Genomic DNA, 72,089 nt, shown 5'->3' on the forward strand with positions numbered 1-72,089 from the left:
CTTCGAAAAAGTCGCCCCTGGCTCGACAAGCAGTGAGAGCCCGGAAAATGTCAGCCATAATCATAGGCGCCAGAGTACTTTTATCTTGGGTAAGCAAAGTATTGACGACCCCGGTTATCTTTAGATCAATGTTTCCATCTTTCCTAGGGAACACTATAAGACCCAGAAAGGCTGTCATAAAAGCCACTAGCCTGTGTTCGTCCCACTTTTGTCGGTTGCCTTTACTGCATAGTTTGAAATCCGGCTTATTGAACCCGCCCATGTGACCGTATCTAGCATATATGAGGTGGAGACTGCAGAATCCTTTGGCAAGATCTGGATGGTGGAACGTTCGAGGTATTTTTAGGAAATCCAGAAACCTGTGTACCGCGACAGCTCTAGGTGCAATCAAGTATTTGAACCTAAAAGGGGCTTCATCACTCCCGATGTATCCTGCTATTTCTTCCAACGTCGGGGTGAGCTCGAAGTCCGAAAAATGGAATACGTTATGTGCGGAATCCCAACAAGTGACCAATGATCTGATCATATCACCCCGAGGCTGAACGTTTAGTAGGTCCGGGAGACCTTTCAGATATTTCCTTACTTTGTCTTGCCCTTCTTTGCCTAAGTCGTTCCACCATAACCGCAACTCAAACGGGATCCTGGTCATTACTGAAAAAGGTGCGTTTTGTACCGTGCTCATCCTGCACATTTATTGGGTGATTATGCCAAATGAATAAAAATAAAACTTTATTTTGAAAATTAAGGGTCTAAAAACTTTCAAGACTTTTGGCAAGACAAATATTTTTTGCCACAAATAAAGACATATATTTATTTACATATATGTATAAATATATATATATATATATATATATATATATATATATATATATATATATATATATATATATATATATATAATAAGACTCTTTTTCATCTTCATTTTTTGTGACAGGACAAACTATATAAAAAAAACAAAACAGAACAACGACCCCTCTTTTTTTTTTATTATTTTTATTATTATTATTATTTTCCCTCTGCTTTTAATAAAACAAAACTAATAAGACATGTTCTTTTCATTTTCTCAAAATTTCGGCAGAGTTTTGATGGTATTTTGGCATTGGCTTTTTTTTTTTTCAAAAATAAACAATTTTCGTTTCATTATTCAAACACCGGTCAGCATGCGGGCTCGAGACAAATAAATGCAACGAAAAACAAATAGGATGCATTAGGATGGTCCTTTCATATCAGGTTGCTAGTCCTAGACGGACCCAACCCCTGTGTTGAGTCTCCTAAGTCAAATGCAACGTGATGCAAATAAGCGTTCCTACTAGGGATCCGGCATGAAGTCACGTTATTCTATGTTCAAAAAAACCTGGGTCAGTGTTCTAGACAGTGTACCCGAGCGGACAACTCGAGTCGAGGAGGGGCAACTTACCGGGAACCAAAAGGCCGTCCGGCTTCGTAACTTATCCGTCCTCTTTCTTATTTCGGGCATTGACACTAACAGAATAGGGAGTCTCGACCAGCGAGCTTCTCCCCGGAGGTAAGAAGAGATGGGTTTCGGCACAGTTTATATACAGTTCAGATAATATCAAAGCGGTAAAAGCAGCATTTAGCACATTAGGCTCAAACATGTGAAAATCTGATATAACCAAATATAACAATTTATCTAAGCTCGAATTTCTAACCCTGAACCAGTGGTTCTGGGTCATTCTCCCCAGCAGAGTCGCCAGAGCTGTCACACCTCCTTTTTTCGTGCCCGAGGGGCGCAGAGGAGTTTTTTCCAATTAAAGGACAACCGAAACGGGATTGGTTTATTTATTTCAGAGTCGCCACTTGGGAGATTTAGGGTGTCCCAAGTCACCAATTTTAATCCCGAATCGAGGAAAATAATGACTCTATATTACAGTCTGCATACCAGAAATCCGGATAAGGAATTCTGTTAACCCGGGAGAAGGTGTTAGGCATTCCCGAGTTCCGTGGTTCTAGCACGGTCGCTCAACTATTATATTCGGCTTGATTATCTGATTTTATACAAGTGAACTTATGTGCAAAATTTAACTTTTAACCGCTTTTATCATTTACTGTTATTTTATAAGACTTGCAACGTCGTGAAAACATATTTCGAACCACGCTACATCAATGCACCCGTGGTTGTTGACATATTTCGACTCGGTTGAGATTTGGATTTGGGTCACATAAATGTGCACCCGAATTAAGGAGAATAAATTATTAAGACGCGCCTAAAGCAACTAGCGTATTGTTGTTTTGGGGAAGGCCGAAAAATTCGCTAAACGGCCTGTCCCGAATTCTAAGTGTTTTAATATATATACAGTCAGAGGGCCCCGTAGCTGTGTACATTTTTGTTTGACGAGGCTCGTCTCATTCTACTTTTAAAAGGAATTTGCGACGTCATGGATATGCCTCTCGAACCACGTCACAATCAATGTACCCGCGATTAGAAATACATTTCGAATCCGTCGAGATTTGGATTTGGGTCACATAAATGTGCACCCGAGTTTAAGAAGGTAAGATTTATTAAGGCGCGTCCTAAAGAGTCTAACGTATGGTTATTTTAGGAGGGTTGTGAGATTTGCTAAACAACCCGTCCTGGAAACTAAATGCTTCAATAATATACATTTAACAAGGGCCCCGCATCTGCGCGTTTTGTTTATTTTCATCGAGGCTCATCTCGTTCTTATTTTTAAAAGGATATCCTATAGCAACTACGTTTCTTGTCGTGTTTGTCTTTATCAATTGAAAACAGTAGATAGTCCTAATTAATTACATGCTTGCAAGTTGTTTGTAACAACATTCAGAAAAGCTTGAAAATCAGAAATGAGGCTGCATGTACAGTCAGCCGAACAAATAATCCCGGGCCCAAATCCAGCCCATGCGTAATAGGCCAGACCTGGGCCACTGTTCGTTCGATGCGGGCCCGCCTGGTCTGTTTTTGACCTGGGCTCGACCTTCATGAGGTTGAGGCCCTGAATTTGTGTTCTTTATCTTAAAACATGGTTTTAAGAGTTATATATGGCAATTTATTGGAAAGGAAAGAACTTATTTACAGTGTACAAATTTCATGCTTGGCATACATTACGGGCTTATACTACACCATTAAACTAAATATGAGATACAACCTACTGCCTTGGGCATACTCTCATCACCAACCTATATACACAATCTAACATTCAACTACCATTCGTTGACAGTGGTTAGGCTTGAAGGCTATTTCCAGTATCCAAAACAAGAATAAAATTTTTCTACATTACATGGTATTTAAAGTAACAAACTATGTATATAAAAAAACATTCTTCAGGTCTTTTCATTTACATTCATGCTCAAGTTTCCCAATTACATTGGACAGTGCATTGGTTGTGTACCTGGAATAGAAGGCAAAGAAGAAAGGGATGATCAGCTGGGCAGTATGCAGTAAACACAGCAACAGCAGACACACAGCAACAACACAGCAGCAAATTAAGCAAACCAAGTGTTTTCCACAGCCACAGACGACCAACAATATCTCCCAGAACAAAAGAACTAGCAGATAGTCGAGTACCAAAACAGCAATCCCAGGAAAGAGTAAGGAAATAACAACAATAACTGAGGGTTCAATGCAGTAAAACCACCAGTTCAACCACCACAAACAACTCGGTCAATGCAAGCAACAGAACTTGGCCAAGACAGCTTGACCAATATGCACTCTTATACAACTTTCAAGCAGTGTTTGGTTACAATGTTTATTGGAAACTGCCTTATGTTTTTCAGTTTTCTTTGAACTCACTAGACCTCTCTTCAGACTAAAAGTTTTCCAGCCTTTCTTCTTTTCTCAAGACTAAAAGTCCAGCATTTCTTAGGTTCTCAAAGGACCTATTTATAGGCCAAATGACCCAGTGCAGCTGAGCTGCCCTCATGCTGCAACTTGCAGTCTGCCCATACTCTGTTAAACCCATGCTTGAGCATCTCTTGATGCCAACCATTGGTTCCCCACGCCTGGTTTTGTTTAATCAAGAGTTATGGGCTCATTTTATTATTCATTTTAAGCCCCATACCCTTGTGTCTTGTTCCCCATTGGTATTAGTTTAATCTTAATTAGTACCCTACTTGCCAGCTTCATTTAAACTAACCTTTTCTGCCCTTTTCAAACCCCAGATTACCCCTGTTTAACCTTGATTATTACTGCCCTGCCTATTGCAGCATCAGGGCACTTTGGGCTTTGATCATTCGATTTCAGAACTGCCCCAGCCTGGCTTTTTAATTGTTTACAATGTAGTTACAAACTAACATTCATAGGTAATGCCCAACATTCAAATCACAATACAGGCCCATTCAGAATATTTGAACATTCAGTCGTAGGAAACTAATCGACGACATTTATCAGGTCGACTACACTAATTATAACAGGTAATAATCAGTCGCTCATATAAACAATACGTTCAGGGACCTAAAGGGCATCAAACAACTTTTGTTCAATTACTGGGGGGCCTATATGAATTAACTCATTTGACGACTAATCTAATTGACGCACATGTATGTCACAGAGTACATTTAGAACACAAACAGAAAACCAACTTACCAAATAAGAGGCCTTTGACAGAGATGGAAGAAATCCGAATGAAAATAACAAAATAACAAACAAACACAACGAAGCATGCTGACAACTTAATTAGAACCAAACAAAGAGAAAAGGAAACTTACCGAAAAAGTTTGAAATCAAAACGGACCTAAATCTGACTCAACTTCGAACTCTTAAGGCCGAACAAACTTTAATCAGGGTGTTCTCACATGAGAACACCTTGATTAAGGTCTATTAGACCTCAAACCCTTGTCAAGACCGTCCGGATTCCCCAGGTGCATGTGTTTCAAGTTCTGGATTTTCAGATCTGGATTTTTAGGAGTTGTGGGTAGATTCGGACCAAACCAAGCTTGGTTTGGTCACGAGGAAGGTCAGGGGAGTGTCTGGTATGAAGATGGGGTGGTTTGGCATAGTTCCGGGTTCGACTCAAATCTTCAAATGAAGATTCGAGACGAAGGAAGATGATTCGAGGCAAATGGATAACAGATCCATGTTTAGGACAGTGAGGGGGTCCTAGGGTGTTCAGGAGGTGGCCACCGGCGTTCGTGCCACCGGCTTTAATGGCGAGGGGGACTAGGGCGGCTTGCTAGGGTTTGGGGTTTCAGGTTTGATCTTGGGGACGAAGGGATGGGGTGCTGGTATAGGGGGCGTGGGGTGTAAGGGAAGGTTTATATATGGTCTATGGGATTGGATCTGAGCCGTTAGATCAGATGATCTCAACGGCTTGGATCTGAGGGTGAGAAATGAGACGGGGTCGTTTGGTAGTTAAACGGGGTCGTTTGTTTAAGTGAGGGGTTGGGTCGGATTGGTTCCTGGGTCGGGTTTGAAAATGGGTTGCTGAAAGAGATCCTGAGCCGTTGGATTGGCCTGGACAGACGGCTCAGATTGATTTGCCTGAAACGGCGTCGTTTCAGGAGGTGCCTGGGCAGGACTAGACTTGGACTGGGTCTGAGTGCTGGTTTGGGCCTGTTTTTGCTTCATTTCTTTTGGGCCCAAACCGATTTTCCTTCACTCTTTTGCTTTTTTTTTCTTTTAAACAAAAAATGAGATAATAGTAAAATAGTGAAATTAAAATCAACAACACTGTAACATTTCCACATAATTATCACAAAAAATATTTAAGTAAGTTAAATCACAACCTAGAACGAACGACGCACATATATTTATATTTTTTGAATTTTCTTTTAACGACACATATTTTTTGTATTTTTGTTTGATAATGACTAGATGCAAAATGGACAGACCCACAAACGACTAACAACACATGTCACGGAAAAAATCGAAAAATTGTACAGCGAAATCATTTGTCACTATTTTTATTTTTTCGTTTTCCTTTTTGGAGTGATTGCTCGTGAAGCAAAAATCACGTGCTTACAAATGTTACGATGTTGGAAGAATCCCGACCACATGTCATGGCATGACAAAGAGGCCTAAAAGGGGGGAATGCCCAAGCATTTGGATTTATTCACAAAACAGTTGCTTAGATGGAAAGATGAGCATTAAAGTATTCGTAAGAGCCATAGTTTATGAAACTGATAAGCGCATCAGTCAACATTCGAGGACGAATGTTCCAAAGGGGGAATGATGTTACACCCCAAGTTTTCATACGTGAGAGTACGTCGTAAGTCATTGATGTAAGCTCGGAAATGAGATTATATTTGGAAGCAAATAAAGTAAGTTAATAATGTTACCTTGGAGGTTACAAATATTTAAGATCATGAATAACGAGTACCAAGAGGGTTGGAAATCTTAGAAGCTAAACCAATTGAAGAAAATAAGTTTCGGCAAAAGTCGACAAGTTTGGAATGTTATAACATGTACTTTGGGGTGAGACTATGGTTCTTAACATGATAAAGAGGTTATTCTATGAGTTATTTTAGTCGTATAATATTCATTTTCTACATTTTGAAGGCAAGCAAGTTGTGGAACAAGAGTTGGCAAAGGTCATCACAAGTTACATTCATAAATTTGCTGAAATTTAGGTCAAATGTATCTGAGAATTTCTCCAAATATAGTTGGAATAATGGGGTGTTCTACCTACCAAATTGAAGATCTACGAGTCTAATTTCTAACGCATTAAACCGTTTGTCAATACGACATCGGAGTAGAGAGATATTCGTGTTTTCGCGAGACCGCGCAAGCAGCTCCCAATGGGACCCACTTAGGCGGTGGTTGACCTACTTCAATTTATAAACGATTTGGACGCCTATTTTTGCTCATTTTTCAACTAATATTCGTCTCCAAACTTCTCCTAACCCTCCTAAACATATACCAGAAGGGTTTGAAGTGATTCCAAAGTGATTACACCATATTTCAACATCAAAACTTAGTTCTAGTGAAGAACAACACCTCTTTGAGGTTGTGTTGTCATTGAGGATTGTTGTGGGCTGTATTTGGATGAAATTCCAAGTTGTTGCTGCTGCCTAAGGTGAGTATAATAGCCTACTAATTGTGCTTAATCTTTCTTGTATGTTGGTTAAGTTGTTAGGATGATAAACTACAAGATAATACTTGGATTAGCTTAAGTCACTTCTATGGTGTTGTATTGCTATTAAGGGTTGTTGTAAAATAAATATAACTTGGATTTTGACTTGAAGTTATTGTAGGAGGTATGTATATTGTGTTCTTGCTTGTGCCTAAGGTTATCTTGATATTGATTAAGTTAAATTGATGTGCTAGACATGAACTAGTGAATAAAGTTGCTAGTTGGGGATAGTTGAAGTTGTGGATTATTTTCGTTGTTATAAATATATGGTATAAGGCTGGAATCATTGATTAATGACTTCATTATCAAGTTAATGATACTTTTATGTTGAAGTAAGAAGTCTATAAGGATTGATAAGGGGTATACGGATTCCAATCGGAGCTTGCCGCTCGTCGTAATGTAGTTGTGACTTGATGTTGTTATATGGTGTCTTGATATTGATAATTATGTATTGGTGGATTGCTCTGGTCATTGTTGTTTGTATATGGTATTGTAGGAGGCCCTTGTTACAAGGGAGATGCTGCCAAAATTTACGTAAACGAGCTACTAGCTTAAGTTATAGACTTAGCCTTTGCTCAGCACTGATTTTGAATCTCCTTATACTATGATAGATTGAGTTGACTTGTTTTAAGAGTTGCTTGAAAGTGATTAAGGACTCAACGGGTTTAAGGTATGTTAAGGCACTTTCTTCTTTCTTTTGGCATGATCTAAAGTGAAATGAATACGCTACTTCATAACGGATCTACTCCTAGCAACTAAGGTTGTCCATGTTGTTCTTTCCTTATAAAATTATTCTAAGCAAGTGTGTATGATCCTTGAATCCTACTAAGGTTCATATTGAGGGTATGGATGTCCATAGTGTTCTTAAGTCACTCCAAAAGGTTTAGAAGGTGATTCCATGAGTCTAGCATGCATTATATATAGTATCTATTTTACTCTACCGAGCCGCTCTATAGTCGGCCGGGTACGACACCTATTGTGCAACCACTGATCAGTTGGGTTTACCGAGCTCCACGTGGCCGGGTACGATTCTACCGAACCTTATGATGGTCGGGTACGCTTTTACCGAGTCCTCTTTGAGGCCGGGTACGATATGATGATGATGATGCCCACAGAGGCGAATGTTTTAAAAAGTTTATGTATATATATGTATTATGCATTTCATATCAGTAACCCCAGAGGCACTTAGATATTACAGGTTGTATCTCCTCTATCTCTCTCTTTACATTACTGTTCTTGTTTAAGCTTTCCTGCCTAACATACTCGGTACTTTATTCGTACTGACGTCCCTTTTGCCTGGGGACGCTGCATTTCATGCCCGCAGGTCTCGATTGATAGGTTGACAGTCCTCCTAGTAGGCTATCAGCTCAGTGAAGGTGTTGGTGCACTCCACTTGCTCCGGAGTTGCCTATTTGGTCAGTATGCTTTGGATATGTATTTATTGGTATGGTGGGGCCCTGTCCCGACCTTTATGATTTTATGTACTCTTAGAGGCTTGTAGACAAATGTCAGGTGTATGGATAATTGTATGGCCTTGTCGGCCTATGTTTCGAGTTTACTAATGGTCATGTCGGCCTTATAGGCCCGTATGTCACATATATTAGTTTGTATATCATGTTGGGTCTTCATATGTTGAGTATTCCCTTATGTTTTATTCTTGTTATCTCATGACGGGTTTTTGGCTCATTTACTCATGATAACATGTTAAGAAAGATATGTTACGTTGGTACTCGGTTAAGTAAGGCACCGGGTGCCTGTCGCGGCCCTTCGGTTTGGGTCGTGACAGTCGTGACAGATGGTCCAGCCCTAACTTTGCTCAAAGGTGAGTGGAATATGTTATGTCGAGATGAGCGAACCATTGTAACGATCCGATTGGTCATTTTGAATATTAGTACTTCGTTAGGTGGTTTGAGGTCTTGAGTAATTTCATATGGTGTATTATGACTTTGATGTATCATCGGTTTTAACTTTCAAGTGGTTCGGGATTGATTAGGAAGAAAGATTCTTATTTGGAAGCTTTAAATTTTAAGAATTGATTAAGTTTGACTTTTTTATATTTGATCTCGGATTAGAGTTTTGATGGTTTCGTTAGGTTTGGATGGCAATTTTGGACTTGGGCATATGCCCGGATTTGCATTTGGATGTTCCTAGAAGGTTTTGGCTCTACTTGGCGAAAGTTGGCAATTTGAGGGTTTGAAAAGTTCATAGGTTTGACCAAGAGTTGACTTCGATGTTATCAGGTGTGGATTATTTTTTTTGGAAGCTAGAATATGCTCATTTTTTCATTTTGAACTTGTGTGCAAAACCTGAGGTCATTTCGAGTTGATTTGATATGGTTCGGCACGAGTTTTGGAAGTTAAAGTTCCTTAAGCTTGGTTTGAGGTGTGATTCGTAGTTTTGATAATGTTATGTGTGATTTGAGGCCTCGAGTAGGCCCGCGTTATATTTTGGGACTTGTTGGTATATTCGGACAGGGTCCCGAGAAGCTCGGGGTAAGTTTCAGATCATTTTAGAACATATTGGTTAATGCTGGTTTTTGGTAGAGATCTGCTTGGTCGCACATGAGAAGCTATGGGCCCATGTGTGCTATCCCCAGATGCGGACAAGTGGCGCAAAAGCGAGGTGAAGACTGTAGAAGCGGAAGGTTGCGCGCATCTGCGCGTCCGCAAGAGCGAGTCACGATTGTAGAAGCAAGATGGCAGATTGTTGGGAGTTTCGCAGAAGCGGGAGATAGTCGCCCTTGCAATGTAGAAGAAGCGAAAATGTCTCCACAGGTACGAGAGGATGTGGTTTCAGTTGTATCCGTAGGGGCTGAGATTGTGTCGTAGGGGCGGAGATTGTGTCGCAAAAGCGATTGATGGTTCGTATATGCGAAAATGTTGGGCAAAACATAATATTCTATGGTTGAGTATTTTATCACATGTTGTGTGTTAGAGCTCGGATTTGGGTAATTTTGAAGGGGATTTTCACCACATGGATTGGTGTAAGTATTTTTGGCTCGAATTTAATTAGTTTACATGATTCCGTCTTTGATTTTGACATTTAATTTGATGAATCTAAAAGAAAAATTGGAGGTTTTTGTCTAAACTTTTTAAAAGTGAATATTTGAGATTTGAACATCGATTCAGAGTCAGTTTTGAGTGAAATTAGTATGGTTAGACTCGTATTCAAATGTGTTATCAGAATTTGTAAGTTTTATCGGGTTTTGAGGTGTGAGCCCCGGTTGACTTTGAGTATTTGATTAAAGATTTGACCTTTATTATCTGGGTTTGATTCCTATGGCATTATTTGATATTTTTGAGTTGCTTTTGACTAGTTTCAAGCAGTTCGGAGGGCGATTCGCGCAGGATGGAGTTTCTAGTGTTTTGATTCGGCTTTCTCGAGGCACTAGTTTCCTGAGTTATTTATGATAGCTACGTGCTATGAAGGGCGCACACGTGTGGAGTTGAACTCATGTGCGTGCACCGGTGTATTATTCATGCTCGGGGTAGTGTTTACTCTATGGTATGCCTTGAGTTGATTGATAAAGCTTTATGTTGTGATGGTTCTTATATTTGTACCCATGTTGTGAGCTATTTGAGCTATGTTTGAGGTCACATAGAGGTTAATCCCCTGATTGAACCTGATAAATTGTTACTTTCGTGATGGATTTGCCTGATCTAAGCTATGATAGCACACTATGCACATGCCTACAACTTACCATGACACTTATACCAGTCCATGGTATGAAATTTGATGCTCATTGATCATGTACGTGTATTCTTGCATATCTGCTTTCTGTGTGATATGAATTGGATTGGTAGCTCGTGACCACGTCGGGCGAACTGAGCTATTGAGCCTGTGACCACGTCGGGAAAATTGTGTTATTGAGCCTGTGATCATGCGCGCTCGGATTGTGATATTAAGCTTGTGACCATGCCAGGTAGATTGTGATTATTGGCATATGAGTTGTCTGTGCGGTTGATATTATTGGCACGTGAGTTTTTTTTTCCTACTTGTGTTGTTTTGGCTGCGACTTCATAAAAAAGATTACTGATCGTTCTATTATCGACATACTTGATAATTAAATTCTCAATAAATTTCATTTTCTAAGAGTGTTTGACGGGCTCTTCTCTTTCTCTCTCTCTCTCTCTCTCTCTCTCTCTCTCTCTCTCTCTCTCTCTCTCTCTCTCTCTCTCTCTCTCTCTCTCTCACTCCCCCATTAACTGTCTTCTTCTTTCTCACCTTCATTGTGCCACCACCGGCGGTCACTAGAATCACAGGTAAGTGCCTTCCACTTTATCTTTTCTCTCTCATTTCCTCTCTTTATTTCTTCTTTCCCTTCCACCCTTCTCCTCCCTTTTTTCTTCACCCCTCACTGGCCCTTGGGGGCCCCCCCCCCAAAAAAAATAATCGCCCATGTTTTCTTCCTCTTCCTCGCTCTTTCTCCATTTTATCCTTCCCTTTTCTTTTCATTTTTCTGACCATCCCCAGTTCGCTCCGCCTCTCTTCCTCCATTTTCTTCTTTCCCATTCTTTCAAGAAGTTTGCGGCGACCCTGATCCGGGCCGAGGAGCATCGCCACTGCTCCCCAGATCACCTCTTTTCCCTCTTGTAGAGGGCTCAGTGGTGTGTGTAGGTACCAAATCGACGACGACAACCAACAGCAGCGGAGGCGTGTGTCAGTGTATGGAAGATCAGAAATTGACACAGGCAGGTGTTATAACAACACTTTGACATCAAAATCAGCAATCCAGGTTATACCACCCCAAGTTGGTACCTCCGAATATCTTGTCTTCCCTTTGTTTTCCTTTCTTGTGAGTTACATAATTGAATTAGTTAGTTTTAGTATAGTGCCGATTTGTTTGTCTGTAATATTGTTTGGTGCCTTAGCTTTAGTAGAATTCTTATTTGCTTGCTTGTAAAAGCTTTGGTTCTTAAGCTTTTGAACTCGTAGCTTATATGCTTTTGTTTTCGCTATTTGGTATTTGAATATTAGTGATTATTTTAGACCCCTTAGACTATAGTGGATGTGGTGAATGATGGGAGAGTAAGGTTATGTCCTCAGGGTGGTAGGGGTAGGGAGTAAGGACGGGAAGGGGGATAAGGGAGCTTCTAGGCTGAGAGTTGTCCTGGAAATAGGGATGTTTACGGGGAATTCTGTAGAGTTAGGTAAGATTCTTCAGAAGGGGAAGATCAACATAGCACGCGTCTAGGAGACTAGATGGGTAGGTACGAGGGCTCGAGATGTGGACGGGTTTAAACTTTGGTACTCAGGAGGCATTGGGGACAAGAATGGGGTGGGTATTTTAGTTGATAGGGAGCTCGTGGTTGAGGTTAGGAGGGTAAATGATAGATTGGTGAGTATTAAGCTAGTATTTGGAGGGTTTATTGTAAACGTCATTAGCGCATACACTCCTCAGGTAGGCTTGGACCAAGAGGTTAAGAGACAATTATGGGAGGATTTATGAAGTGGTGCGCAGTATCCCACACACCGAGAAACTATTCATTGGCAGGGATTTTAATGGTCATATTGGGGTTGACACTAGGGGTTATGATGATGTGCATGGTGGTTTAGGTTTTGGGGATCGGAACGAGGGGCTCTGCACTATTGGATTTTGCTAGAGCTTTTGATTTGGTGATAGCTAACTCGAATTTTTCGAAGAGGGAGGAACAACTGGTCACCTTTCGGAGTTCAGTAGCCAAGACCTAGATTGATTACCTCCTCTACAGAATATGTGATAAACGTTTAAGCACTGATTGCAAGGTCATCTCGAATGAGAATATCACGACCCAGCATAGACTCCTAGTAATGGACCTAGAGATCAAGAGGAGCAGGAGAAAGAGGGTGATGTACAGGCAAACTAAGATCAAGTGGGGTAATTTGACTAAGGAAAAATCTCAGGAGTTGGGAGAGAGGTTGTTGGCTGTGATGGCCAGGGAGAGTAGGGAGATGCAACTAGTATATGGGTTGCGACTGCAAATTGCATTAGGGAAGCTGCAATAGAGGTCTTAGGGATTACGAAGGGCTATCTTGGGGGCGACAAATAGGACTAGTGGTTGAATGGAGAGGTCTAAGGTAAAGTGGAAGAAAAGAAAGCGGATTATCTGAACCTAGTAGAGAGTACATACAAGGAGGAAAAACAATGTATCAGGAGTGTTATAAGAAGGCAAGAAAGGAGGCGAAATTAGTGGTCACAGCGGTTAAGACCACAACGTTTGGGCGTATATACGAGGAACTCTAGAGCAAAGGCGGAGACAAGAAGTTGTATCGGTTTGCCAAGGTGAGGGAGAGGAAGGCTCGTAACGTGGACCAGGTGAAGTGTATTAAAGACAAGGACGTCAAAGTATTGATGGACGAGGCACGTATTAGACACATATGGCAGACGTACTTCCATAGACTATTGAACAAGGAAGGGGATAGAAGTATTGTGCTGGGTGAGTTGGAGCACTCCGAGCATTAGCAGGATTTTGGGTATTGTAGGCATATTAATGTGAAGGAGGTGGAAGGATCTATATGCAAGATGAGTAGGGCACATCGACAGGGCCAAACGAAATCCCAATGGAGTTTTGGAAGAAGGCGGGTCGAGTAGGCTTGGAGTAGCTCACTAGGTTATTTAATGTCATTTAATGGTTCCTTTGTACAAGAACAAGAGTGATATCCAAAATTGCAATAATTATAGGGGTATAAAGCTGTTGAGCCACACTATGAAGATTTGGGAGAAGGTGATGAAAGTCAGGACAAGGAGGAGCATGCCTATTTTCGAGAACCAGTTCGGATTCATGTCGGGGCGCTCGACTACGGAAGATATTCATCTGATGAGGAGATTAGTGGAGCAGTATAGGGAAAGAAAAAAAGACTTGCATATGGTGTTTATCGACCTTGAAAAGGCGTACGATAAAGTGCTGAGGGAAGTTTTATAGAGGTGTCTGGAGGTTAGCTGTGTTCCAGTGGCGTACACGAGGGTGATTAAGGATATGTACGATGGTGCTAAGACTCGGGTGAAGACGGTAGGAGGGGACTCGACACATCTTCCAGTTGTGATGGGGTTGCACTAGGGATCGACTCTAAGCCTGTTTTTATTTGCCTTGACGATGGACGTGCTGACGCGGCACATACATGGGGAAATGCCATGGTGCATGCTATTTGCCGATATATAGTGTTGATCGACGAGATGCAAAGTAGGGTCAATGCAAGGTTGGAGGTTTGGAGGCAAACCTTGGATTCTAAAGGTTTCAAGTTGAGCAGGACTAAAACAGAATATTTAGAGTGAAAATTCAGTGATGGGGCTCATGAGTCACACGTGGATGTGAAGCTTGATACTCAAGTTATCCCCAAGAAAAGTAGTTTCAAGTATCTAGGGTCTATTATCTAGGGCAACGGGAGATTGACGAGGATGTCGCACATTGTATTGGTATAGGATGGATGAAAAAAGAGGCTTGTGTCTAGTGTCTTATGTGATAGGAATGTGCCGCCAAGACTTAAAGGTAAATTTTACAAAGTGGTGGTCCGACCAACTATGCTATATGGGGTGGAGTGTTGGCCAATTAAGAACTCACATGTGCAGAAGATGAAAGTAACAGAAATGAGGATGTTGAGATGGATGAGTGGGTATACCAGGAGAGATAAGATTAGGAATGAATCTATTCGGGACAAAGTGAGAGTGGCCTCCGTGGAGGACAAGCTGCGGGAGTCGAGGTTGAGATGGTTCGAGCACGTAAAGAGGAGAAGCATTGATGCTCCTATCAGGAGATGTGAAAGGCTGACTATGACGGGTTTGAGAAGAGGTCAAGGTAGGCCAAGGAAGTATTGGGGAGAGGTGATTAGATATGATATGTCATGGTTTCAACTTAGTGATGACATGACCCTTGATAGGAAGCTATGAAGGTCGAAGATTAGGGTAGAAGGTTAGTAGGTAATTGTAAGTTTCTCCTTTTCTTACCAGTTACTTTAGTAGCATTCAGGTTCCTGCATGTTCTTAAGTAGATCGTTACTTCATCATGTGTTTCAGTTTGCTTGTTGTTAGTGTTTAGTACTACTAACCCCCCCCCCCCTTTCCCTTTTCTCTTTCTTTTTCTTCTTCCTTCCTCGTCTTCTTCCTCTTCTTCCCCCTTGTCTTCTTCCTCTTCTTCCCCTTATTCTTCTTCTCACTTTTTCTAAGCCGAGGGTCTATTGGAAACAGCCTCTCTACCTTCGCTAGGTAGGGGTAAGGTCTGCATACACACTACCCTCCCCAGACCCCGCTTATGGAAATATACTGGATTTTTTATTGTTGTTGAGTTATTTGCGCAACACATGAGTTGCCCGTGCGAATCTAAATATTGATATTATTGTCATGTGAGTTGTACATGCAACACATGAGTTGTTCGTACAACACGTGAGTTATTCGTGCAGCACGTGAGTTATCCGTGCAGCACGTGAGTTGTCCGTGCGGTTGATATTACTAGCACGTGAGTTGTCCGTGCAGCACGTGCATCCATGTAGCGTGTAGATATGGATCCATCCCCCTAGGGTCACCCTCTCATGTTTTTCTCTTGAATGGTGTACATGCGGATTATGAGAAACTGACGGGTTTCTGGTTAATGTGGGCTCTGGGAGAGATGATTATTGATTTGTTTCGGTTACTGAGATTTTGATGTGAGCTTGAGAGCCGTGATGTCATTTATTATTTGGATTGGGTTGTGCGCGCCGCAATGAACTGATGCATTACTTTCTTAGTTTAGAAGTGGTGCATTTCTTATGATGGAATATTTGTTTCTCAAAATAAGTATGTGCGAAAATTTTGAAACTGCAATGCCACCAAAACTCCCGTTGAGTTTGGCTTGAAACTAAGCAAAGCTGGAATTAAAAGAAGGGTGGATAGTATTTACAAGCAAATTATGGGTAGTTTAATATATCAAACTACCACAAGACCAGACATTTATGCAGTGATCTTATAATGGAGAACCCATCTGAGATGCATCTGCTAGTTGCAAAGAGAATTCTCCGTTATACAAGGAACCAAGGATTTTAGATTTTTTTACAATAAGGGAGTAATTTCATATTTGACTGGCTTTACTGATAGTGATTATACCAGAGATCAAGATGATAGAAAGAGTACTTCAGGTTATGTCTATGCTAGCCACAAGAGTATTGTCGTGGCCTTCCAAGAAGTAGAGTATTGTTACATTATCAGGTATAGAAGCTAACTTTATTGCCGCTATAGCTAGTGCTTGTCGAGTTACTTGGCTTAGGATAATGCTTGAAGAGCTACAGTTCGAGCAAGGAAGAGCCACTACAATCTTTTGTGACAACAATTCTGCCATCAAGTTATCATCTAAGTTGCTCGGACTCGGGTGCGGGTATCCAATACGGGGACGGATCCGAGTATTGGATTCAGCAAAATCTAAATTTTAAGATTTGAGGGTGTGGATCTGGATATGCATACGGATGCGGGGATTCGGCTAATAAAAAATAGATCTATAAAAATATTGTAAATTTTGAGAGATATTCTGTGAAAAACATACATGAATATTGTAGAATTCAATCTTTCATTCTCCAAGATGGACATTATTCTTTCATTCTCCTAAATCTGTTTTATTTTTTATTTTGAGAAATCAAAATCTCAATTTTTCTCCCAAATTTGTCGATGGACTCCGGTGAAAGTGTCCGAAGTCAGTTGACCGTATTCGGGACGTATTCCGCTTCCGCTCCCGTTCCCGTCTCGTATCAGGATGGGGACGACACCGAAATCGAAGAGTCCGCGCAAATTAAGGTATCATAGAATCATCTGCAACATGAAAGAAGCAAGCACATTAACGTGAAGTATTACTTTCAGCGCGATTTCAACAATAAAGGGACAATAAAATTACAACCTTGTTGAAGTGAAAACCAACTGGCGAATATTTTCACCAGACCTCTCAGATTTCTGCCTTTCCAAAATCTTAGAAAGTTGATGGGCATTGGCACTATGGAAGAGCTCAAGAAACTGAAGTTTGATTGTCTTTATGAGTTATGATTTTGCTAACCAGGCCCAATGTAACGGCCCAACATAAGCCCACACTGCCAACACTTAACAGAAGCCCATACTTTGGAAATAGTTTTATTCTTAAGTTTCAGCATTCTTTCATTTTGTGTTTTTACATATATTGAGATATTTTGTAATAACACGGCAGAACATTCTAGACAATAAGAAATGAATTTCTCTTTCTCTTTCTTCATAGACTCTTCAGAAACTCTAGGGTTTTTCTCTTTTCCTTTTCCACTCTGCAATGAAGTTTGATGAAGTTAACAGATTTCTTAGTTTGAGTCAGTCTAAGTTTGTTCTGATTTTTAGGAATTAGTTGAATTAGGAGTTAATTGATTTATGCATATCATGGACTAATATATATGAGTCCTACTTTAGTGGTATGTTCTATTATGTACCTATATATGGGTTTGAAATTCTGAATGAAAAATAGCAGCTTCGAATATATGTATTTTCTCTTGTTTACTTCTGTGATTTACTCTAACACTTGTATAACAAAATGATGACTAGCTAATTTCACATCAATGTAAATATGTATTCTCTTCTCCACTTGTACTCAAAATGCGGTCATAGTCTCTAGAACGAAATCAGTGATAACATATCCACCATCCACCATGTGCCCTGTCCTCTTAATTTCCACTTGCATGCATCTTTTGTTATTAAAAGAAATTAAAGAAAGACCAACCCCCATTCTTTGCTTTGATGCATGTCAAGAAAAACATGCAGCAAGCTAGTTGCAATCCATTCGTAACTAATTAACTTTCCTCCTATAAATTACTAGTAAGCTTCACTCAATTATAAAAACAAAATAAAATTAAAGAAAGTTGTAATATACTTTAAGGAAGAGCACTATTGTCTTCTTCAAAAGAGAGGAGAATTAATCATGCCATGCTTTTATGTTTCTACAAATGTGAATCTGGATGGAGTTGACAACATGGATGCTTTCTTCTCTGAAGCTACCACAGCTGTTGCTTCCATCTTCGGCAAACCCGAAAACGTAACGCATCTCTCCCTATATGTATACACTCGAGTTATACACAGTGTATTAACTATGGCTTCTTCTCGTATGCTGTCTAGTTTTTCTCTCGTCAGTCTTCTCTTTGTTCTTTTAGGTACCACCCTTTTTATAATATTAAACTAAGATGAGCTTAAGTAAAGCGATATAGACGGTAAAGATTCATATAGCCCACCAAACCTTATTGGAATTAAAACGTAAATAACATATATAGTGGTAGTAGTTGTAATATAATTTATTACATCCCACTCTAGTTGATCTTGGGATTGCCACGCTTATTATCTAGTATTGTTTTTACACTAATACTCTCTCGGTTTCAATTTATATTTATTTATTTATTTATTTATTTATTTATTTATTTTGTCTATTCAAAAAAGAATAATTTGTTTTTAAATTTAAAAATAATTTAACTTATAGTCATACAAATACTATGTCATGTTTAACACCATAAGTTTTAAAATAATTATAGTCACAAATATTATAACAATACATAAGAAAATAATACACATTAATTAAGGGAGAATGACACGGTTACCCACAAAAACAAAACTATTTATCCTTGTCTACCCATTTGTTTTCCTACCCATCAAACTAATTACATTTCCTACCCATAGTAGTTTTTGTGGGGAATTTTTTCTTTTTTCTCCAATTCTTTTTTATTTCTACGCTTCTTTTCTTTTTTTCCTTTTCTTTTTTCTCGTTTTCTTCTTATTTTTTTTCCTTTTCTATTCTTATTTTTTTTTCTTTTTTCTCTTTTATTCATTTATTTTTTCCCAGATTGTATTATTGTTATTTTTACTGTAACTTATTTCACACTCAAATTTGACTCCTTTATTTTATATTTTTATTTATTTTCTTTATTTCTTGTTCCTTTTCTAATTCTACGTGATTGCCATGCAATCCTTGATCTCCTTCCCTACAAATATCAGTTCACACTCTACTATTAGTAATAACATTACCGGTTATGGAGCAAGAAAAGATAATCCACGGCCACCAAATCTCCATATATACTAGTTAGGATAGAAATAATAATAAAATATTGAAAAATACAATAAAAATATAAGTAGCAAAAAAGACTTCTAGTACCATATGACTAGAATATGGTATACATATATACCAACAGAGTATATGATTGCTCTAGAATATGGGATACCATTACATTATATAGTATACTATAATAGTATATCATTGGAATGAACTGTATACCAAAATGGTATATAGTATATCATTTTAGTATACAATACAAATTCTTCTTCGTCAGTTCAACGCAATAAATTATACATTATTGAATTAACCAAAATGGTATATAATATGTTATTTTGGTATATAGAGGATTGGTTCATTCCTTCAAAAAAATTAGTAGTATACTATTGTAGTTAATTATATACTCTTGAATTAATTATTGTATACCAATAGAGTATATAATATACCATTTTGGTATACAATATAAATCTGTCTTGTTGGCTAGTTCAACTCAATTTCAACCCAAAATTTAAAAATCTAGTCTAAAATCTCCAACAAATTGACTCAAAATATAGCCACTTCCTCCAACTAACATTTCGAACATACCCAATTAGGATCGGATCAAAATAACCACAAACTCAACAAACCCAATTTATGAGTTTCAAGCTTCAAGGTCCTCCAACGGCAGATTAATGTTTGTCACAATTAAATCTTCAAAAAATCATTATTAACACCAAAACTTGTCACAAAGAGTGTCGGCAATTAAAATTTGTTATTACGTACATAACCTCACAAATTTGTAGCAAACTGAAATCTTAGAAATTTTTATCCTTTTTTGATAGATCTTTCTTTTTTAGCTTTTTTTTTTTGCTGGGACAAATGATAAAGATAGGAGAGAGAGGTAGATAGATCATATATCTAATGAAAAATTATAGGAATATTGACAAAAGGAAAGAAAGAGAAAGAGGAGAGAAAATGATAAGAGAAAGAAAGCAAAAAGGAGGAGAAAAATTAGCTTTAACAAGAACAAAACGGGAAGAAGGATTAACGGGGAATTTCTTTGGGTTGCATAGGTATATATTGTAATTTTTTCTAGAATAGATAAAGGCGGGTAATTATTTTGGGTAGAATAGGTATATAGCATAATTTGCTCTTTTTTAAAACTCTTTGCCCATCAAATAACTAGGTTCACATAAAACGGAAGGAGTGCCATATATAAATGGGAAAAATTCAAAAATAGCCAGATTTACAAGTGGTCATTCAAAAATAGCCACAGTTTCAAAAGTCATCGAAATTTAGCCACTTTTCATGTAAAGAAAAATCTGAACGAAAATATTGTTCAAAATCCGGAAAATATTCCAGTATATTATACTGGAGTTACAACAAATTATGCTGGAACTCCAGCATATTATACTGGAGTTTGGAGTTCCAGTATACTTTGCTGGAACTCCAGTATAATATACGGAAGTTCCAGCAAAGTATACTGGAACTCCAGTATATTATACTGCAGCCAGTAAAGTATACCGGTCTAATATAATATGCTGGAAGTTCATGCACAGATACACCAAACTCTAGTATATTATGCTGGACCGGTCTCTGTTGCAACAAAATAGTAGCTATTTTTCAATGACTTGGCAAACGCTGGCTATTTTAAATGACTAGTCCGAAAACTGGTTAGACCGTGCTATTTTATTATATAAATAGATAATTAGAAATACACCTTACTCTATTTTGATAAGATATCGCATCATAGACCGGAGTTGAAAGAGAGATGCTCAAACTATTGAATTTAAGGCTAAATGGTAGACAACTAAAGTAGTTATAGAGATACATATCTTAATCAATAAACTAATAATGAAAAAGGTACACGTTAGCTAATTTAATTGTACAATGTAGGAAGAGGATTGGGAAAAGTGAATTATTCTCCTTATCCAGATATCACTATCGGAAGTTTATCTAGACAATCAAATATTCCTAATAGCATAACAGTTATAAGCATTTGCTTTTTGTTTTCTATTATTAGGTTTTCTTCAAGAAGTTCTCTTACTTATATTTTTATAATTGCACCCTCTAATGTGCAGGGTTTGTCTCAAATATGGATGTTCTAAACTTCATTTTTAAATAGTCTTCTTGAATAGCTTCATTTATTAGCTAATGAAGAATTTTTATACTGTCATGCCACATAAAAGATAACTACAAATAATTATTTATAAAACGAGAGACTACTAACTTAAAAGATAAGACAAATTACCTGCAATAACATATTATTCACCGGTAGTATGAAAAACCTTTATAGTACCAGTGTACATAACTTAACGGTATGTCCCGGGCTATGCTCGGGCCCAACAACTATTTAGTTGGCATTTAGCCATAAATTTTGAAAGTTTTTCTTTTCAATTTTTTTTCAAGAATGTGTTTGTTTATAGATTTAATTTAGTTTTAGGAGATTTTGAAAATCAAAACTTCAAATTCTAAATATAGCTTAAGACCTCCTTTTAGGCTAATCATGACAATTTTGGACTTTTTCATAAAAAAAATAACCTTTTAACATATCGAAATTTGCCCCAAAATTAATGTCCAAACACATTTTGATTTCAAATCAAACTTCAGCCAAATCAGCTTTTTCAAAAAATATTCGGAAATCTATGTCCAAATGATTCCTTAGTGTTGTTGTTAACATTATTCTTAAATGTCACTCCCTTCTCCATTTAAATTCGCCGTGTTGATTTTATATATGATAATAGAATTATCCCTTTAGGAACTATTTTTAAAAATCGACTATGCTCTTCTTCTTTTTAGTAAATCAAATTTGAATATATGAAGAATCCGTATCTATACGTATATTTTTGGTTCTAAATGTTGGAGTGCAATTTTAGTTCCAATATTAAAAAAATACTCTTATGTTTGAGTTTATCTTCAAACAATCAATAGATATTTTGAAATTACTTAAAATCATTAATAAGATAATTTACATAAAATGTTTTGTTACTCCATTTAAAAGCAACTAAATTGGTGAAAGCTCTTGATAAGAGTGGCACTTCATTGTTAAATTTGGTGGGTAGATCGACATCTTGATCTGAAAGACGTGACACTGTTGTTTCCTCCTAGTTTAATCATTTGTTGAAGCACATTTCTAATGTATTGATTTAAGTTTATTTCCCCCTGTGTATTTCAATATATTTCTTTTTTGCTTTAGATATATTTTAAGGATATTGTAAATATTTCAAGTATGATACAATTGTTATAAAATAAAGACTATAAAGTAAAAACAAGTATAGAGAAAAACTGATATATTATTCGAATTCAAACTGATATACATAATGAACTGAAATCTCTTCTATTTATAGAAGAAAGGAAGCCGTTGTGTAAGCTTCTACTATACCAGATATGAATAATCTTCTACTGAGAGCAATATTTATCCATAACGGAGTACTGAAAGGATAAGCTTATTATACCCGATATGGATAATCTTCTACCACCGGGTATCGAAGTGATAAGCTTCTTCAGGAAGCTTATTTCCAATAGAGTACTTAAATAGATAAACATATTTACGATGGAGTCACATATGGATAAGCTTCTTCAGGAAGTTTATTTACAACGGAGTCTAAATGAATATCCATAATATAATATATTTATAACAACAATTTATTTATAGTCACTAAAAAGTTCTTCTAATAATCTTAAGATCTTTCATTAAAAGATATAAAAATTTAAACAGAAATAAAAATTGATTTAAACATATAAATTCACAATGTTTTGCATGAATTAAAAGTCTAGTGAGAGCACGAGTAGCCAAAAAAAAAAAAAAAAAAAAGAGAGAGAGAGAGAAGTTGGAGGTGACATATGAATAGTACGTGTGAAATATGGAGTCAAATGGGCCCAGCTTTTGTAGTACGTGTCTTCAAAGTTACATGTGGAAAAGATAGAATTTTTGGGGCCCGCAATGCAAATAAGATATAGCATGCAGAAGTACACATATAATGCAGTCAAGTGCAACAAAGTTAAAGAAGAAAAAAAATGATAAAATTACAAAACTATCCTTATGCAAGCAAGCATGTTGACGGAGAGGAGCCAGCTAACTCACACTTATAGAATAGTAGAATAAAGAGGGAAATTACTTTTTGCCTTTTTGCAGTATGTGATGGTCGTACTGAAAGGATCATTGGACATATCATTTGGAGGGAACAAGGAACCAGCTGCATTTGCTGAGATTGTATCCATGGGTGGCATTGACTCTGATGTCAAGAGAAACCTTATTGCTACCCTTGGCACCATTTTGCACAACAGGTTTTCCATTCCCAGAACCCGATTCTTTCTCAAGGTTTACGATACAACCATGCCTCGCAAACAGTCAAAACTCTAATTTTCTCAAACCCACTTGTATTGATCATTCTCCTTGTGTTTTAAGAAGCATGGTATAGCAGTATATCTATCCATGATATAGTTCACGTTTCTTTCAGATATTTCAGATAAAAGCAACTACTCCTATTTTGAAGAAGTTTTGCTGAAGAAAGAGCTACATAAAAGATAATAAGCAATACTATCTAAACTGAACTCGATTCTACAAGATGTAATACTTTCTGTTTTCTTTCCAAGAGTAACCACTTTACTACTTTCAAAAGTTCAGAAAATTCCTTCAAGCCTCAACTAAAAGTATTAACCTTATACACAACTGCAGAATTACATATACTGATCTTATCCACAAATTCAAAATGATGGATATAAAAATTGTTGGACAAAGGACGCCTAAGTTTCTAAGAAGAAATTACCGCTCCATATCAGCTTTATATCGGAAGCAGAGTTCAGCATTCGTCTAAAACTATGGCCGAGGAAAAACACCTTTTCCCGATAGCCCTCAAGTTAGGTGTTTGCCAACCTTTACCCTCCTTATAACATTCAATCTGCATCCACAACACTTGAGCGTTAGCTAACAGGAGAATATATATGTATATATGTGTGTGTGTGAACATACAAGAAACTAAGCATGAGATGATGGTACATACCGTATCTACTATCTCCTCATTGGATTGAACCCCTCCAATTACATAGATGGATTCCTTTAGAACAGCAGCAGCTGAGTACCCCCTTGAATGGTTCATTGGCTCTCCAATCATCCATGTCTCCAGACGGGGGTCATATATCTCAATGCTTGGCACCATTGTAGATCCATCATAGCCACCGACTGCATATCTACATGGCAATTGTAAAGCTAAACGAAATGAAAACACTCGCAAAGTCAAACAAAAATAACGAGTATTTACTAACCCTAGTAGAAGATGGCGAAAACCATGATAAAAAACACCCCCCGGAAAAAGATGACGATTTATACAATATACATCTACCCTTGAGGGCAGTGAACATCACTAAAATACAGAAAAAAGGAGAAGAACGTACAACTTTCCACTCAAGGCAACCAACGCATGGCATCCTCTCTTTGTGTTCATACTTGCAATTTTTGTCCTGGAATGTTCTCTGGGATCAAATCTTTCAGCAGTCCTGAAGTAATAGCTAGTAAGAAAGAAGCCACAGGAGAATAAAACATAAAAGTTGAACTACAAACAGCTTTACATATGCAGATAATCTATACTTAATGTAGCAAAAACAGTTTCGCAGACTTCTCGAGAAATACATAGAGGTAGCATAAAAAAAGAAGGTAGATGTAGGAAAAGTACAAGAATCTCTACTTCTTGGGGAAGACCATGGAAAACAATACTTCATGGTTTGAGAAAATGAGGCTGACATGGGAATTATCAGAAAAAGAACGTTAATTGTGCTAACTTACGCCAGGTAATTGCTTCCATCATATCCACCAACAGCATATAATGCACCATTGATTTCTGCTGCAGCAAGAGCAAATCTCTGCAAATATACAATGCATGGAAACAAATTCACATCAAAGGAGAAAACATAAGACTTGAAACAAATGAGATGCTTCCAGACACTAACTAATCCAATTAAAGACAGATGGAGGTCCTGGAATTCCAAGCTTTGCTAGCAAATATTTCCCACAATGGACTTAGCTATTGTGGATAACACAAACAAAACAAAATACGACATTTTAACCAATTCTTACCCTCTACCACCTTACTTATCAACACTTTCTTAAATCCTTAAAACTACTTCAATATAAGGCCAAGAGGATTAAACAAAGAGACAAAAAGATTTGGAGATTAAGGACAAGATTAACTCATATAGATTTGCTATAAAAACTAAAATGATGAGAATAACTTTCAAAGTGTGATACAAATCAGCATTCTGGTCAAAACTTAGATTTTTGACTGAAATGATCTGTCACATTGCAAATTATTTTTGCCCGGCCCAACAAAACCCAAACTTTTAGCTTTACAGATGCTTTTTGTCTCTTTACACTATTATTACCAAGGAAACGATAACAGAACATAAAAAAAAATACAACAGGATCACAAGAGTTAACCTTCTGCAACATGGATTGTGTATTCATCCATCGTCCTACTTCAGGATCATACATTTCAACCTCTGAAAAGCATTCAATCCCATTTCCACCACCAAGCACAAATATTTTGTCCTTCAAAGCAGCACCAGCTAAGCTACCCTTTTTCTGTTTCAGAGAAGGGCACTGAGTCCACTTATTATCAACTGGGTTATATGATTCAACTTCAAAAGAAAAGAGTTCAGCATTGTCAGCAACTTGAGAGAGATATGGGGATAACGGGTGGGCAGAGAAGTAAGTACAAAACTGTACCTGTGTCGTACCACAAGCTTCCAGTTCCACCACCAAATACATAAAGTTCTCCACTCAGCTTTGCAACTGACGCATATGCACGAACTGAATTCATTGGTTTAAGTGACTTTAACACATCAAGTGAAGGCATATACGAGTCCAAAGCTGATAACCATGATACACCATCATATCCACCAGTAAGGAAAATGGACTCATGCTTCAGGTGTACATCATCATTGCAGTCAATCATTATTTCATCAGCACGTGCACAAACAGTATTTGAGGATTCCAGCATCATACATTTATATTTTAACTGAGTAATCTCTTGTTCTGCGTAAGCCTGAAACTCCAAACCACCTAGAGTTACTAGGTATTAACTTCTTACCTTTATATATACAACTGCATGTTTACCCAAACGGTATGAAATTGGACGAAGTTAAAATCCTAGAAACAGACTTTGGGAGTTCTGGAAATCCGAATTTGCTTGCTGTCATTCTCAAAGAATATAACATTTAATGCCACGTTCAGTTACACCTCTGTTTCATTTTGGCTACAGCCATACACACTACGAACCCAATGTCGTTCCTATTGGTTCATATTCTTGATATACTAACAATCATTATAACCAGTTCTAATCTGTTGAATTTATAGATCTGGTCTCACAAAAACCAATAAGAGTTCTTTAATATGGAGGCTCTCAGCTAAAAGATTTTCTTCTAACATGTAGGACAAAGACTAAATTAATATTCCCATCCCAGAACAATAACGAGTGCTTGGGGAAGAAAAGTAATACCCCTTCACGAACCCAAGCCTATTTCAAATATTTTGTTAGCCCAGTGGATAATCTCAATTTCAAGTATTTTGTGTTCAATGATTTTAAAAACTAATTTAGGACTTCAAAACATATCAAACTATGTGTTTATAACCACACTACTCATGTTGTGTTTTATCCCTCCATTTGTTCTTTGCAGTAAAAAAACCAGTGTACAGCCGATTCAAACTCTGTGTATGACATCAAAACACTAAGATATAATGTATCTAAGAAATTTCCTGTTCTTCACCCGTTATCAACCAAATACTTGGAATTCCACTTAGAGCATCTTAATAAACTAAAGTAAACATCCATCCCTGTTTCACTCGTTCTTCTTTTCTAAAGTTTTTTAGGAGCAATCCAAATTTAAAAATAATGGTCAACCAAATATTTCGCTCCATTTAGCCCCATTATTTCATCACACAAAAAAAAAAGCATTTGGCTCCATTTAGTCTCTGAACCTTGAAGACTATCCTAGGATATTGCATATTCCTGTCGTTTCACCTTATTTTAAGCAAGGAAACAAACCTTTAGTTTCTTATAGAGAGTATTAAATCATTTGCATGACAACTCACTGAACCGAATATGAGCATTAACAGTCTCAATCAGTTAGTATCATCTTTTACATTGTTTATGGATTATCGTTATTGTAAGAACAGTAAGGTTTCAGTATATTTTCTCATGCCCTCTCACCACCCACCTCCTAGAAAACAAAGGGAAAGAGGAAAAACATATATCTTTTGGTTCCTCGTAGTACCAAAAGACATCCAACATAGAGCAAGTTCTAGCATTATTAGTAACTCGCAAAGAGAAATTAGTAAGGCTAGTAATTTTAGCACAGAATAGAGATGTCACCATAACACCGAGAATGCAAAGAGATAAGGTTTACCAGCTTCCGCTCCAAATTATCCACCTTATGAATGTGCTCTTCCTTAAAAGCTTTCAGTTCTTCTATTCCTTGAAGAAGCTACAAAAGAACAAAATAGCTCAAGTCATGTAAAGCGGTAAGATGCTGCTGTGGGGGACAAAAATCGGCAGATGAACAACCTGAGCTATAACAGATGGATAACCAGTTGAGTCATAGGAGCAGTCTACATTCTGCTCTTCCTGCAAAGTTTCTTGCCCAATGATTGCATCATTTATAGACGGAGGAACGAAAGCATTGGTGGTTTCCTCTGAAGGCCCATTTGTAATGCCACCTGAGAGTTCCCGCTGAAGGGCCAATTCTTTAAGTTTTATGTATATAAGATCCTTCTCATCCAATTCTGCCTGATCATCTGGCTGCTGGATACCATTTGAATGTAGAGAAGTGTCTCTAGCCCCCAATTTCCCCTTCAAACCAGATGTGTTGGCAAAAATATCTTCCAAGTCCTGTGACTTAAAATACTCATTTTCCTCTCTTTTGTCATTGGCAGGTAAACCTAGAATTATACTTCTCTGTTTTGCTGAGTTTTGTGATGGGCTACTACTTGGAGTATATGCAAGAGAGGAGAGCTTGGGAATCAATTTACCAGCTTGAACATGATCTAATTCATACCAGAAATGGTTCTGACTAAAATAGTTATCCATAATTAATGGCTTAAACTGACTTTCTAGCAGCGGTTGACATTGCAGCCGTACACGTATTTGAACCTTCATAATGAAACCGCAAAGTTTGAGTTTTTGTTTTTTGGGGACTAAACCAGAGACATTGACCAAAGGAAAGAATCCCCACAAGAAAGACGATATCAAACCTGCGCAGGAAATTGAGTTTTGAAAGAACCATCTGACGTCCAAGCATATTGATCGATATACATTTGACCAGAGCCTGCAGCCTCATAGATACCGTAAAGCTTTCTATCACTGAAGTTGAACAAAAATAATGGCAAGCCTGGATCTATATTCTTCACATATGAAAAATGTTGAACAGGCAAACCTATCAAAAGTTTTTAAACATTAACATACTTGAATAATGGTAAAAAGAAGAAATAAGAAAATGAAACATAAAAAACACTCTCATATCTCGACACAATAATTCTGATTTATTTCTTCTTCTTTTTTCTCTTTTTCTTTTTTTGGAAGGAAAGATACTATGGCCAAATAACTGACCAAATAGTTGTTTCGAGAGACACTCTCTCATCGTGTTATTCTTGCAACCAAATATAACGCCTCCAAGCTGACTTCTACTCAAGTTTCTAAAGCCTCTAGCATTGTTTGCCTGGTTTGATGCAACTGCAGAAGCATTTACCATGATTGGCTGTGTTCTCCTATCCTGAAAAGAGCACAAGGATAGAACAAAATCGCCATGATTAAGAGGACAATAATTTCCACTTTAATAAAAGTACACCGAAAACAAGACATAAAATATAATTTCAGTCATGAATAATCTATTTTCCAATGTGCAGAGCGAACAGCTAATGAAAACCTAAAGTATAAAACTAACTTATGGAACAGTCATTGCTTTCTCTTTTTGTTAATGTACGAAAGAATTTCACATCCCAATATGTCTGTACACGAATTAGTTCTTTAATAGGAAGTCTGACAAAACCTTATTTTTCCATTCAGCTACTCCAATAGAGCATGAAAACATTTTTGCAAGAACATGTGAACCGAAGGATAAAACAGAACTAAAACTAATGATCCAGACTTTCCTTTGGATCACAATGACATTTCATCAGTACTAATGACTTTCTAGCACTTTAATTGCAATACAGCAATTTTAACCAACAACACATGCAGAACTCTTCAAAATTATAACATAGCATTCTTTGCTCTTCCCTGCCATTGAGCTCCCTCTCCCCTCCCACGACAAAATGACACCATGCACAGGCTACCCGGAAAGCTAGAAGAAAAACATATCAAATTTAACCAAGTTGGAGAATATTATAACATAGTGTTCTTTCCACTTCCAGGCCATTGCACAACCAAACACTCTGCCCATGCACCAAGAAAAACTAAAAGGTCTCAAATTTAACCACATTGGCCGAAAATTATAATAAAAGAATTTAGCCAACACCACAGTCAGGCTACACAGAAAAACTAAAAGGCTCTCAAATTTAGCCACATTGGATAATATTAAATCAGGAAAAAAGATGAGCACTTAACCCCACAACAAAATTGTATAGACTAATGCAATACTTTCACCAAAAAAAGAACAAGAAATTTCATCAACTAGCTCGGTTAAAAGCCCCTCGTTCATAATAGTCACAAAAGTAATGAACAGTGGCGGATCCACATTACAAATGATGGTGCACTTGCACCCATCCTGTTTGGAGCCATAAGCTAGTATTTCTATATAATTTTGTAAAGATTTTGATGTGTAGTGCAATGTGAACCCATGGTCAAAAATTGGTGTTGGGTCCCTATGTTCCGACTTCAGATTCTTCGGCCACATATTCTATTTCTTTTTACCTCTTATTTTCTTCTCTTTTCTCTAATTTTCTGCTTATTACTTTATGTTTGAGATTTGTTTCTATCTCGAACTACTCTAAATTTATTTTACCGAAGTGATTAATAGATCTAAGGGATAAGACTTGCTTAATCATATTTTTATTAAAAAAAAATTAATACAAGCAAATAGTTTGATTTTTAGTAAGCAATTCACATATAAATAATTAGTCATATGCTTTAAGGGCTTTTCGATGTTTTTGTGCTTCCTTTTGAATTAAAACGTGCGCAATTTTCAATTTTTACTGCATTAATTTTTCGCTAGCATTTTGCTTTTCCTTTTTACTTAATAAAGTAAGAACCGAATCGATTTATGATCATATTATTTAATAATTATATAACTGATAATATTAATGATATAAAATACAAATTTTAATTTACCAATTATGGAGTTTTTTTCTTTAAATAACAGTAAAATTGACCAGTCGTAAACACTATGACAAGTTTTAGCCTTACGTTAAAGCTAGTGGTGCACCCATGATCTTAAAATCCTGGATCCGCCTCCGGTAATGAAGCAGGATTACCTCAATTCTTAACAGGGAAATAGGCAATTCAGCAATCTAACCAAAATGCATGAGGAACTCTTCATGGTTATAACATAGTTTCCTCTAGCTGCCGTTGCACCCACCCCACCCTCAAACAAAAACCCAGCCAGGTTTAGTCAAAAAAGCTTTAAGCAAAAACATCTCAATTTTAACCATGTTGATGAAAACTATAACATTGAAAGTTCTTTCCTTTTCCGTGCCATTGGTGGACCGATTACATGTGTGGTGGGCGGTGGCGGGTATGATGGAATAGTCTAGGTAAACAGGCATAAAAAATTATCCAACTTTCAATCGCACCTAAGGTGTGTAATCTATCGGTCATTTAACTGTGAGGAAAATCATGACTTTCAATCGCACCTAAGGGTGTAATCTAATGGTCATTTAAGTGAGGAGAATCCTGAGATATCAGGTTCAAATTCCAACATAAGCAAAAAACACTAGATGATTTCTTCCGGGGCAGTAAAGTATCCTGTGGAATAGTTAAGTGAAGGCAAACTTACCCAGATGGCGGACACCACAATCATAAAAAAAACATCCAACTTTAATCAATTCGAACAATCAGTTCACAAAAAGAAAAAAAACTAAACCCTAAAACCCCAACACAAATTTGTGAAAACTGATGCAAAAATATCATCAAAAACAAGGAAATTTCATCCAATAACTAGGCTAAAAGCCCATAATTCATAACAATCATAAAAGTTAATGTAGCGGCATGATCTCAACAGCAACATGAGTAAAAACCTGACGTCTCCTAACAAGTATAAAAAAGAGAAACAGAATTGATGGAATTTCATACTTCATAAGATAACCCTTTTAACCCAACTGGATAATATATAGTTTCTTGTTTGCAGTGAAGCAAAAGTGTGTACATTAACTAAAGTTGTGCTTATATTGGCCAAGAAAATACAAAATATACGTACATTCAGTAGATACAGAAGAGGGTTTTGAAGAAAGAAAGGGGGAATTACCAAATGGAGAGCTTTCGAGCGGAACAAAGTGTAATCGCATGCGCAAAGCTGCCCTCTTACGGAGTATTTCGCATTAAAGTTGATGGCATCCAACAATACTTTCCCCTCTCTTCCTCTATTTATCTTTTTTACTCCAATCCCTTAACCTTAAAAAAAGTACTTATCTTATTTAAAACATATCCAAATTTTAAAAATTATTTCAAGTTTAGCAAGTTTTGATTAAATTTTTCAGACCGGTCTGAAGTTTAAAAAAAAAAATCAAATTTTGACCTTCGAGTTTGAGTTGGACTCTTTCAAAGCTTAATTTCATATCTAAAAGCCTCAAGTTTTAAAAGTTAAAAGTTTTAAATTAAGAACTTTGAGTATAAAGTTGAGTTACTATGTGATGATCTTATTAATGAATGTACGTTGTTAATGCACTAGGGGAAGGTGATGCTCCTCCGACACGTATTCAGGTAAGGGAATAATGTCACACATCAACTGGCTAAGAAGGCAAATGTTCAAGCAAAAGGATTTTTTTTTTGTAATACCTCCTACTTATGTTGAATCTTTTGTAAGAAATGATCAAGAAGAACTATCAAATTACAGCAATGGAACAGTAGCTTCCTCCCTAGCTGAACTAGGAATGCAATATCAACAATGGCGGAAGCTCAGCCCTATGGACTCGAGGTCATTCAATGAGAGGAGAAGAACATTCTAGAGAATTTCGATATTATTCATTCAAGGATTACAAAAATAACTAACTCCCCAAACTATATACAAGTATATAAAGAGAAGAAGAAGAAGAAGAAGAAGAAGAAGAAGAAGAAGAAGAAGCTAAGCAAACCAACTGACTGGCAGCTAACTGACAGCTGTCCAAAGTTGTCCACTAACTAACTCTCTAATTAAGCTAACAATGATACAAACAAGTGGAAATAATTAATCTTAACAACCCCCTCAAGTTGGAGGTGTTGCAAACATAGCCAACTTGCGTAATGTGGCACCATGTTTGATTCCAGTTAAGGCTTTAGTCAGAATATCTGCCAGTTGATTATCTGTAGCAATATGGTGGAGTGAAATTAGCCCTACTTGTAATTGGTCGCGCATAAAGTGACAATCCACTTCTACGTGTTTGGTTCTTTCGTGGAAGACCGGATTCTTGGCAATGTGAAGTGCAGATTGACTATCACAATACACTGAAATAGGCATTGGAAAAGGGACATCTAGTTCTTCAAACAACCTACTTAACCATACTAGTCCCCCCACTACTTTCCTCAAAGCCCTGTACTCTGATTCTGCAGAAGACAATGATATAGTTTCCTGTTTCTTGGACTTCTAACTAATAGGGCTATTTCCCAGAAGCACCAAATAGCCTGTGATGGATCTCCTAGAATCTGGACAACTAGCCCAATCAGCATCACAATATGCTCTAACTGTACAATCTGTATCTTTGGACATGAAGATTCCCAGAGTGGGATAGCCTTTCAGATTCCTAAGTAGATGGAAAGCTGCCTTCAATTGTGGCTCTCTAGGCTCTTGCATGAATTGACTTAGGTGCTGAACACTATATGCTATGTCCAATCTAGTGTTGGTTAGGAAGTTCAGCTTTCCTACCGGTTTCCTGCAGTACGTGGGATCTTGTAGAATGATACCTTCTTTAGCCTTTAGCTTTACTGTAGGATCTAAAGGTGAGGACCAAGACTTATAGTCTATGCAGTTATACTCCTTTAACATGTCCAACACAAACTTCCGTTGGGAAATTATCACACCATCATCCTTATACATCACTTCCAATCCTAGGAAAAAATGCAATTGCCCCAGATCTTTGATCTTAAACTGTTCATGCAAAAAGTCTCTCAACTGTGTGATTTCCTCTTTATCAGTCCCAGTAAGTAACACATCATCAACATGTACTGCAACATACACCAATGAATCTCCATTTTTCTTGTAAAAGAGTGAATAATCATTCATGGAGTGTGTATAATCTTTTGAGCATAAAGCCTCAATCAATTTTGCATACCACTATCAACTAGCTTGTTTAGACCATAGAGGGATTTGTTTAGTTTGCATACTAGTCCAGGTTTGTCCACAACAAGCCCAGGAGGGGTTTGCATATATACCTCCTAATTAAGGTCTCCATGGAGGAATGCATTGTTTACATCCATTTGAGATATAGACCAACCTTTCTTCACTGCTGTGGCTATTAATGCTCTCACTGTTGTCATCTTCACTAATGGAGAGAATGTCCCTATGTAGTCAATTCCTGCCTGTTGTGTGTAGCCTTTCACAACCAATTTGGCCTTGAACCTTTCTATACTACCATCAGCTTTATGGTTTACTTTGTAAACCCACTTGCATCCTATTGCTTGTTTTCCTGGTGGTAGATCTACCAGGTCCCAAGTGTGGTTGGAATATAGAGCCTCAAATTCCTGTGTCATTGTAGCTTACCATGCAGGATCAATGGATGCTTCCTCATATGGTGATGGTTCCCTGTCATGACAAATATTTCTCACAAGAACTTGACTATTAGGAGTTAGTAGATCAGAGGCAACATGGTGGTTTACAGAAAACAGTGCACTAAGGGAGTTGGTGTTTGGTTTAAGTTTAGGTAGGGAATGTACATAGTCTTGTAGATAACTAGGTGTCTTGTGTGTTCTTGATGACTGTCTCAGTTGTATAGGTTCTGCTTGAGATTGTTCAGTATGATCCTGTGGTGAAATTTGTGCTGGAGAATTAGGTGGCGTAGATGAAGAATGATCATGTTTAGGTGACATGAGATTAGTTGTATTCTCAACATTACTCCCTTGAACACTCAAATGCTCAGATGTTTGTTGTGTAATGTTTGTACTGTCAGAAGGTTCAATGAAAGGAATTGAATGAGGGACACTAGATTGGGGAGACATATTCAAATTAGTTGCAAATGAGAAGATATACTCATTGAGAACTACATCTCTGGAAACAATGATCTTTCTAGTAGCCAAACTTAGGACTTTGTATCCCTTTGTGTTGAAAGGATAGCCAACAAAGACATGTGGTGTTGTTCTAGGCTCAAATTTGTCTCTATGAGGCTTAGGTACAGTGGGGTAGCACAGGTATTCAAAACTTTTTAGGTGAGAGCACTTTGGCTTTCTCTTGTATAACAGTTCATATGGAGTTTGGTCATTGATAGAAGTGGAAGGCGTACTTTTGAAAATGGAAGTAATAAAGTAACGCCTTTTATTTTTATCTTGTTTCTTGTCCGAACGATGAATTAATTTTATCATTTGAAAGTTAAACAAGTAATTTAAATGCTAGTGCCGGAATGAACATGAGACATCCTCTTTAAGAGCATCGTATATATAAGAGGGCTCTCTCTTATGAAATCCTCATAGGAAAAGGTTGACTCCGAAAGAACTTATGCCATGAATCCAAATGCTATTGGGAAAAAATGCACCCGAAGCCTCGCATAATTTGATGCAAAGAGAAAAACTTCCGCAATACTTAAACGAAAAAGTACTTCTATATAATAACGTGCCAAGAAGCATAATTACAAAAGTATGAAGTAAAAACAAAAAGGAGAAAAAGCAAAAAACTAAACTACTGCATCCCCAGAATCTGGGGGAAGAGAAGCATATGCGCCCCTAGGATAAGTAGGTAGATCTCTCATCGGCTCGAGGTATTGACCTTCATCATCATCCCCTTCAAGTTCTTCTTCAGTTCCCGAGAACTCAGAACCGTAACCAGAGAAATCAGTCAAATCAGGTTAGACCGGAAGGCCCCTTCAAGCAGTTGACTTTAGCTCACGGGCCTTGACGATCTCGGCATCAAAGTTAATGACACCCGTTTTTTTCCTCTTCCAATGTTTTTCTCCTCATGCTATACATAGAGTGTAATTTTTTCATCAATGAGAGAAGCCGCTCGGCGCTGAAGCTCTTCCTTAAGCTGGTCACTCTTAGTCGAAAGTTTATTCCTCTCAGACCTAATAGATTGAAGGCTGACATCAAGGTTACGGATAGTGGAGTTATAAACTTTATTATGCTCCATGACCTTCCTATACTTCTCCTCTATCCGAGCATGCTTCTCCTCAGCAGCAGCAACTTCTTCAGCTTTGGAATTCAAGGTTGCCTCCAACTTATTCAGTCTTTCAGTAGAGGCAGCCTCGCGTTTGGCAAGAGCAAGAATGTCATTTTGGACCTCAACCCACTTTGCCTTGGTTTCTTCAAATTATACCCTTACCAGAACGGTCTCTTGGCTGAGGGTCACTACCTCTTTCTCGCTTTGCTGCAATCGAGCCTCCAACTCAACAGCCTCAGCAGCTTATGCTTCCAACCTTGTGAGGCGAACATCAATTTGATCTCGCTCGGCTAACAATTGATCCCGCTCGAATGTAAGTTTCTCTTTGTCAAGGATCTGAATGCCCTCGGAAGCAAGGAGGTTAGCCTGCAAAAGGGAAAATGGCCATATATAGCCCTCTACAGTTAAAAATCATCCACATATGTCCTACGTTATACGATAGGTCTAAATCTACCCCTCCTGTTAGCAAAGTAATTAAAAATACCCTTATTTTTAACAATGCTCCACCGTGGCAATCCAAATTCTACATGGTCTGACATTTGGGTGAGGTGGATGCCACATGTCATTCCACCTCACCATCTTCTTCCCCTTCCATTTCTTCTTCCGCTCATACCTTAAAATGGAGGTTCCATATTTTTTTCTTTCAAATCTGGACAAAATTACTATTAATCTCTGAATCTAACAGGAGTTGGCTTTGTAGAGATTTAGAGATTTACAGGGAGTCTTGGATGAAAGAGACCGAAGGATGTGAAAGAGTCGGTTCTCTTGAGACTTGCCAGGCTATAATAAATAACACTGTTAGGATTGGTATTAAGGAAGAAGATAGGAAGAGGACCTGGGTTGCTAATGTTGAGGAGTGCAAGAAAAGGGGTTCCAACATTTATGCACATGCTCTTACTATATATAGAACTAAGAAAAGGATCTGACTTAAATCAACACAGCTCGAGAAAAGCCATGGCACAAGGGAATCAATTGATGCATTGCTTCGAAAAGCATGAGGTGGCATGACATGTGGCATCCACCTCACCCAAATGTCAGACCATGTAAGATTTGGATTGCCATGGTGGAGCACCGCAAGAAATAGGGGTATTTTTGATTACTTTACTAATGGGAGGGGTAGATTTAGACCTAAAGTATAACGGAGGATATATGTGGATAATTTTTAATAGTAGAGCGGTATATCTGGCCCTTTCCCCCTGCAAAACAAAAATACAAATTAAAAATCCTGTCGTCAACAAAGAAAGAAGGAACAGGAATAAAGATCGTATCGCCACTGAGTTGTGCATGGCATTGTTCACCATACACTCTCCCGAGAGAGACTGTATTTTATTCCTATCCATGTCTGAAGCCAGAGGCTTCAGATAATTGGCAAGTTTTATCGGCCAAGACAAAAGATGGCATTCGGTAAAAATCGAAAAGGAGACACTCCTCCTCCTATGAGGATATACGGAGGGCGATGAATAGTGACACCCCAAATTCCTATGAACTAGGGACTGGGGAGGAGGGAGATCCTCCTCTCGGATGACGGCGGTCGGTGGAGATGATGTAGCAATTATTGTTGCAAAGGCAAAGTTGGCGAAAAAAGAGATGAAACTGATGGCGTTGTAGGTTAGGAAGCAGTTGCGACAAAAACAGTGCTAATTATTGGTTGCTCAACAACTGAAGACGTAAAAGGACTGATGCTTAGCCTCATAGTACTGGGAGTAGCGATTGGGGCTCGGACACGAGAGTTGGAATCCTCTACCATATCAAACTCCCATAGCGCTTGGGTGTCGTCATCGGTTGGTATTATTAGCTCAGCAGATTGAGCATTTTGTTGAGTTGATGAAGGTCGTCATCTTCTATGTAGAGAAGCCCCTTCATCACTAGATTTCTCATCACCATCGATCACCACAGTGGCTGCAGCAAGCTCGAGCGCAGCACTTTTCAACTTTTTATTTTTACTCTCAGTCGTAGAGGGACGTTGTCTTTTTTGTTGCTTGTTCTCTGGCCGGGGACTCCAAGAAGAAATACCTATACCGGAAGCAGGTCCGGCAACACCCGTTCGAGTGAAGGCCTCATGCAGCAACCTCGCTGCATCCGCGGGATTGACCAAAATGTCCTCTTTGGGGATGTTAACAGAGCCCTATGGAAGACATGAATTTAACAAAGGGAAATTTTTTCTAGTTTTCTTATATGTGGGATGAAGACAAGATTAGTTCGAGAATCAACTTGCCATGATTTTTGGCCTTCCGCCCGTATTTAAGGGCCAATTCTTTCCATTGACGGGTCTCGGGCGGGGTGACATCCAAAATCTTCTGGACCCACTAGTCCAAGCCTTCGACCCTTGGTGGTGTCCACCGAGTTGCTTAAATAATGAAAAAGAAGGATCAACGATAACATGAAACAAACTTTAACTAGAAGAAAGGACAGACATTGCACTTACATGTACGATTCCATGATTCAGGAAAGGATGGAATTGTAGCCGAGATAATGTCCCTGGTAGTAATTACAACGAACCGCTCTATCCATCCGTGTTCGTTGTCATCATCCATGCTGGTGAGTAGAGCATGGTGATCATGCTTGCTAAAATTTATCATTCCCCCATAGAAAATCTTGAGGGAACAAAGGTTTATCAGTCGGTCCAGGAAGAACTCTTCCCCCGTCTCTTGGCATAGAAGCCAAAGACAAGCGTCCGCTATATAAAAGGGCTTACCTGCGCCAAGCAGACCTGATCACGGAAGCAAAACTCCAAGATAACAGAGCCAAGCCCCCCGCTCAATGAGAACGAACCCAAAGTTAAGAGGTACATGTAAATGTACGTAAAACCCTTCTTGGAGAAGGTTACCTGCTCCGCTAGGTCAAGAGCGATGATGTTTAAATATTGGCAACCACAGTCTTCCTTCATAGCAGGGACACTAGAAGGACGGATGAAAGAAGGATATACACCAACAGCCCATGTGCGGGAGTTAGCAGAAGGGAACTTCTCAACGAAATCCTTAGTCTTAGTAAGTTTTTTGGGGATAATGGAGCTCACTGTAGGAGGGGCAGCATCATCAGTACTTTCTTTATTCTTTGAAGAACTAGAGTTTTGGAAAAAGAATCCATGGTTAACAAAGGGAAATAAGAGTTTCTCTGAAGGAAAAGGCTGAAAGCAAGAGTGAGTTGAGTAAAGAAAGTTTGAGAGAGTTTGGAAAATTATAAAGTGTAAAAGAAGAAGATTGATGCGTATAAGTAAAGGAATTGGCGGCTAAAATCGTGGATATGATTACCTCGAGAACCAGCGAAAGTGTTGCTGAATCATGGGATGGCACGGGTTTGTGGCATTAAATGCGGACATGCGTGCGTCTAATTAACCGTCAGAAACTTTTCAGAGAGGATCAAAGAATTTTCCGCCAAGAAAGGTATCTTTACCAACTTCCCGGTGAACCCATGTGCCACTGGAAAGCAGGGGGACTATCTATATATTGAAAAATATATTCATATTAAATACTCGTATATTAGAGCGATATGTGGAACCTGACACAAACGGAAAGCAAGGCAAATGGAAATCAACTCCGGGGGCAACAATCTCGGTTGATCCCGAAGGGAATGTTGCTAATGAAGATAAACGAATGCCTGTCACCCGATAGCATTCAATGAAAAATATTTTTCAATATTAAATACACAGTCTGTTATAGAGAATTATGACATTCATAGCCTGCCGTTACACATTCTTCAATGACCCCCATAATTGTCATGTAAGAGGGGTTTGATCCTAAGACCTTGTTCCCTAGGTACAACTATAAATAGTGATTTCAACAACCATGGTAAATGGGAGAATTTTCTGGCAAACTTATGCTATATACTATTCAAAACTCAATAACATTTTATTTTCTTGCTTCTTAATGTCGTTATTACTGCCTTCGAAAGCTCTGCTCCCGAAATCAAGCTCTCCGTTGTCTTATCTCGATTTCGATGCTAAGTCTTATATTCTTATTTACTTTATTTATTATTTTGGGATCAAATCGATTCGCTTGTCTATAAACCACGTATAAATTCAGTTATTCCGTTTTGACGGGTAAACAAATAGAAAACTTGTTACATTTCTTTCGTGAGAAATATTATTACATCAAAGTTTAGAATTTTGATAATTGAATTTAAATTTTGGAAAATTGTAAAACTACATAGAATGATGTCAGTAACGGATGATGCCAAATATTTTGCGATATCACAAAATGGGTCGAACATCATATACGTCTGAATAGAATGACCTTCTTTGCTTAGTTAATAGGGAAATAAAAGAACCGCCAACTAAACAACAAATTTGAAGTCATGATACTGAAAATCATATTGTGGTTTTTGACCACTAGGTTGTCGATGACTTAACTTTTTCAATTGAAATAGATAAAATTATCTATAAATTAATGAAGATCAATTGACCATAAAACATATAAACCTCAAATATCATACCTACTAATTTTTCTAGTTATAAAAAATTAGAATAATAAGTAAACATATCCATTTCAAGACTTTCAATATCCAATTCATATTAGAAACAGGAATACAATATTGGAAATTTTTGGCATAAACTTTGAGACATGCTATACTTGATCATCCCACGCCAACATATTGGTCTTAATATTCCTGCAGATTTATGTTTGACCAAAAAGTACGAGACCTTTTGTTAAACCAATTAAATAAAAGATGATAGATAAATTCTAGTTAAATATAATAAATTCTAGATTTAACACGTACTTATATGAATAATATAAAATAATTGTTTGAGCCAATTTAATACAAATGGTATTAAATGATGCTGTTTAGAATGAATGGCGAAACAATAATAAGCAATAACTATTAAATGACAATAAGTGTAAATAGAGAGAATGGTTCGCCCAAATGTTGAATGAGGTGGATGATTCTCTTATCTGGCAATGATATAATACAAATGGGTATTGCAATATATGAGATTTTCTCTGATCGGATGCGAAATGAAAGGTGGAATGAACAACTTGAATTCTTATGGATAGGTAATATTTTGGACTATATCTTTCTGGAGTCAACTTTTCATTAGAGTGCTTATCAGAATCAATATTACACTTTTTCCTTCTCTCTTCTACTATTTATATGGTATATTCCCAAAATTCTAAAAAAGTACAGTAGAGAGAATATTCAATGGAATATTCTCTTTGAAAGTTCCAAAGCTATACTAGCCGTAATTCCTTTTCCCGCTGCTCGCCCTCGGCCTTAGGAGCTTACTCTATTACTTGGTCGATTACCTAATTGCACTAGTCTCATAGCCCTCTCTTTAGCGTCTCGACATTCCATCTTGTTAACACAGGAAATCTAACTCATTCTAAGGTAGAGCTCTTGGAGTCCTACTTAAAGTGAAAGGTAGTTCTTTAGTTAAGCAAGGAGAACAGAAACTGAGGGAAAAAATTTAGCAGCTCCATATTATTAAGCCCGGATCAACCTCGGCCTAGTCGTTCATGATGGGACACAGTTCTCAAACTTAGTCATCTCTTCATGCCGATTTCATTAGCCAAATTTTGACCCATACAGTTATTTCCTCCGCTTATTGAGGTCGTCTTTTGGTTGACCTCAATGAGTGCACTTCATCTATCAATTCTTGAGAAATTTGGACGTGGAGGTCGAGTAATGATGACCGTTTTCGAGGTGGTGATGAGTCGCTCCATGAGCAACAGTTAGTGAGGCAGGTTTAGGATGACGTCACAGCTGTATGCGTCATTATTATTCATCTTCCCCGATGCATTGCCTCGTTCCTTGTGCCTCTATCGTTTTGATTCTAGTTCTATTTTGACGGTTGATTGCACCGATTTGAGCGCTGTGATTTTGTATAAATAAGAAGGGGGAGAACTTTTGGAGAATTTTTTAACCTTCTCTGATTTTTCGATCTTGCCCATGGCTTCTTCTCCTTCTCCTTGTATTCATTTTTCCTACAACTTCCCTCATCACCATTTCTTCTACACTCTCGGCTCCGCCGTATACATATTAACAAAAGATGACTAGCGTAACTCCTAACCCTGAGATGATCTCAGACCCAACTCTGTTGTCAATGGCCATGCCTTCTGGCAAAGAGGAGGCCATTATAATGGAGGTTGAAAGCTTCCTACTGTGGAAGAGATCATTCCTCGTAACCCAGGCTCCAGGTCAGATTTTTCGAAGGAACTTGTGCATGAACCCGAGCATGTGAAGTCCGAGATGGAAGCAAAACATATAGCCGCACTCAGGGCCAAATACAACATCTATGCTCATGTCGAACTAGTTCCAGCTGGGAACGTCGTAATCCAGGTTCATCGGCCCCAGTATTGCGCGTTTTACGCATACCCATTCCAAGTGGGTTACTCTCTCCCTCTTCCTCCTTTGGCGAAAGAATTCTGCCGTTACTACGGCATCTGCCCGGCTCAACTCTCCCCTTATATTTACAAGCTTTTCCTTATGCTGATAACTTTGTGGAGCTGGCCGGCTGTGAAATCTCTATTCGCCATTTGTTACATCTCTTCGCGCCAAGCTTCCATAGTGGAACGACGATACACCTTTGCCACAGTGGAACCAATGGGCTAGTGGCGGGAATGGACGATAAGGCAAATCGTCAGTTTTGGTTCAACTTCTTTTTTATCAAAACCGAGCATGTGGTGGCGAGTCCCAGTAGATTTCCTGAGCAGTGGAACTTTGCCCGTAAGTATTTTTGTTGATTGAAGTACATTCCTTTCCCCCTTTCTTTTTGGTTTTGCGGCTTAATCGTTCTTTTTTCTTTTCGTGTGGCCGAGAAACACCCTCCTTCATTGGTTGCCGATATTAGTGATTGGGTGGCCCAGATCTTGCCCCACACAGTAGGGATTCGCCACTGGGCATCTTTCAACAAGAAATTTGGACCTAAGCCTTCGACCGGTAATTCAAATTCCGATCTTTGACCATTTTGACCACATCCCAATCCCTTTTCTCTTATATTTTTTTATACAGTTTACCTTTGGTGTTAGGTCGTAGAGTTTTGAGAAAGGCGAAGGCTCCCATTCCCGCAATTCGCCAATCGGGTGCCTCGATCGGGTCGCAGTCCATGATGACTGAGTCCGTAAGGAATATTTCTTCACTGACTCCGGCTTTGAGTGGGCCTAGCCATCGGGCTGCTCCACCAATGGAGACTCCGGTCCTCCCAGCATTGCATCTAGTGAACGAGTCTTCCCCGGGCAAAGAGGAAATGACTCTACTGAAAATGCGGAGAGTGGAGGTTGGCGGTGTGATTACAGTCGTGTCCCTACCCGAGAGTGATGTTGTTTTGGGCATGGAATCTGCAGATCCTTCAGTTGTGGAGACGGTTCTTCCGTCAGAGGTTGCCGTGGAAGGGAAACCGTCAGAGGTAGTGGAGGTCGCCATAGAGGAAGGGCGGTTGGGGTAGCGGAGGTTATATCTTTGTCCACCAAGGGGAAAGGAAAGACTGTGGTCGTGGACGACGATGGGTCCGGTTCTAACATAGACCCCAAGGAAGTGCGGACGTTCAACGAGGGGTTCACTCGGTTAGAGATGAGAACGGAGGGATATACCTGAAATATTGTCATTCTTGTTTAACCAAAAATCTGAGTCTTTGGTAAGAGCTTAGAAATATAGAGAAACTCGGGTTACTGATAATCTGGAGACGAAAATAATAAAAGACTTTTGAGAATAATAAAGTAATAAGTAATTTTGTATTTCAGTGTAATCTCAATAATATTTCTTGTCCTTATAGATGTTGAGTCCTTCTCCTTTTATAGTTGATTGTAGGACAAGATGTAATGCCTTTGTCTTAATGAGTCAATTATGAGCAATAAATGACATTAAAAGAAACGTTACACAATCATTTCTATTTAATTCAAATTCTCTAACGTATTTGATATTTAATGTTGTATTTAGACTCTTTTACGTCATCAGATTCGTATCTTCAACTTCTTCCGATCTTCGGTCTTTAAATGACTCGAATAGGTACGAGACTCGTACCTATTTGAGTAACGATTCACACCTATGTTGTTTTCTTCTCCTCATATTTGTTGTCTCCCGTGCCTCTTGGCTATTTATTGCGTTTTGACCTTTTGACCAGTCCATGTGTCATGACACGTCATCTTTAATATTTAGATTCAGTTTTTCCCCAATATAGATGGTCCCCCACTTTCCATTTATTTATCAATTAAATATTTGGGAAGTGGATCTTCACGAAAAAGGAATTTTCGCCATAATCAATGCTATGTCAGTACTGATGCTTCAGTTGTCTTTTCTATTTAATGCTCTGCACACGTGTTACCTTCTGATATGTATGTAATTCTACAGCCTTTTTCCAAGGCTTCTTTAACCCCTCTATTTACGAAGTGATAGTTGCCTTTATTATAGGCTTTCCATCATTACACTTCTTTGTTTGATGGTTGCTATTATACACATATTTAACCTTTTTTCCTTTGTCTTCTTCTTCATAAACCCTTAACAGATACTTTACTCTTTACTTTTGTTCCTTTCTCCTTTAGTTCATCCTTTCTCTGCAATGGCATCTCCGAATCCTAACCCTAAGAGAATCCCAATTCTTGATAGCTTCCCCAACGCCCCTGTAAGACATAGAAGGGGTAGAGGTGGCAGGCTTCGTAGCCTAGGATCCGTTCGTGGTGGTTCCTCTGGTTCCATCACTCCTTCTTCTAGTTTTAGCACTATTTCTAGAGGTTCTATCACTAAGAAACCCTCTTCTAAAGGTAAAGAACTTTCTGAGCCTCTTCAAGAGCCTTTAGTTGAGGAAATAGTACCCAATGACTTGTCCTTTGAGAATGATAGGAAATCTCTTCGTGATCAAGTTGTTAATTTAGAGAAAGCTGACACTTTTCCTTCTCTAATCACTGAACCTTTGATTTCTATTGTTCGAAAAGATTGCAACTGGAGAAGTGATCTTCGTATAGTGATCCCTAATCCAAACCAAAGAATATCTTCTTTTAGGATTGGATTTTCTTTTGTTTATACTTATCCCTTCACTTTGGGATTTATTCCTGCTATTGACCCAGTTATATTTGATTTCTGTCGCTTTTTCAGAATTTGTTTGGGACAAATTGGCCCCCTTGTATGGAGAGCAGTGGCTTGTTTGAGATATTTTTCTGTAAAGGCCAATGTTAGCTTTACCTTTACCCACCTTATTCATCTTTACCACCCCAAATTATTCCACTATGGGGTTTTTACTTTAACTTCAAAAAGTAAAAGGGTCTTGGTAAGCCCTGAAGATGACAAGGATCGTGGGTGGTACACTCGTTATGTTGCTGTTCGCATAGTTGATTTGGTGGGTGAAACAAATATCCCCTTCCCTGAGAAGTGGAACTTTGCACGTAAGTTTTTTTTACTTACCGTTCCTATCATTAAAAATTTCAATTTCTTTTCTAATTTCGTCTCTTTTTGCTTTTCTATAGCAACTATGGGAGATGTGGAACCCGTTCCTAATTTCCGTGGTTAGGTAGATTCAATCTTGAAAGCCGTGCCTATGGAGGCAAGAACTTGGAAATCCATTTCCAATTTACATGGTTGGAAAGTGAAAACTCATGGTATGTATCTCTTTATGCTTTTTTGTATGTTAAGTCCCTTCTTGTTTCTAACTTTTTCATCCTTCTTTTTGTCAGGATTTGTTATTCGAGGAATGACAGCTGAAGTAGCTATTTCCCTTCGAGCCTCTTCTGGTACTTCACTCTCTTTGGAGAGAACTCAAGCTACGCTATCAAAGAGGAAAGTTGTAGAAGAGGATTCTGAGAATGATGAAGATGAAGACACCTCTTTAATATCTAGACCAAGAGTTAGGAGACGCATCGTTTTCTAGGATGAATCTGAAGTTACCCCTCTCCGTGCCTCTCTTACCGAACCTGTTCGCATTCCTTATGATGATGAAACCACTCCGAGAGACACCAATGAGTCTATTCAACTCCTCTTTGTTGGTGGTTTTGAAAGTGGAGAACTAGGTCCAGTTTTAGATGAAGTTCCTTTTTCTTCCTCTGTTCCCATTCCTTCTATTCCTCTGTTGGTTTCAAGTGCTTCCTTGCCCATTCTATCTGTTCCTGCTCCCTTATCTATTTCCGCTCCCTTGCCTGTCTCTGCTTCCTTACCTGCTTCGAGTCCTTTGACTCTTGTTATTTTCACTTCTTCTACCGTTCCTCCTTCTATAGCTCCCCCTCCCTCTGTTCAACATGCAGAGGAGGGTTTCAGTAGCAGAAGCTTGGCTATGATGAGCATTACACTTGAAGTTCCTGCTAATAACAGTCTTTTAAAGAAGTCTGGTGGAGCAGATGCCTGGCTTAGGCCTTTGATTGGAGATATTGAGAAGAACAAGATGAGAAGTCACAGTTGCTTAACTCTGATGAATGACATAGTTCATTCTACTTTGAAGGTATTTTTTTTCTCTACTTACTAACAAGCTTTTTTTTTATCTCTAAATTCTTATTTCTATGAGTTGTCACTGTAGGCTAACCTCATTGGTACAGAATTGATGGGAAGAATTTCCCTTCTGGAAAAGAAAACTCGTGAGTTTGAAAAGTCTATCCACGAGGCTGAGGAAATAGCCAAGAGAGCCCAGCTAGAAGCAGATAATTGGAAAGAGCAGTTTGAGAATGCTCAGGGAACCATAGAAGAATTGCAAGAGAGTAGAAATCACTTGGAGCAACAAAAGCGAAGTTTGACTTCTGAGCTAGCAGTTGCCAAAGCTTCTTCAAGTCAATTTGAAAAAGACAAGGAGCGCTTTGAATGTTGCTTTTCAGAACAATTATCAAAGTCAAGTGAAGAAATCAGAGAACTTAAGGCACTCTTGGACAAGAAAGAAGAATATGCAGGAGAATTAGTGCAGAACTTGACTCAAGTTCAAGCTGATTTAAAGATCTCCTATGACAAAGTACATGCCTTAGAAAGTTCCCATGCCTCCCTTGAAGCTTCCCTTGATTCTCATTTAGCTGAACATCAAGTGTTAAAGAATGATCTTGCTATGTGGGAAAGGGAGTACGGACTTCTTGAGGAGAAGTTTGATTTAGAGGTGAGTTGGGCTTTCTTAAACTCTCGTCATGATGCTTTAATGGAGGCCAGTCAAGAAAACTTTGACTTAGACACAGAGTTGGCCAAAGTTTTAGAAACCATTGAAAGAACCCAACAATCATTTGACTTTACTTCTCCGACAATTGAAGCTCCTGTGGCTAAGGAACCTGTAAATGACGAAGTCGTTGTTGTGGCAGTTGAAGTTGAAGATGTTGCAATTCCAGCTTCCGAGGGTGAAATTTCTACGACTCAGTCTATGGAAGCTGAAACTTCCGTGACTCTTGCTCCCCTCGTTGAACCTAACACTTCAAGCCCAGCTAAAACCGCTCCTATTGCTTCTTCTTCAGAAGTTGTCACCGTGCCTGTGGCTATTTCTGAAAGTGAAATTAATATTGCAACTTCTGATGTGCCAACCCCTTCAGTGACTAGTTAAATTTCCAGACGTTGTTTTTACTTTCTTTGTTGGATGATGGTTTTATCCCTTAGTTATTTTTTTAAGGGATTTTTTGGTGAAAGTCCCCAGTTATCATAATGGGGAACTTGTATAAACTTTTTGTTGACTAAGTTCTTACTTAGTCTTTTTAATTATATCAAGAAGTTTGTTAGTACTTCAATGTGCTCTATTCTTGCCTTTTCCTTATCTACTTAGGACTTATAGAATAATTTAGCATTTTTATCCTTTGAAAATACTTTATGATTCTCCTCATGACTTATTAACATGAGGTTTATAAATGAGGGCCCTTTTATATATCGACATTTAATGAAGAAGACGTCTCAACTTCATAATGGTATTATAATACGATGAAAGAAATAGGAACACACATGTTTTGTTTGAAACAACTTTGACAAGTTTTTATTCATGAACTTGGACAAGCTTTTGAATATTACATGTATTGAGATACATCTATAACTTTCTCGTAACTGTTTTTCTTGCAACGGATTTTTATAAAGTAAATACTATTCAACAAGGTTTTTCCTTACAACCTATTTTAATACATAGTCATGACCCTATCTTAATGTATTATGAAAAGTTTGAGAGGTGATTCCGTTGTTCTTATGGGAAAGAACACTACGATGAATGTTTTGCATCTTCCTTTGTTTTGATAGGAAAGAACACAATGATGAATGCTGAGGTTCTGTAACTTCTGCTCGATACTTGTTTCAATTTACGTCTCCGTCTTACCGCACGTATTTGTGTACAATATGCAGTCCCCCAAGTGTTTAAGCGCTGAAGTATGAAGCCTCGAGCACTTGTTTGTTTCTCACAATTTGGTCCTTTTTTCCTGAAAACAGAAAAACATACGGGACTCGGAGGTGCGATTAAAGATGAAGACTGCCTAACCCGTGTGTATTTCCATCAGGTTAATTTGTAACCCTCGGCTGGGAATTTTAGAATATTCCATTTTGCCGTGCAGGTCGTGACTCATCATTTGGCACGAGTTAGGGTTTTTGCCTAGCATCTAAAATCGTCAGTAAAATTTTAACAATTCAAAGAAAAATTCTAATACAACGATACCTGATTGTAGGTACTTTCTTAGAAATAATATCGCTTTAGGTGGATAGCATTCCAATGCGAGGGTAGAACCTTGCCATCCATTGTCTCCAACTCGTATGCTCCTTTTCCCGCAATGTCACGAACTCTGTAGGGTCCTTCCCATGTTGGACTTAGCTTTCCTGAATTAGCAGCTTTTGTAGATTGGAACACCTTTTTAAGCACGAAGTCCCCAATTTTAAAGAATCTGAGGCGTGCTTTCCTGTTATAATACCGTTCAATTACTTGCTTTTGTGCTGCCATCCTTATTAATGCAGTTTCTCTTCTTCCTTCGAGCAAATCAAGATTCACCCGCATCTCTTCATCATTTGATTCCTCCGTTGTTTGAACGTACCGTGTGCTCGGTTCTCCTATTTCAACTGGAATTAAAGCCTCCGCACCATAAACCATTGAAAAGGGTGTTTCTCCTGTGCTTGTTTTTGTCGTTGTACGATAAGCCCATAATACCCCAGGTAATACCTCAGGCCAATTACCTTTTGAATCCTGTAACCTTTTCTTCAAGTTGTTGATAATGACCCTGTTTGTGGATTCCGCTTGTCCATTACCCACTGGATGGTATGGAGTAAATGTTATCCTTTTAATTTGCCAACTTTGAAAAAATTCAGTGATTTGAGCTCCTATGAATTGCGGACCGTTGTCACACACAATTTCCTTTGGTGCTCCAAAACGACATATTATATTTCTCCAAATGAAGTCTTTAACTTCCTTCTCTCGTTGTTTAAATGCTCCTGCTTCTACCCATTTAGTAAAATAATCTGTAAGTACAAGTATAAATTTCACCTGACTTTTTGCTTGTGGCAATGGACCTACGATATCCATTCCCCATTTCATAAAGGGCCACGAGGCTATAACAGGGTGCAATAGCTCAGCTAGTATGCATATTATTGCCATATCTTTGACATTTATCACACTTGGACACGAAACCGTTTGCTTCTTCTTCCATTTTAGGCCAATAATACCCTGCTCGAATTAGCATTTTTACCAGCGACCTTCCTCCTGCGTGATTTCCACAATGTCCTTCATGTACTTCTCTTATCACATATTCTGTTTGGGAAGGTCCGAGACACCTTGCTAATGGCCCACCGAACATCTTTCGATAAAGATTTCCTTGATGTAAACAGTAACGAGCAGCTTTTTTGCGAAGTGCATAAGCTTTTCTTTTGTCAGCAGGCACGGTTCCGCGCTGTAAAAAAGCAATAATTTTGTTTCTCCAATCCCATGTTAAATGATTAAAATTTACCTCGTTCTTATCAGGTTCGAGAACAGAATGAATAAATGTACGACTGAAGCATTTGCGTCGTTTGCTACGTCTGCTGCAGATGCGAGATTAGCTAAAGCATCTGCCTCCACATTCTCATCTCTTGGGATCTGCATTACTTTCCAAGTTTGGAATTGCTTTATTAGTTCCCGTACCTTTTCGAGATATTCTTGCATTCGTGTCTCCCTGGCTGTATAAGTCCCCAGCATTTGATTGACCACAAGTTGAGAATCACTCTTGATTATAATCTGTGTTATGCCGAGTTCTCGTGCCAATTCTAGACCTGCAATTACAGCCTCATACTCTGCTTCATTGTTAGTTATATAATGACATTTTATAGCCTGTCTAATAGTCTCACCCGTAGGTGGTATGAGAACTATCCCTAGGCCTGCTCCTTTTACATTAGACGAACCATCAGTGAATAAAATCCAAGTCCCCGGGTTTGCACCATTAAAAACTTGTAATTCTTTTTCTGCTTCTAAATGCATCCCCTGGCTAAAATCAGCTACGAAATCGGCTAATACTTGAGATTTTATAGCAGTCCTAGGTTGATAAATTATTTCGTATTCACTTAATTCTATAGCCCATTTTGCTAACCTCCCTGACAATTCATGTTTATGCAAAATGTTTCGTAATGGAAAAGCAGTAACTACAACAATGGGATGACATTGAAAATAAGGTCTTAATTTTCTAGATGTCATGATCAAAGCTAATGCTAATTTTTCTAGTTGTGGATATCGTGTTTCAGCATCTAATAAAGACTTGCTTACATAATAGATAGGAGATTGTTTACCTTGGTCCTCACGGACTAAAACATCACTTACCGCAACTTCTGACACGGCCAAATAAATGAGTAGCTTTTCTCCTTCTTTTGGTTTTGCCAATAATGATGGATTTGACAAGTAAGCTTTTAAATTTCTAAGGGCTTGTTGACAATCTTCGTTCTATTCAAAATGATCTTGCTTTTTGAGTGCGGAGAAAAATTTAAAGCATTTTTCTGAAGATTTGGGAATAAATCTCCTCAAGGCTGCAATTCTTCCCGTTAGCCTTTGGACTTCTTTTTTACTCGTAAGGATATCATGGATCTCCTCTATTGCTTTGATCTGAGAAGGATTTACCTCAATACCACGGTTAGAAACGAGAAATCCCAAAAATTTGCCTGAGGCAACCCCAAATGCACATTTTTCTGGATTGAGTTTCATATTAAATTTTCGAAAAATTTCAAATGTAATAGATAAATGAGAAATATGATCATGAGAATGCTGGGTTTTGACGAGCATATCGTCTATATATACCTCCATGGTTTTTCCTAAATGTTCTTGGAACATTTGGTGACCAACCTTTGATAGGTTGCTCCAGCATTTTTGAGACCAAAGGGCATTACTTTATAACAGTAAGTCCCCCTATCTGTGATGAAAGAAGTTTTTTCTTCGTCACTGGGGTCCATTTTAATTTGGTTGTACCCCGAATATGCATCTAAAAAACTCAAAAGTTCATGTCCTGCAGTTGCATCAATTAACTGATCTATATGCGGTAAAGGGAAATAATCTTTTGGGCAGGCTTTGTTAAGATCTGTATAATCCACGCAAATCCGCCACTTACCATTTTTCTTAGGTACAACAACTGTGTTTGCTAACCAATTAGGATACTTTACCTCGCGTATTGACCCAATTTTTAATAGCTTTTGGACCTCATCTTGAATCACCTGAATTTTGAAAGCTCCTTGCTTTCTTTTCTTTTGCTTTACTGGTGTGAAGGATGGGTCTTCATTTAGTTTGTGAGTCATCACATCCGGTGGTATCCCTGTCATATCAGCATGGAACCAAGCAAAACAATCCACGTTAGCTTTTAAACATTCAATCAACATATCTCGCATGTCTGAGCTTAAATTGGCTCCAACATAAACCTTCCGTTCAGGCCATTGCTCAAATAATATCACAGCCTCGAGCTCTTCAATTGTTGTTTTGATATTTTCATTCTCTTCAGGTTCCTGAATTGTATCAGGTCTCAAGTCTAAATCTGTCTTTTCTTGTTCGGTTGAGGTTTGATCCTTGATACCTTCAACTTTTTCCTGTAATTGCTATTTTTCTTTATTTACGGTGCTCGTATCTGTTACAGCGTTGATACTCCTGGCTGTCTGCTGATCCCCACGAATTTGGAAAATTCCCCACGGTGATGGGAATTTAATAACTTGATGTAGAGTTGATGGGATAGCATCCATGTTATGGATCCAAGGTCTCCCCATGATCATATTGTAAGCCATTTCCATATCTACTACCTGAAATTTAGTTTCTTTAACAACACCTAAAGCAAAAGTTGTTAGAATTACCTCTTCTTTTGTTACCACACTTGAATTGTCGAACACGGATAGGGTATGCGCCTTAGGTATCATTTTGTCTTCAACTTGCATTTCACGTAATACCCTTAATAGTATAATATTCACGGAACTTCCTGGATCAATCAAAACTCGTTTTACATTAGTATCATATACAAGTAAAGATCTTACCAGTGCGTCGTTATGTGGGGTCATTACTCCTTCGGTATCTGCATCATCGAAAGAAATACTTTCATTTTCTAAAACCTGTCGTACCCGTTTCCCGTGTGTTATCGTTACTTTAGAAACCTTGTTGGAAGCCGTATATGTTACACCGTGAATATCTTCTCCCCCACTTATAACATTCACGGTTCTCTTGGTTGAAGGGGGCTTTGGTGGCTCCTGCCTATTTTTCAAATAGGCTTGCTTACCTTTCTCACTAAATAACTCAGTGAGATACCCTTGTTTCAATAGATGATCCACTTCACTTTGTAAGAATCTACATTCTGAAATTTTGTGCCCGTGATCATTGTGGAATTTGCACCAATGGTTTGGATTGCGTCTATTTGGATTTGACCGCATCTCTTTTGGCCATCGTACCTTATCTCCCATGCTCCTCAAAACAGCTACGAGCTCGGAGGTAGTGACATTAAAGTTATATCCGCCAAACCTTGCTTTTAAACTTCTGTCATTATCTCGTGACTCTTGTCTATTTCGGTCATTTCTGAACCTTGATGAAGAACAAGATTCCATGTTCCTCGATTTTTGATCATATCGTTGACTATCCTGCTTTGACCGTGAGTTTTTCCCTGCAGGTCCCATATATGGATCGTACCTATTTTTACCTGATCTTTTTTCGGTTTCTGATCTCCTGGAATTGCTCCTTTCTTCATGACGAAACTGAGGTACGATATCTTCCTCAATTCGCAACTTCGTACAATACCTGTTATAAATGTCATTCCACGTGGTTGCAGGAAACTCTCAAAGGCTTTCTTTAAGTCTTCTCGTGGCTTCTGAGCTTTTGTCATTTAAGTTACTTGCAAAAGCTATTGCAGCCCAGTTATCAGGTACACGAGGTAAAGTCATTCTTTCACGTTGGAATCTATCAACAAAATCCCTGAGCAACTCGGAGTCCCCTTGCTTGATTTTGAAAATATCCTCCATTCTTTTCTCAACCTTTTGAGCTCCCGAGTGTGCTTTAATAAAAGAATCTGCAAGCTCAGCAAAAGAATTAATAGAATTTTCGGGTAAAAGAGAATACCAGGTTAATGCGCCCTTGGTGAGTGTTTCTCCAAATTTCTTGACCAGTACTGATTCAATTTCTTGTTTGGTCAAGTCATTGCCTTTCACGCCTGTTGTAAATGCAGTTACGTGATCACGTGGGTCTGTTGTTCCATCATATTTCGAGATGTCAGGCATTTTGAACTTTTTAGGGATTGGAAGGGGAGCAACACTTGGTTTCCAAGGTTGTTGTGAGTATTTATCCACATCCACTCCTTTAATTACAGGGGGAACTCCAGGGATTTGCTCGATGCGCTCATTTTGTTCCTTAAGCTGTTTCTGCAAAGTTAATACTAAATTTTGCAAATGAGAATTATTTGAATTACCTGGTTCTCCTTCCTGTGGTTCACTGGGGGTTCCTCCATTTCCAGAATTAACAAGGCCAGAACGAGGATTCTCCAATGTATTATTATTATTAGTTGTAGGTGTGGGTGATGCAACAGGTAATCGACTAACTAGAGCCTGAAGAGCTTTGTTAACCCGTGCATCAATTACTTTTTGTAAAGCTTCATCTACCCCTTCAAAATGTTCAGATTACTCTTGTTGATCAGCACGATATTCAGGAGCAGGAGTGCCTTCACGAGATTGACGTGGTGAATTTTGAGGGGAGGAAACCACGTAAATGTTTTGTAAATATCCTTGATTTTGATGGATTTGATTTTCATGGTTTCCCAAGGTGTTTTCACTGTTATTGTTGTTTGACATGATGATAACAACGACTGGAATGTAGCTTAAAAGAGAATATTATCAAATTCCCGGTAACGAAACCAATTTGTTTAACCAAAAATCTGAGTTTTTGGTCAGAGCTTAGAAATATAGAGAAACTTGGGTTACTGATAATCTGGAGACGAAAATAATAAAAGGCTTTTAAGAATAATTAAGTAATAAGTAATTTTGTATTTCAGTGTAATCTCAATAATATTTCTTGTCCTTACAGATGTTGAGTCCTTCTCCTTTTATAGTTGATTCTAGGAGAAGATGTAATGCCTTTGTCTTAATGAGGCAATTATGAGAAATAAATGACATTAAAAGAAACATTACACAATCATTTCTATTTAATTCAAATTCTCTAACGTATTTGCTATTTAATGTTGTATTTAGACTCTTTTACGTCATCAGATTCGTATCTTCAACTTCTTCCGATATTCGGTCTTTTAGTGACTCGAATAGGTACGAGACTCGTACCTATTTAAGTAATGGTCCACACCTATGTTGTTTTCTTCTCCTCATATCTGTTGTCTCCCATGCCTCTTGGCTATTTATTGCATTTTGACCTTTTGACCAGTCCATGTGTCATGACACATCATCTTCAATATTTAGATTCAGATTTTTTCCAATACAATTCCCTTGGACTACAATATGTTAACCAACTTGGAGAGCGTGGTCCCGGCTTTGATTCCCCTCTGCGCTGGCGGCGAGAATAGGACCTTGCAGATATTCAAGGATGCCGACTTGTCATTAGGCATCTCCCAGATGTCACTTCGAGTAAGTCTTTTATCTTTTTAGTGTCCTCATATCTTTTTCTTTCTTTACCTTGTTCGTCTTTGCTGATTATTTCCAACCCATTTATCAGACTCTCATCCTGGAGATTGAGTGTGCCCCTATTGAGAAGAGAAAAGGAAGGCTCTCTATAAAAGAACGGAGTCTAAGTATAGGGAGTATCATACCAAGCATTGTGCATTGAGCAGCATACTTTGCGAGGATGGTCAGTTCTAGAGACTCTGAGACAAGCTGAAGTGGAAGGACAATGAGCTGAAGCATAAGGATGATGAGCTTGTGAGAGTCATCGGTAGGTGTAGTGAGCTCGAAGGAACATTAGGAGCCAAAAAGGACGATCTTGAGATGAGCAAGGGGGTTGTGGCCGAGTGCATTGACCTTCAGGCTCAGGTGGCATTCTTAGCGGCCGAGCTTGAGCAGAGTAAAGCTAGAGCCGATGGCTTAAATGGTGAGTTGTCCATAAAAGCGGCAAAGTTGGAGAGAGCCAAGAAAGCCAGGATGAAGACATTAGCGGGTTCCATCTGTGTCCTCAGATCTGAGCAGGCAAATGAAGTAGAGACGTTTGCGCTTAAGGAGGCGAGACTCGAGGAATGGATTAGTGGCTTAGAGACAAAGGTTTTGGACCTGAACAAGTAGATTGCTGTCCTAAAGGCTGAGAAGGCGCAGCTGCTGGCTCAACCACCTTCCTCCCATGCTTCCACTTATCCCGATGCTCCACGTGATTTATACGAGAAGTGGGTTCATGTTGAGGCTCATCCAGACATATTCAGGGCCTTGATGATGGCTGGTAAACCTTATGAGGCAGAATTTGAGGCTTCTCGTGTTAAGTCATGTGCGGCTCGGGAAGCTTGTAGCTATGATCCTGGTACGCCTGGGGAGGGTGATGATGAAAATAACGTAGGCGGTCTCGATCCAGGTGCTTGGTATAATGACAAATACTTCGATGTCGAGGATGCTGGTGATGATGGAGATGGGGGTGAAGTTGTCGAGTAGTGTACTCGTTTTGTACTTTTGTTGTGTTTTTTTCTTTTTTGTTTTGCGAGCATCCGTTTGGCCTTTGTAAGATGTCTTTTGGAATGATACTTTTGCTATCTACTTCTGAGTTTCTTATTTTTCCTTTGAATGTTTTTCTTGATTGACTACTTTGATGGCAATTTAATTAGGCTGACTGTAAGTTGAGCTCGTGCGAGGTCGGATCATTTATTAATTAGTTCGAGCCGAGTTGTATGTATGTAAGTGTCTTAATTAATTCGAGCGAGGTCAAATAAGATTTGATTCGAACGGGGTCGAATATAAGATGATTCAAGTGAGGTCAAATGTTGACTTTTAAAATTAATTCGAACGAGGTCGAATGTAAGTCGATTCGGCCGAGGACGAATATTGACTTTAAAATTAATTCGAACGAGGTCGAATGTAAATCGATTCGAGCAAGGTCGAATATTGACTTTATAATTTATTCGAACGAGGTTGAATGTAAGTTGATTCAAGCGAGGTCGAATGTTGACTTCAAAATTAATTTGAACGAGATCGAATGTAGGTCGATTCGAGCGAGGTCGAATGTAAGTTGATTCGAGCAAGGTTGAATGTTGACTTTAAAATTAATTCGAATGAGATCGAATGTAGGTCGATTTAAGTGAGGTTGAATGTAAGTCGATTCGAGCGATGTCGAATGTTGACTTTAAAATTCATTCGAAATGAGTTCGAATGTTGACTTTAAAATTAATTCGAGCAAGGTCGAATGTAAGTCGATTCGAGCGAGGTCGAATATAAGTCGATTTGAGCAAGGTCAAATGTTGACTTTAAAATTAATTCGAACGAGGTCGAATGTAGTTTCCCCGATTGGCGTAATGTATAAACTTGGTGGAGAAATGTTAACATCATGTGTTTGCGTATTTCGCTTTGTTTATACATTCATTGGAGAAATTTACATGTTTTTGCTCTGTTCATTCATACAATGGAGAAGTCCCCATCTATTTAGTCCCTTCATTGGTCGACCCGGAGAAGTAGTTGAGAGATTGAGCGATGAACTTATACTTAGCTTCGAGATGCCCTCTTCGTCACCTCATTAAAAAACTCCGCGAAAAAACCCAATTGGGACAAAACTCGGGTGAGGGAAAAAGAGTACGACTTAGGGGACGTCTATCCTTAGAAGTTGAAGTATTTGAGGTGGGTGACATTCCAATTGTTTGGTAGTAATTTTCCCTCCATTGTTTCTAGCTGGAACGACCCTTTGTTTAATGCAGCCGTGATTTTGTATGGGCCATCCCAATTGGTCCTCAGCTTGCCTTCCCGTGGATCCTTGCTCGCCTGAGTTTTGGCTTTGAGTACATAGTCCCCGACTGTGAGTGGCCTGACCTTTGCTTTTTTGTTGTAGTACTACTCTGCTTGTTGTTTTTTGGCTACCATTTTTATGTAAGCCATGTCTCTTCGTCCTTTGGCCTCGTCGAGGTATTGTGTTTTGCTTTTATCGTTGCTTGGCCCACTATCATTTGAATATCTTAGACTCGGTTCTCCGACTTTGATTGGTATCACTGCATCAGTCCCATAGACTAGTGAGTATGTCATTTCCCCTATGCTTGTCTTTGGTGTGGTGCGGTATTCCCACAACACTTCTGGCAGCATCTCTGGCCACAATCCCTTAGCAATTTCGAGTTTCTTTTTCATTATATTCAATATCGTTTTGTTGGAGGACTCAGCTTGTTCGTTGCTTGCGTTGTGATATGTCATGGAGAGTATTCTTTTGATGTGCCATTTCTCGAAGAACTCTGCGACCTTCTTCCCTGTGAATTGGGGTCTGTTATCACAACTAATTTCTTAGGGGATGCCGAAGTCGCCTATGATGTTCCTCCATATGAAGGCGATCACTTCTTGCTCACGTATTTGGGCGTACGCACCTGCTTCCAACCATTTAGAAAAATAGTTAGTCAAAACCAAAAGAAATAGTACATTACCTCATCCTGCGGTAAGGGGCTGACGATATCCATTCCCCATTTAATGAAAGGCCAAGGCGAAGTGACTGAGTGGAGGTGTTCGCCCGCTTGGTGGATCATAGAGGGGTACTTTTGGCACAACTCACATTTTTTAAGAAAGTCAGCTACTTCCTTTTTTATTGTGGGCCAGTAGTAGCCTGCTCATATAAGATATCTGACTAGGGATCGATTTCCTTTGTGAGCCCCGCAGTGACCCTCGTGGACCTCTTCTAGGACGCGCCGTGTCTGGTTTGGTCCTAGACATTTTGCTAGAGGGCTACCATACATCCTTTTGTATAGATTGTTGTTGATGATGCTATACCTGGTTGCTTGCATTTGAAGCTTTTTGGATTCTTTTTTGTCGTTTGGGAGTACGCCGTCCTGCAGGTAGGCTACAATATGGCTGCACCATTCCCAAGTTAGGTTAATGGTGCGTACCTCAATTTGGTCGATGGTCGAGTAGAGGAGAGTGACAACATTCTCTTTTCCGGTTATGCTTTTAGTGGCGGCCGCCAATTTGGCGAGGTCATCCGCCTCGATGTTCTGCACTCTAGGTATTTGGCCGAGCTGGTATTTGTCGAACTCGGGCAGTAACTTGCAGATCTCGGCCTGATATTTTTGTAGCCTCTGTTCCTTGATTTGGAAAGTCCATGTGACTTGATTCATGACGAGTTGTGAGTGGCATCGAAGGACTATCCGTCGTGCTCTATACTTGAGTGCCAGTTTTAACCCTGCAATTACGGCCTCATACTCGGTCTCATTATTAGTCATATCGGGACACTGTATGGAATGGCAAATTTTCTCGCCTATCGGGACTTTGAGTACGAGTCCCAGTCTAGATCCTGACACGTTGGAGGCACCATCGGTGTACAGAATACATAGGTCGTGTTTCTTGGGGGAAGTATCAGTGGCTTCCCTTTTGACCTCGGGCATTATTTTAGTGCTGAAGTCGGCGATGAATTCAGCAAGTACTTGCGACTTTATCGTTGTTTGCGGCTAATAGTTTATATCATGCTCGCTCAACTCAATGGACCATTTGGCCAACCTACCTAACAGCTTGGGTTTGTGTAGGATGCTCCTTAGAGGAAATGTCGTGACCGCTAAGATGGGGTGGCACTGGAAATAAGGTCTAAGCTTTCATAAAGCTACGACTAAAGCCAAAGATAACTTTTCGAGGTGGGGGTATCTCGTTTCAGCGTCGACCAAAGTTTTGCTAATGTAATAGATTTGAGATTGCATACCTTTATTTTCTCGTAACCAAGAATGCACTTACTACAACGTTAGACACGGCCAGGTATATTAGAAGGCATTCCTGGGTTCTATCTTAGCAAGCAGTGGGGGCAAAGATAAGTACGCCTTTAGCTCTCTCAGGGTGTCGACACACTCAGAATTCCATTGGAGTCCATTTTCCTTTTTGAGAACGCCGAAGAATTTGTGGCATCTATCAGAGGATCGTGAGATGAACCTCGACAAGGTGGCTGTACGGCCGGTCAACTTCTGCAGCTACTTCTTGCTAGTCAAGTTTTCTGGTGTTCCTTATATGGCCTTGATTTTGTCGAGGTTAACCTCGATGCCTCTTTGTGACACCAAAAAACCGAGGAATTTTCCTGCAGTTATGTCGAAGGCGCATTTCTCGGGGTTCAATTTCATGGCGTACCGCCTAAGTATGTTGAAGGCTTCCCTTAAATGGTCGATGTGGTCTTCCTTTGTTTTCGACTTGACCAACATGTCGTCAATATATACTTCCATTGTTTTGCCGGAATGCTCTTTGAACATTTTGGTTACTAGCCTTTGGTATGTCGCCCCTGCATTTTTTAGTCCAAACGGCATAACTCTATAGTAGTACGTCCCTTGGTGGGTGATGAAAGTGGGTTTTTACTGGTCTTCCTCCTCCATGAGGATCTTGTTGTAACCTGAATAGGCATCTAGGAAACTGAGTAGCTTGTGCCCTGTTGTTGCGTCGATGAGCTGATCGATGTGAGGCAGTGGGAATGAGTCTTTCGGGCATGCCTTGTTCAGATATGTGAAGTCTATGCACATTCACTATTTCCCATTTTTCTTTTTTACCATGACCACGTTGGCGACCCATTGGGGGTAGTTAGACTCCCTGATAGAGCCGTTTTCAAGTAACTTTTCCACTTCTTTGCGGATGACCTCATTTATTACAACATTGAATTTTCGTCTAACCTTCCGTACCCGGGGGTAAAATGGGTCGACATTCAATTTGTGTGTTGCTATGTCCTTCGGGATGCCCGAAATATCTGCATGAGAGAAAGCAAACAAGTCTATATTGTTAGTTAGAAATTGATGGAATTTACTTGGTTCTTGTAATTTGTGCCCGATATAGGGCTTTTTGTTGTGGTAGCTCTTGTCGAGCTGAACGGGGTTGAGGTCTTCCACAGTTGATCTTGTAGCTTCTACGACATCGGGTTCTTTGATGACATCTTTCCCTTCGTCTGCGTTCGACCTCGACCTCGTTAATTGCTATGCTTCTGCACTTTTGCCCTTTAACTGTTGAGTGTAGGTGCAGTCTTGAGCGATGCAGTAGCATTCTTGGCTAGTGCGTTGCTCACCGCAGATACTGAATACTCCCCATGGGGTGGGAAACTTGATGACCTGATACAAGCTGGATGGGAGAGCCCTCATAGCGTGTATCCATGGCCGTCCTATGATGGTGTTGTATTCTGTATCTTGATCTATAATGTGGAACGTTGTTTCCAAGGTGATACCACCATCCAGAATGGGTAGTGTGATTTCTCCGGAAGTCCTATCAACTGTATTGTTAAAATCCATTAGTGTGATGCAGCGTGGTACTATCTTATCTTCAAGCCTCATTTGTGTGAGGACTCGAGGGGGATAACGCACGCGCCGCTTTTGTCATCTACCATAATCCATTGTACATCAGTATCTGAAATATGCAAAGTAATAACAAGAGCATCATTGTTAGGAAAGGTCAAATTGTGGATATCCGACTTGTCGATAATGATACTTTCTTTGAGGTCGTCATACTGTTCATGGGTGATTGACGCTTCAGCTTATAGGTGGTTGTGAACTTTACATTGTTTATTGACACCTCGTCAACTCCAACAATGATCATTTGGATGGTGCGGGTTGGGGAGGGTTGCTTTGGCGGTCCTTGATTCTATTCTCGTCCTCTTCCTCGAGTGAAGTTCACTCTTCCTCGGTCACTCATTAATTCTCTCAAATGCCCTTGGTGGAGCATGTTCACTACCTCTTACTTCAAGGCGATGCAGTCCTCGATCTTGTGACCTCTTTCCTGGTGGAATTCACAAAAGGCATTCAACTTTCTTGTGTTTGGATCGGACTTCATCTTTTGTGGCTATTTCACCTTTGGGCCGAGCTTCTCTAGGGCATAGACTATCTCTAAAGGAGAAACACAAAAATTGTGAGCAGATAGTACTGGAGGCATACCTCTCTCATTTCGAATCCCCGATGGTGGCCTGGATGGACCAGCGCCGTGGCTGGGGGTGGTATGACGGCAGCTTTGACATATGGATAGTGTCTTTCACGGTTGGGGCGTTGACCTGCATGGTGCCTTCTGTTATCATTTCTGCGATCTTTTCTCGCCTTCATTTGGACTGATGTCAACCGTTAGGTCGGTCTGTTGAGGTCATCCTTATCTGCTCTCACCTCGGCGTAATAGGCAATGTGTATTTCATCCCAAGTGGTAGGGTTATATTTCATGAGCCGACTTAACAATTTTTTGGTTGCCCTCGAACCGCTTATGTTTAGCCCATTTTGGAATGTTGCTACCTTCATTCCTTCTAACACATTTAGAAGAGTCATTCTAACACATTTAGAAGAGTCATTCTAACACAGTTGAACCGGGCGAGAAAGTCCCTAAGCCTTTCGCCGGATGATTATTTAATGGCAAATATATCGTTTACCCTCGCCTCCGCTTTCTTGGCCCCGACATGTGCGGTGACGAACTTGCCGGCCATTTCCTCAAATATTCCGATGGACCATGCTGGCAGTTGTGAGTACGGCGTCAGCGCTCCCCCGGTTAGGGTTTCACCAAATATTTTCAGCAATATGGATGATACATGCTCTTTGGCGAGGTTGATGCCCTTTATTGCGGTGACATAGTGGGTGACAGATCCTCAAGGTCCGTTGTGCTGTCATATATCTTCAAGTATGGCAGCATCTTGAATGTTTTGGGGTGCGGCCTCGTCGCTGTATGGTTGTTCTAAGAAACCGGTCGGCGTCCCATTTTGGTAGAGCTTTGGGGCACCTGGTATCTTATCTACCCTTTCCTGGTGCTCCCTTATTTGGTTGCGGAGTGATTTGTTCTCGTTCTCCATCTCTTCCATTTTTCTTAGAATAGCTGTAAGGGTGTCGTTACCTACATCTTTAATAGTGTGAGTGATACATGTTGAAGGAGGAGGGACGTGCTGCTTTATGGCTATTATTGTGATGTCGACTCGTGCATCTTCCCTGCTCGTGCTTTGGGCGGGTTTGTCGAGTATGCTGGTTAGTGTACTCATTAGCCATGCTTCTAGTAGTTTTCTTACTGCTGGTAGTGCTTTTTCTGTTGTGGACAAAGAGGCTCCTTTCCCATAGGAGGTGGTAATGCTGCCATGATGAAGAGGTGAACCACTTCGTCTAGGGGAAGCGTTTGGTGTCACGTTCTCCTCGTCTTCTCCATCAACCTCATTGATGGTGTTTAGAAGGTTAGCATTAAGGACTGCTACTTCTTTCAATCTTTCCTCTCCATTACCTACCATGTTAGGCTGTGCAAGTAGGAAAAAGAAATTTTTGTGTTTTACGGTTGTCGTTTTTGTTTAGATCTAGAAAAACTATGACTTTGACTAGAAGACTCCCCACAAACGGCACCAAATTGTTTGATCAAAAAGTATGAGACCTTTTGTTAAACCAATTAAATAAAAGATGATGGGTAAATCCTAGTTAAATATAATAAATTCTAGATCTAACACGTGCTTGTATGAATAGTATAGAATAATCGTTTGAGTCAATTTAATACAAATGGTATTAAATGATGCTATATAGAATGAATGGAGGAACAATAATGAGCAATAACTATACTAAATCGCAAGAAGTGTAAATAGAGAGAATGATTCACCCAAATGTTGAATGAGGTGGATGATTCTCTTATCTGACAATTATATAAGTGTGTGCCGTGAAAATGGTAATAATAATTAAATTTGATTTTGTGGTTCTAAAAATACGTGATCTATTTTTATGCTAGTTGTTAGGGAAATAGATGCTAAGTGAGGTATTTGGAATCAAGATGAGAGCTTAAAACAAGATGTTAACCAAACCGAATGGCTATCGATCGGGGCGTCGAGCTTGTTTATTCGGGGCCTCGGGGTCAAGTCTAATGTCTCGCCGAGGGTAGTCGATGGAGACTAACAATTATAATAAAATCAATGACGGCTCTTTATGGCTAATAATAAGCAATAAATGATGAACAATAAATAGAACACAATAAGTGTAAGCAATACATGAAGTGGTGAGATCAAGAGAATATATTAGAGAGCAGAGAGAATGTTCTTATCTATTTAGTATTGAGTAACAGATGTTTACAAAATGGCAAGGATCCCCTTTATATATGAGGGGAAATCCCAACATAGTAGAAATGCATTTATTACAAAGATATGGAGATGGTAGAACTAGTTAATGCCTTGATTCGTTTTTTGGACTAGTCCACTAGACTTTGTCAGCCCTATTTATGTGCCTTGGGAACTCCCCACTTTCTCTCCATAACCAACGGTCTGTACTACCTCAAGGTCGAGCGTCAATAGCCCTCGAGGGATGAAACTCGACCGTAGTCTCGAGCCTTCGAGTTGTGCTTACGAGGCATCGTAACGACAGAAAATTGGACCCTGCGATTTTACCGTTTATAGATAGTCCCCGCATTTCTTAGAGTGGAACGATAAGAAATGACTTTGATACCCATCTCTTCGAAATTCCCTCTATGATGTCATACTTATGACGCAAGCCTTTGCGATAACTGAGATGTCCCGTTGGCTAGTCTTTTCAGCGCCATTCAATGTACTGCCGATTCTCATTCTCCAAAGCAACAATATAGCCGCCGATTCAGTTCCCAAAAATGCATTGATTGCGCCTGCCGATACGTCTTTCAAAGATATTGATGGCGTTGTTGGTTACACTGCCACACTATATAAATGGGAGCCTCCTGGAACCAACTTTTCACTCAAGTGTCCTCCAATATCCTTCCACCCTTTTCTTCTCCTCATCTTCATCCATCGTTATACCTTATGTTTGAGGCCCGCGACCTTAAGGTTACATGACAGCGTTCTCGCCAGCCACGTCATGGCCTTTTTCCTGGGCTTTCCCTTGCCGAGCGAGATTACACTGACTTGTCATTGTTGTTGTTATTGTTACTGCTATTGTTGTTGGCTCGAGGTGATGAATAGGGGGACGATTTCTTCTAACTCGAGAAGATATTTGGACTCTACACCGCTGCTCAGGAGGGTGTTCGGACTATACACCGCTGCTCACCTCCCTACTCCAGCCTGGTGTGGCACTTCATCCCTTTTGCTTTCCGTGGGGTGAAGTGGCACTATCGGCCACGAACTTTCACGGCACAATGTTCCAAGAAGTGGACTCAAAGTAGCTGTACAGGTAAGGCCGGCACTTTCCAAGTCTCTTATTGGGCCGTGGGTTTCTCGGCCTGATAAAAGCTTTTGCTCGTTGGCGGGCTATGACTTTTTCTTCATCTTTTTCTGCTTCTTCACTTTCCTCTTCTACATCTTCTCACATTCCTCTTCTTCATCTTCTCCCTTGGAGATACCATTTTGGAAGACCGAGATGAGACCCCCGAGGAGATGGCGCTCGAAGATATTGCCGCCGAGGATGCATCCCCGAGAATAGATTAGGCTCTTGGCTTTTACTATATGTATGCTTTTTTGCTTCTTTGTTTCTGTGTAAGGACCCCTCGTGGGCTTTTGTAATCATATGTAAGGACCCTTCATGGGCTTTTGTAATCGTGTGCTTATGAATACAAAGATGTTTCTTCAACTTGCCTCTGATTTATGCTATATTTCTTTTTATCTGCGTTTGTGAAGAATCTGAATGCACGACTCCACCGATTGGTGCAAGTATCGATCCCGGGTGCAAGTATTTCTTTTGGCCCTCGATTGATTAAAACGATTCCCCGTAGAACCATTTGTCGTTCCTTAGACCGGCCCCGGATGGATTTGATAAACTCGGGTCATCAGGATCCCCGACTTTGAGTTGAATGAGAGTAGGGCTTCAAACTTTCAGTACGAGACTTAGCCTTTTAGACCCCGTGATATCCCTCAATGGGGAGATTTTCTTGAATGCCTGAGGATAAAGATAGCCTTGGGGCTTTCGGGAGTAGTCCCCGAGTGGAAGTTTGCTCAAGCTCGGGCTACTTGGAGACTTGTTTTGAAATTAGTGTAGATTGCCTTAAGGAGTTGTAGACAAATTCTGGATGAGGGCTTACCCCGGGTTTAGATGATACCTCGAGGCCAAGCCCATATGAGTAGAGTTTTAGCGCTTATCTTCTTCTTGAGCGAAGCCCTCGAGATCGGGTACCATCTCGAGTCTCGTAATGATATTAATGGCCCCTGGAGTCTATTTTCTTTTTGGTGGAGGTCCTCAAGATCGGGTACCATCTCGGGTCTTGCAATGATGCCAATGGCTTCCTGGAGCCTATCTTCTTTTTTGTAGAGGTCCACGAGATCGGGTACCATCTCGGGACTTGCAATGATGCCAATAGCTTTCTAGAGCCTATCTTCTTTTTGGTGGAGGTCCTTGAGATCGGGTACTATCTCGAGGCTCGGTTGATGCATGGGTTTTTGACCCCAAAACATCGCATGGAGGCATTGAGTGTATGACATGGTTACGAAATGATCAAGGCGATCCCGCAAGCACATCTTCCTAAAGCGATAAACACTTTAGCCAGTATTTTTAATCGGCCTTCGAGGCAGGCGGGTGGTCACCGCTTTTTCCATGTATATATATATATGGTTGTCTTTGCCCTTTTGGATCCACTACTCTGAGTAGTTATCCTCTTTTATAGAGGTCTCCTTTCCTGTATTAGGTCCTTAATCATTTAAATTTTGACGCTCTTGCTCAAATTCCCGCTCCAATTCTCTAGTTTTACTACAGTCATGGCTGCTACGTCGGGGTCCGCTTGGCAAGGAGAAGGGAGTTCCTCCTCTGGGCATTATCATTTTAGTGGATAGTATTGTTGATGAGGTTCTTTATGGAGAAAGCAGGGCTCGAATTCACTCTTAGCCATCTCATCAGGTTGTATCGGCCTTTTCACTATCGAGGTCTGTTAACCCTATGATGCCGATCTACCACGCCTTTCATTGTTAATGATGAAGAAGATGGAGATCGGGGGTGGATGAGCCGATTCGTCCGATTACGGACTGTCGATATTATTCCAGTGGAGTTTCTGCCATTTCCTAAGGAATGGAATTTTACATGTAAGTGGTACACTCGTGCCTTCATAGTTTTGTTTATGGCGAAGGCGGGCTCCGTAAATGCGCCTTCTTTTCCTTTTCTGCAGCGATTTCATGGATGCTGGGTGAGGTCCCCGATATGCCGGATTAGATTTGGAAGTTGGCGACCCACTCGACTTGCAATGAGCGTAAGTGATGAGCTTTAACTAAGGATAGGTGGGAGGCAAAATACCACAGTACGTGCTATGTGATTTGCTTCCCCCTTTCTCTCGGAAGGGCGCTTTTTCTTTCTGCATACTAACTCTGTTATTGTAGGTATTGGGGAGTCCCTTAAAGAGAGGTCGTGCCCTTTAGAAGAGAGAGAAGGCCTGTCGGCTTCAGGACTGGGGGATTAAAATAATAACAATAAGCAGGAGAGGCCTTTGCAGGACGATAGTGATTGTAGCAATATGAGTCCGGCTCAAAGGCTTAGAGAGGGCGTTTCAGCCGAACTTGCAGCACCCGAGGGTTCTCTGCCGTTGGCTTCTTCTCCTGTCAAAGGTACTTCAAGGGATGTTTGACGCCAAGGGGCGCGTATATCGGGCGACCGTGTCCCAAACCAGGGCGGTTTTATCGGGGTATATGGAGCCACACTAGTAGATGTACTCTCAACTCTTGAGGAAGCTCAGCGGTTCTACTTGGAGGTAGGTTCAGGCCGTTCGTACTAGTTTTATAGCTTTGTAATTTTCACTTTCTTACCATGTTTCTCTTCTACAGGCTTTTAATAAGCTTAAATCTGTGCTGCTTCGTCGTGAGGCCAGATAGCGAAAATCCATGGATGAGGAGAAATCCCTTAGGCTTCTTTGCGATAAAAGGGAAGATGAGTTGGCGCGTTTACGGTATAAGGCGAGTCAAAGCTCGAATTATGAGAGCTTCCTAAAGGAGCATGTAGTTTTGTTCCGAGGGAGTGCGTGTTCCTTCTTCTAGATCCCGAGGCTAACATTTTGTTTATTTCAGTTGCAGAAATAGACGGAGGACCTGGAGTGCCTTCAGAATGAAGCTGGCCGAGCCAAGCACGAGTACGATGAGTTAAAGGCTTAGGCGGATGTTCAGGCATCAGCGGGGAAGGGTGCTCTGGCTAAAGCCTCCGCCTTTGAGGTTCAACTTTGCTTAGCTCGTGATAATAGCTTGGTTCGAACATATATGATTAGAAAGCTCGAGTCTGAGCTTTTAAAGATAAAGGCCGAGGTTGTGGATGCCCGGGCTGAAGCCGTAATGAGCCGAACTAAGGCTGACAAGAAAGTGGCAGTCTATTTAAAGGACGATGCCGATGCTCAAGTTGAGCTGAGAAGGACTCTTGACTGCGGGGGTAGGAGCAAGGAATATGCTCAGTGTTAATCTCGAAGGGAAACCCTCAAGGAATAGGGTCTTCGATCTCTTGGAAGAGATAAAGTAGGCGAAGGCGGAAAAATATGATGTTAAGCTCCTTCTGTTTGATGCCGAAGATAGCGAGAAAGAGGCCGACGAGCCATAGTCCCTGAGGGGGATGTAGATTAGGCCTTCCTTTTCTGCGTATAGTGCTTTTAAAGAGCTCTTATAAATGGAGATTGTATTTTTTCGCATATATGTACGAAAGGAAGCCTTGCGGTTTTATTTTTCATGCATTCCTCTTTGTTTTGATTTTAGCCAGATGAACTAGTCTTCAAGTTAAAAGGGAACCCTCATATCCATGTTATGGCCCTGGGGCTCATTGGGCTAGCCCGCATGCTCTTACGCACTTGGTCAGTACGACCTTTTAGTGTAAGCTGACGTTTTGAGCTCTTATGCTTTTGCTCTGAGGCATATTTAGTCAACTGTTTAAGGTTCAGTTTCTGAGTCGGGTATCAACTCAAGCTCATTCGACCCTCAAGTTTTTTGGATTTCAAGCTAGCGATAGTGGCTCTTATGCTTTGGGTCGATGCGACCTTTTATATGGGCTGGCGATAGTGGCTCTTATGATTTGGGTCGATGCGACCTTTTATATGAGCTGGCGATGGTGGCTCTTACGCTTTGGGTCGATGCGACCTTTTATATGAGCTGGCATCAGTGGCTCTTATGTTTTGGGTCGATGCGCTCTAATATAGGCTTTATTTTTCCCTCGATAAGGATTTTTTGAAATAATGTTTGCCTGACTCTTCGACGGTTTGATAAAAACCTCGATTGTGAGTCGTTATATGGCGATGATCGAGCACCTCGGGAGGTTTGGCTTGGTGGTTGAGTATCTCGAAGCCTGTGTTTAGAAGCTGACATGGTCAAAGCTCTTTTGCCTATGTCAAGGGTAGCATGTTTAACCGGTTCTTTTCGAAGTATATTCGAAGTAATTTAAGGCTTGTGATTTTATAGCGACGGTCGGGCATCCTCGGGTCGCATTAGTTTGGCTGGTACAGCCTTGTGACCTAGTCATTTGTGTTTGGCCGGAGCCTTTTAGTCCCGAGTGAAGTAGTTTCGGCGTCTATATCGAGGGTTTGCCTTTTTAAGGCCTTACAAGTTCGATATATAGCCTTAACTTTGAGATCTGGTTTATGCCTTTAGTAATGTCATACAAATTTTACATGCCTTTGAGGTGTTACAGTTTTGGATACTTGGTACAAGTATGATTCATGCCTTGCTTGAGGTAAGGCATGAGGTCTTACATATATTGTCACTGGGTACAAGTGTGGTTCATGCCTTGCTTGAGGTCTTACAGATATTGTTGTTGCCTTATATAGGTCTTACGAGACTGAGGCTGTCAGCATATGGTCTTATGGCCTCGGGTTTTGATAAGTAGATGGGGGTGGTGATTGGCGGCAGTCCCCTAGTCATCGAGGGTTTCTTGGCTCGCGAGCCATTACTCGTAAACTTGGTATTGCCTCATTGAGGGCTTGCGATTTTGGAGTTTCCGATCCGGAGGTCATGTGGCCTTGAGTTTTCGACACCAGTCCCTGAGTGTTTGGGATGTTTTTGGCTCTGGAGCTGTTTTGTGATCTTGATGTTGCCTCATTGAGGGCTAACGAGTTAGGAGCTTTGACCCAGGGGTCACATTGTTTCGAGTTGTTGATGCCAATCCCCGAGTTTTTGGGATGTTTTTGATAGAGGAACCGCTTTTGCAAAATAACCGAGTTTCTTTTGAAGCGTGAAATGCTTTGATGGAAAGTATTCTTCGATTACTTGGTACAAGAATACAAGTATTCCCTATCAGGGGCCTGGCTATTCTATACGGACACAATTCGTTCGACCGTTTGGCCCGGTACATCATTTTCCTATCGAGACCCTATTTGACGTATCTTGGCTTCTCCGAGTAGGTGACCTTCCGGGGGGATGCCCCCCCAGTATTTGAGGTTGATTACAAAAGAAGCCTTGAATAATTGTTGAGTCTTTCTTAGGTAGCATATGGATGTTGCCTCGTTAAAAACCTTGCCGGTAAAACCTTTTTTTGATAAAAACCCGGTCGAAGGAAAAGAGTGCAACACATGTTTTTGAAACCTAAGGCCTTCGAGTTCGAGAGTGCTTTGGCCATTTCAATTGGATACCTGCACTCAGGTTAGTGTAGAATGTAATTGAAATAAAAAGGAGACGGTCATACCTTAGTATAAAATGTGTCGGTAGTGTTTCGAGCCCTGATATGTTTCAATCGCTTGTGATGAGAAAGCGGTATGGTCCTCTGCTTTGTTTAGTTGGGGGTAGCCGAGAGTGTAGCTTGTTACCACTATTTTACTATTTTCTTATCCTTCGGCTCCTTCAAAGGTGAAGGTACTGGTGTCGGCATCACATCGTGCATCGCGAATATTTCTCTTGCTGCATGCTGTTCCCCGTAGACAGTTTTAATCCCATCCTTTGTCGGGAATTTCATCATTTGATGGAGGGTGGATGGTACTGCTCTCATGCAGTGTATCCATGGCCTTCCGAGCAAGGCGTTGTACCTCATGTCTCCTTCGATGACATGGAATTTTGCATTTTGGGTTGTGCCGGCCACGTTGACTAGGAGGGTGATTTCCCCTTTCGTTGTTTCGCTTGCCATGTTGAATCCGTTGAGGACTCGAAAGGCAGGTACGATTTGGTCAAGCATTCCGAGCTGCTCTACCACCCTCGACCTAATAATGTTGGCCGAGCTACCTGGATCCACAAGTACACGTCTAATTTGAAATGTATTTACAAGGAAAACGATTACTAGTGTGTCGTTATGAGGCTGAGACAAGTCTCGATGTCCTTGTCATTGAATGTGAGAGCATCTTTGGGTATGTAAACCCGAGTTCGCTTTTCTCTAGTGATGGATGTTTTTGTTCTTCTCATCATGGGCTTTTGTGGGGGCATCGATGCCTTCCAAGATCATGTGGATGACATGTTGTGGCTCATTCGTTTCATTCTTCTTGGCCGCCTCTCTTTCCTGGAACTGATTTTTGGCCCGGTCGCTGAGGAATTCTCGATGGTGACCTTTACTGAGTAGTCGGGCTACTTCTTCTCGGAGCTAGTGCAATCCTCGGTCCTGTGGCCGTGTGTATTGTGAAATTCACACTCTAAGTTATGATTTCTTTGCGAAGGATCTGATTGCACAGGCCTAGGCCACCTGGAGTTCTCTGATTTTACTGATGGCGAAGACGATGTCTGATACGTCGACATTGAAGTTGTATTTCGACAAGCAAGGTGCCTCCGTTGGCCCTGTGTGCCTGTCGAATCCAGCTCTGTTGATGAGTCCCCGAGGATTCTAGCCTCGGTCCATCCTTCGATCATTGCGGGGTATGTTGCGCCTCACGGCATTTCTTCTATCTTCAGTGTAAGGTTGGTATCTTTCCTTGTTTGGCTTTGGCTCTTTTGCCGGAAGCCTGCTGGGATATACCGAGCCCGAGGGGGATCCTAGTTGGTCGTCCTCACCCCTGATTTTCGATTGATATCGATTGTGAACGTTTGACCAGTTCACGATGGGGTATTCAACCAGATTCTGTTTCAGCTACTTCGAAGCCACCGAGCTTCGTTCATTCAGACCTTGAGTGAAGGCCTGTACTGCCCAATCGTCAGAGACTGGTGGTAGTTCCATTCATTTCATTTGAAAGCGAGATACGAACTCTCACAACATCTCGTTCTCCCTTTGCTTGATTTTGAAGACTTCAGATTTACTTGTGGCCACCTTGATGGCCCCGACATGTGCCTTTATGAAAGAATCTGCCAGCATAGCAAATAAATCTATAGAGTTAGGAGCTAGGTTGTGATACCACATCATGCCCCCTTTCTAGAGTGTTTCCCCGAATTTCTTAGCAAGACAGACTCAATCTCATCGTCCTTTAGGTCGTTGCCCTTCACTGTGAAAGTGTATGCAGTGACTTGCTCGTTAGGTCCGAGGTTCCGTTGTACTTCGGAAGCTCGGGCATTCTGAACTTCTTTGGAATGGGTTTTGGGGACACTTCCTACGGGAATGGCTTTTGCACGAACTTCTTCGAGTCTACCCTTTTAGAATCGGGGGTGTGCCTGGAATTTGATCGACCCTGGAATTGTAGGTCTCTACCTTCTTATTGTTGGCTTCTATCTTTTTCTCGCCCGACTCGACCCTCTTTGTGAGGTCCTCGAGCATCTTTACGATAGTAGGGTTGGCTGCCGACCCGTTGTTGCTTGATCTCTCTGGTACCTGCTCGGCTGGGGGGCCATCCTCGGTGCTACCGTGTTGAGAGTTTTCTGGTGACTTTGTAGCTGAGCAATCGCCAACTATTGTGCCTGTAACATTTCAAAAATAACATGAAGACTAACCTCTCGTTCTTCCCTAGTTGGGTTTTTTTGTGCTTCTTTTTGGTCTCCTTGGTGCACGCTCCTATTAGTGTGGGAGCTTATATCGATGTGTTGGGCATCGTGTGAGACCGTGTCCACGGGAATTGGTTCTGGTGCGTTCTCAGCGTTTCGTGGTGGTACACCAACACCTGGAACATCCACATCATTCTCTCCATGGTTCTCAAGATTGTTGTTCACTGAGTCAGATATTTTAACCTGAAATCAAAGATCATGGGCAAGAAAAAGTGTGAAAGATAACTTGTCTTGTATAGTAAAACCAACAAGAAAATAATCACTATTATTTTTAGACCCACAGTGGGCGCCAAACTGTTTATCGTAAAAAGGATAATAACAATTAAATTTGATTTTGTGGTTTTAAAAATATGTGATCTATTTTTATGCTAGTTGTTAGGGCAATAGATGCTAAGTGAGGTATTTGGAATCAAGATGAGAGCTTAAAAAAAGATGTTAACCAAACCGAAATACCGAATGGCTGTCGATCGGGGCCTCGAGCTTGTTTATTCGGGGCCTCGGGGTCGAGTCTAATGTCCT

The 72,089-nt window shown here is 39.8% G+C and overlaps 2 protein-coding genes across 2 annotated transcripts; both read right to left on the minus strand.

Annotated features, from left to right (window-relative positions):
• Positions 1–23,570: 23,570 nt before the first annotated feature.
• On the minus strand, positions 23,571–31,387 carry LOC107771314 (uncharacterized). The gene is made up of 11 exons (XM_016590663.2): positions 31,285–31,387; positions 28,606–28,768; positions 28,251–28,432; positions 27,565–28,149; positions 27,407–27,484; positions 25,728–26,046; positions 25,440–25,639; positions 24,789–24,865; positions 24,401–24,502; positions 24,010–24,196; positions 23,571–23,907 (listed from the first exon to the last, which is right to left on the minus strand). The coding sequence occupies exons 1-11, from the start codon at positions 31,357–31,359 to the stop codon at positions 23,809–23,811; spliced, it is 2,067 nt and encodes a 688-aa protein (XP_016446149.1). The 5' UTR covers positions 31,360–31,387; the 3' UTR covers positions 23,571–23,808.
• A 2,171-nt stretch (positions 31,388–33,558) lies between these two features.
• LOC142165097 (putative mitochondrial protein AtMg00820) lies at positions 33,559–33,873 on the minus strand. Its single transcript, XM_075223726.1, has one exon. It carries the CDS (start codon positions 33,871–33,873, stop codon positions 33,559–33,561), a length of 315 nt encoding a protein of 104 aa, XP_075079827.1.
• Positions 33,874–72,089: the final 38,216 nt, after the last annotated feature.

Source organism: Nicotiana tabacum, chromosome 10, assembly GCF_000715075.1.
Source record: "Nicotiana tabacum cultivar K326 chromosome 10, ASM71507v2, whole genome shotgun sequence".
Lineage (NCBI taxonomy): Eukaryota > Viridiplantae > Streptophyta > Magnoliopsida > Solanales > Solanaceae > Nicotiana > Nicotiana tabacum.

Coding starts and splice junctions, on each gene's coding strand:
- LOC107771314 (XM_016590663.2), bottom strand. CDS start 31,359: ATGTACACACTTTTGCTTCACTGCAAACAAGAAACTATATATTATCCA. Junction 28,433..28,605: donor TCTCTCGAAACAACTATTTG/GTCAGTTATTTG, acceptor AACTTTTGATAG/GTTTGCCTGTTCAACATTTT. Junction 27,485..27,564: donor ATCCATCTGTTATAGCTCAG/GTTGTTCATCTG, acceptor GTTCTTTTGTAG/CTTCTTCAAGGAATAGAAGA.
- LOC142165097 (XM_075223726.1), bottom strand. CDS start 33,873: ATGACACAGGAATTTGAGGCTCTATATTCCAACCACACTTGGGACCTG.